Below are 72089 nucleotides of genomic sequence, written 5' to 3'. Positions count from 1 at the left end.
GGAAGAATATGGGTGTGAACAAGACAACCCCTACAACCTAATATTTGGTCGTTTCTTCTTCTTTTGATTATGAAAGGATTTGATTCTCCTTGAATTTTTATTCCTTACGTACGTAGAAATACATTGAGAAAATATTCTGCAATCCGAAATTCTTAATTTGTTTATTTTAAGCTAATTAGGTTCATTATGTTTTTCTTTTTCCTTCATATGTTATCATGATGTGGAATATATGCAAAGAAAATCACCAAGTCTTTTGAATCTCTATCAATCTCATAAAAGACAAACCCCCCCCCCCCCTCTGTATGTTTTTTTGGTAATTAGCAATGACATTGTTTTTTTCTAGAAATCATGTGTCAGTATTTTTATTTACATTATAAATTTATTTTAAAACAAGGTGATAAATTATGTTGGATTGTAGTTATTTTGTAGTATTTTGTTTTTTAATTTCTAGCTGAGTTTTTATTTTAGTTTCAAAATTCATAGAAAAACATTAGGGAAAATTAAGTAAAAAAATTAATATATATATATATATATGGGAGACAAATAAATATTATCTAAAATGTTTTTAAAAAATCCAGCATAAATTAATAAGAAAATAACAAAAAAAAGTTGTAATAATTTTTTTAATAAAAAAACAGTTCTTTCTAAAAATGAGTTTAAGAAATTTCTAATGCAAATAAGAAAAATATAAAAATAATTCCTATAAATAAAAAGTTAGAAATTTGTTTTAGCAATTATTTAAATTTTATTGGATTCTTTAATATATTTTTTTGAAGTTCAAATCAATTTTTTTTTTATTTGGAACCAATATGAATCTTCCCTGTGTCGCCTCTTAAAAGTACAAATTAATGAAAAATTGAGTTAACTTAAGTTCTCGTTTTTTTGCTGGAAAATAGTTTTTTTTTGAAAAGTGAATTTCGGGAAAGTGAATTATTTTCTGATGTTTGGTAGTGTAATGAAAAATAAGTTGGAAAACATTTTCCAGTATTTGGTTATGTCATGAAAAATGAGCTGAAAAATAACTTATTAATATTTTATTTTTCTCAAGTTTATTAAAATAATGAAGAATAAATCATACAAATTAAAAAGTTGAATGAGAATGAAATTGAAAAAAAATATAATTTCATAAATTATCTCAAATAAAATAAATAATAATCAAAATAATAGAGATCAAATCTAAAAAATAAAAAAATGAAAGATGAAGAAATTAAAATAATAATAATTAACATTTCATAAATTATTTCAAATAAAATAAGTAACAATCAAAAGAATGAGGACCAAATTTGATATATAAAAAATTTCAATAAAAAAATGATAAGGGAAAAGCAAATAACAATTATAAAAATAAGGACCAAAGTTAATATTAAATTTTAAGAGATGAAATTGAAAAATAAATATTCAAAACAAAATATATATAGCAATCAAAAGTTTGAGGACCAAATTTGATATAATTAGTAAATAATATGATATTTTTAAATTTTTCACAACTTCCGGAAAGTGTTTTCCGCCCAAATTTTTCAGAAAAACACTTTCTTGAAAATCAGGTCAAATTTTTTTTGATTGAAAAATATTTTTCATTGATCAATTTTTCTAATAACAAACAAATAAAGAAAAGTTTGAAAAGTGATTTCTCAACAAGTAAATTTTGAGAAACAAATATAGTCTAAAAAACTAGTAAAAGCTCAAATCGCTATTACATACTTTGAAAATAGATTGAAATCTTCTTATATTTTTTTTTTCATCCTTAAATATGTTTACTGAATTTAAATTATTAAATTTAAAATAAGTAGTCAAGTTTTATAGTGGGTTAAAAAAGGCAACAACTCAAATATATATTAGTATTTTGTTTTTACGTACCTCTATAATCTTTAATATTATGGAATTTATAATTAAGCTCAAATTTATAACATAATCGATCATATTAACTTTCAAAAGATAAGAGTCTAAATCCATGGAGAAGGGTAGCATGACACTCCTACTTTGATGAAGAAAAACTTAGGGAAACACTTAAGCTATTTTTTGTGAAATTACAAAAAACACTAAAATATACTTAATTTTTTTAGGTTTTGCTTTAATATAACTCAGAACCTGACTTTCAAATATTATCTAATTTTGCTATAGTTTTCAAATAAGATTATATTTTTTAGAATAACATTAAGAATTATTTTGTGAATTAATGTACATGAAACTAATATGCAATATATATATATATATATATGCTCATGAATATTAATTGAATAAAATATATATTAGAAAATAATATAAATTATATTTTGAAATCTCATCTAACAACTTAAGTTATTGGGTTGAGATGGTTATTTGACATTGTATCAGAGCCTTGATAACGAAGCGGTCACGAATTCAAATCCCATTATTCCCATTTATTTGATATAAATTAATCACAAGGTAATGTGGACATGTGCAAGTTTCAAGCCCAAAAAGCTTTCCCTTGATGATATGTGTTAGAGAATAATATAAATCATATCTTGGAACCTCATCTGACAGTTTAAATTATTGGGTTGAGATAGTTTTTTAATAATACATAATGTTTTATTTGTTATAATAAAACTTTTACATGATTTATTAAGAATAATTATTTTTTCATTCTATTTATTTTATCATGTAAAGAGATATATTTTTCCTCCCTAATCAAATTATTGAGATATTTATCAATACTTATTTTAACAACTTTTAGTTTCTTATTCAAAAAAAAACCTGCCCCCATTACATCACGCGAGAAAAAATTGGCAATCTCGAAGAAAAGATTATTCAATGATTAAGAGGGAACAAGGACAGCTAATTATTCATAGAAGAACACCATAAATTAATAGGAAAAGAAACATGGTCATGTGGGATTTTCCGCCTTGGTTAATGGGTGTCATAAGCATCGGAGCCGGTCTTAATAGTGAAATGCTATTTCCATGTTTTGGGCATCTCTACACGTGCCCTTCAGAAGCACAACTTATTTCAGACTTGATGGTATATTCCAAAGGTAAAACAAGCAAAATTGTTGCCAAATACAAACAAAAACAAAAAAAAAAAGAGGTACGGAAACAAGAATTATAATGAGTTTTACTACACGATAATAATAAATATTTACAAGGACTTTCCTTGTCAACCCTTGTGCTTCCACAATTTCATTGCCTAAATAATTGAAAAGGTCGAGATCCTGAAAGGGGCCAAAAGCAATTAACCAACATATTCTATTCTATCCATCATCTTGTATCTATCTAGACATGAATTCCAGGCGATTTCACGCTTCCATCCTGGTGGTCATGCACCCCATTGGCCCCACCGCCACCACCATTGCTCCTGTTTATAACGCCAAGCTTTACCAAGAACTCATCGCCCCAGTCCCACAAGTGCAAGACCATGTAAGTCCCGATCCCTCCGATCAAGCCGTATGCAATGGAGTAGGTCAAAGGCATTAAAATCAACGTCATAAAGGCTGGGATGGCTTGCCTCATATCATTCCACTCTACCTCGACCACTGATTTCATCATCAGAACTCCCACTAATATCAACGGTGGGCCCACTGCCCATGCTGGTATGGATGCCAGTAACGGCGTGAAGAAAAAGGCCAAGAAGAAATACCCTGCCACGGTTAGAGCGGTCAGACCCGTCCGCCCGCCCTCCCTAATTCCTGTTGACGATTCGATGAATGCCGTCACCGGTGACGTGCCCAGCAATGACCCGACGACAATTGACGAGGCGTCCGACATGAAGGCGAAGTACTGGCCCTCGAAATCACCATTTTGATCTGAAAACCCAGCGAACCGAGCCATCGAGTACAAGGTGCCAGTAGTATCCAATATATCCACGTATAAGAAAGTGATCAGAGCCTCCCAAAAATAACCTTTGCCAATGCTCTTAAAACTCAACGCCCCAGCTGTGCTTTCAATAACATGTACATCAACAACTTTCTTGAAATATTCATGTGCGGCATCACCTGCTTCCGTGTTAGGAAACACCGTTACCTTGGTGTCACGGAACCATGAAATGGCCGTTACAAAAACAATCCCGTAAATCATAGCCCCTTTAACATTTTTCACTAGGCAATAAGCGATTATAACGAATCCCACCACGCCAAGCCATAGAGTAGGGCTCTCCATCCTGTCCCGGAGGCAAAAGATACCGCCGGAAACGGTACCGCCCGGGATCAAACTCACAGTCCCGTTAGCTAACGTCATAACAGGAGCTAACGACGCCCGTGATGAACTTGGACACCCTGCAAGCGTTACTAGAGTAGATGAACTGTACCCAACTAGACCGATTCCTTGACCATTCTGTAACCCGATGAAGGCCAGAAAAAGTCCGATACCAGCAGAGGAGCTGATCCGAACCGGTTTAGGGACTAATTTAGCCAATTTCGCACGTAACCCAATTGCTGAAATGCCTAAAAAAATCACGCCTTCAATAAACACGGCAGCTAATGCACTCTTATATGAGACATTACCCGACCCGTGAAACCCGACAACCGTGTAAGCAAAATAAGCATTAGTGCCCATACCCGGAGCCAGAGCCAATGGGAGATTGGCAAATGCACCCATGATTAAACAGCCAATAAGAGAAGATGCGACAGTGGCTACTATCAGGTCCTTACGTATCTTCTCTAAACAAGAAGAGTATCCCGGGTTAACTGGGTCGAATTTGCATGACGCATCGGGTTGGATTACTCGAAGACCAGTTGACCCGGTGCAGTTGGAAACTGATACTGTAGGGTCCGAACATAGTGGGATACAATCAGAAACGCTGCATGTACCGCCGCTGTCGGTGAGGATGGAAGCGTTGACTGCCAAGATGTATGCCATGGTAAGGAAGGTGGCGGTGCCAGCACGTAACTCGGTTGTGAAGGTTGAGTTACGCTCAGCAAGTTTGAATCTCTTACCAACTCGGGTTCTGGCAACATAGTTGTTCAGCCTTGTTAAAGGCTTTTGATTTTGTGGAGGTGAAGAAGATCCAATCTCCATGTATGGCACCACCAATGAATTATGTTGGTTCTGCTAATCAACCTCTCTCTGATATACACAGAGAAGTTAAGGCAGAGAGATGGATATTTTTGGAGAGAGATAATAAATGATGGCAAGATGTGATTTGTGGATACAAGGAGGATAGATTCTAAGGGCTTTGGGATCTTTTTAAGCTTTATATAGCCCAAAAGTAGGTGGGGAGTTTGTGGTGGCAGCTTTTTGTTCCTTAATTTGTGTGTGAACTGTGATTTTTTTTATGACCAGTTTTTTAAAACTCTTGTCATGCTGATGCTGCTACATATACACGTTTTAGTTTTATTGATTTTGCAGCAATAAGTATCGTCTAATCAATTTACTGGCGAATCAATATGCTGATTTTAATTTATTTTTTTTTAGAGAAAATCTTCAATAAAAAAATAATAATATTCAAGATGTATATTTTGTGGAAGGGTGTGAAAGGGGGTGCTGTTGAATTGGATGGCAACTTGTTGGTAGTAGTGTCCGAATTTGCAAGCAATTGACGTACTAGAGATTTTGACATTTCATACTAATGCCTAAAGTTGACTCTCTTTTATTAAATTATTTAGTTTGAATTCAACCTTTCATGTGTGTTTAAAGCATACTATTCAGAAAAGAAATCAAAATCAAGTATATTTTGAATTGTGATTTTAATTAGTTACAAAAAATCAAATACCAAATCAAGAATTTGAATAATTATGAATATATTTTTAATTAAGATTGTGAAGGAAAAAACCATGAACTTGAACTCTGTTATTTCAATACAAAAAATATTTTAAAAAATAATTATAATTATAATTCTAAATAAAAATAGCTGTTTAGGTCAAATTAGAAAGCCCTGGCAAAAAGAAGCCTCCCACGTTTGAAGGATCTGATATAGTAGATTCCCTTTTTTTAAAAAAAAAAGAAAAAGAAAAAAGAATTGAATCCAGCTGTGATATATGGTATGGGTTAGCCTCGCTAACATGTTTCAAGGGTCAACATTAAAGGGCTTTACCACGTGTGACTAAAAAGATCAACCAATTGTTTTTTCTTCAAAAAATGGTGACATCTCACAGAAATTAAACATTGGATCTTCCCAGCCGAATATAAATATAATTGTCGCTTCAACTATTTTTTTTTATTTCACATAAAAGATATTATTAGAGTAGTTTTTGAGATAATTTATAGCATTTAAAAAAGAAAATCCAGAACCATAATGAACTAAATGTACAAGGGCTGGCCTCTGGCTCCTATTTATAAGCAATTCGATCGTAACTGGTCATCATGATCCAACCAGGGGTAGCAAAGTCACGAGACGGGCATGCTCATTGGCTCGTTCGGTGGACAATGTACTCTCTTTTTTATTGAATGCCCTCGCCTACTTTCACAGACAGGATGGGCTGTCCACACTAACTACTCTCACTTTTGCTCCTCTTTTTTTTTTTTTTTTAGTTTTTAATTTTTAATTTGCAAGACAGGTCCAGCAATATGGCTCCAGTTATGCACGAGTAGTTGTTTTAATTTAATCTTTGTCAGATCGTTGACACGCGCAGTGAAGATATATATCAGCCAACTGAGAATAAAAATGACTAAAAATTCCTCAATTACTTTTATTAACTATAACCTCAAAGAGAACTGGTTTTTACTGTATAAATTAGTGCTTTGCTTTGCTTTGATTTCTTTTTCTTTTTCTTTTTTTGTTTTTATTTTTAATTAATGTTTTTTATTTAATTTCAATCTTTAATATTAGATTTTTTTTATTTAGTTATCTCACTTTCATTACACTGATCTCAGGTTTGACGGGTTATCCTGGTTGACTCAGATTTTTTTTTCCTTAATTTTTTTTTCAATTTCATCTTTTAATATTGATTTAATTGAGAATTAAACTTCTTGATTTGTTTTGTTTACTTTTCATTAGGTTATCCTGATCTCATAACCTAAGAATAGTACTTAACGGGTTAATCCGAGTTGACCCAGGTTGTTTTTTGTGTCTTTTATTTAATTGATTTTTTTTTTAATTTTATCATTCAACTTTGATCGGTTAAGAATTGAGCTTCCTAATCTATTTTGATTTGCTTTTTATGATAATATCTTGGTCTCACGATTAAGGTGACGGGTTTTGGTATTTTAACTCTGGTTAAATCATGTCATTTTTTTTCTTTTTAAGAAGTTATATCAATCTCATGACCCGGGTCACAGGTCCTTCATTATTAGACTTGATTTTTATTGGATTGTCTCTGTCTCATGACCCGAGTCGTGGATTTAGCGGGTTAACCCAATTGACTCATTTTCTCTCTCTTTGTTTTAATTGACTTTTTTTCTCAATTTCATCAATTAATATTGTGTTTTATTGGAAATTAGGCTTCATGATTTGTTTCAGTTTGTTTTTCATTAGGTTATCAAAATCTCATGACCCGAGAATATTGCTTAACAATTAACTCAGGTTTACTTGGCTTGTTTTTTATGTTATTTTTTTATTAAGATTTTTACAAATTTTATCGTTCCACATTAGATCCGACGGTGGTGATTGAAAATCAAGTTTTATAATTTGTTTTGAATTTCTCTCTATGGGGCTATCTTAATCTCAAGACCAAAGTTACAAATTTGATAGGTTAACCTGGGTTAAATCATATTATTTTTTTTATTTTTTTTCTTTAAGGTTATGGGTCATGGGTTTGGTGGATTGACTCAGATTGTTTTTTATGTTCTTTTTTTTAATTGATTTCTTTTTTAATCTAATCCTTCAATATTGGGCTGGTTGAGGATTAAAATTTATAATTTGTTTATATTTGTTTTTCATGGGGTTATCTTGATCTTATAACCCGGGTTGCAAGTTTGACATGTTAACTCGGTCGTTTTTTAGGTCATTTTTTCATGGATTGTTTTTCAATTTCATCCTTCAATATTGGGTTGACTGAGAATTAGGCTTCATAATTTATTTTGATTTACTTTCTATAAAATTATTATAGTCTCATAACCCGGGCCATGAATTTAACACGTTAACCCGGGTTGTTCCAGGTCAATTCAATAAGTTGTTATTTTAATATCATCTTAAAATTTTATTTAGTCAAATATTGTTTTCATGGGTTGTATGAGTTGTTTTTGGACCAGTAAAATCATCTGAGTTACTTTGGGTAAACCATTATATGATTTATTTTTTTTCCCGCTAAGAAAAAACCATTAGCGATATTTGAATATTTTTGTTACGTTCAAGAAAAATTTGACTTGACCCGCAGCGTAGCGCGAGATAATCATCTAGTAATAACTAAAATTCCTAACTAATTTTTAGATATTTTTGGATAATAAATTAATTTGTAATAAGAAAAATAATTATTACTCTAAATATTTTATCTAAGATAAGTTGTATTGGGCTTGTTTTTAATAATAAAAATATATATTGTGCTCTTGTTAAGACTTAGCCTAAACTAATATTAATCCTAAAATAATGATTTTGAATCTATGTCTAACAAGACAGCCTAATCCTTACTTTTACAATATGGATGTTGGACCCGAGAAGAAGGTGAAAATAAATTGGTCTTCAAGCTCATTTCCCTTTATTATGTTCAAAATGGGTCTAAAGACCTCCACTCACACCTATATACAGTGTTTTAAAACCCGGCCCGACGGGTTGCCCGGGACCCGGCCGACCCGGGTCTGTAGCCGGGCTGGGTCTAAGCAAAAAACAGGCTAGGAATTGGCCCGGCCGCCTCGGGCAAACCCGGCTGAGACCCTGGTTTATTTTTTTTATATCTTCATGACCGAAACGACGTCATTTTGGCCTTTTACACTTAAAAGGCTAGAACGAGATGAGCAGAGGAACGAACGCAGTGCAGAAGTGAGATTGTGAGAAGACCTAATTAATTTTCAAACCCATTTCAAAACTAATTCAAGAAATCTTCAAACCCATTTCAGACGCGAAGAAGAACAGAGGAGCAGAAGACTCTTGAATAAGGATCGTTGTTTCAAGTTTGAGAATAAGGTTAGATGAGCTGTTGACCGAATTCATTTTTCTTTCTTCTTTCGCTATCCTCTGTTTCAAATTGAAACATCTTTTAAAGATTTTTCCCTCTGTTGAACTTGCAGGAGAGCTTTACTATAACAGTGGCATCGATTCTTCCCATTTGTTTTGAACTGGCAGGCTTGCAGCTCCACAGGTATGTATCTTATTTTCTCTGTTCTTTTATTTCTCTGCGAATTTGAAGTGTTAAAGACCTGAACTTTGTTGTGAATATTGTTGTGAATGTTGCTGTGAATATTGCTCAAACATGGAAAAAAATGTGATGAGAAAGCTCTTGACTTGCTATTCTATTTTACTGTGAATTTTGTTTTACTGTTCGTTCATTCCGCTTCTGCTTCTGTTTCTGCTTATGCAATTAGTTGTTTTTGCTTCTGCTGTAGTGATTGAATTTGTCAATTTGATGTCCCTGTTCGTTTGTTCTGCTTTTGCTTTTGCTGTTAATTTTGTTATTGTTCTGCTGTTAGTTTTGCAATTGAGCTGAGAGGTGGTGCAAAAAATGAAAGGAAAAACTTTGCAATTGAGACGAGAGGTGGTGCAAAAAAGGAAAGGAAAAACCTTGCAATTGAGCTAAGAAATTCTAGAAGACTGTATTACATTAATCTTAGAAAATAAATTTATTCACAAATAATTCTTCTGCACCCGAGAGGTGGTGCTGGTCTCTGCAAATATCACTTAAAATGTGAAAGAAACATTAGAAAATAACTAGTGAGGTGTTTTATATAGGTGTTTTTTTTTGTTGACCCGGGTCAACCTATCTGACCCGTGACCCGATCACTGGATCGGGTCGATGACCGGGTCGGGTTTTAAAACTATGCCTATATATGTCCAAATAATAAGACTCATTTAAGGGTTTGGTTTAACATAAATCACACAAGCAAATAAAAAAAATTATTTTTATTTTTAAAATAAATAAATAATTGTTTTAACATTTAATTGACAAGACTTGTTTAATCACCACTGTCAATGACTCGTTTCATTGAAAACAAAATTCTAAACAAACCTACACACACAAACATTCCTATTTAAAAAAAAAACAATCATTAAAAACCTTTTTATTGTAAACTTCTTCCCAAATAAAAAGAAATGCATCTATGTAAAAGATCAAACTTCCACATATAAAATAAATAAATAAAACCTTAAATATGAAAATCACTCAAATAAATATTTAAATAATAAAATGAGAGAATAAATAGCATTTTTACCCTTGTAAAACACAAAAACAAAACTTGAAACAGTGGTGGCGAAAGGCGAGCATGCGGTAGGAGCAAGGCAAACAAAGATAGTAGTGGTGCATGTCTTGCACAAGCTAGAAGCTGGGCAAACTGTAGGTTATAGATTTACACACTCTGATAACTTAGAGGGCGTGTGAATAGCAAGATAGAATGTATCGACACTTTATTTACCTCTAAGTCGGGGGTGGGGATCAATATCGCCTAAAACATGAGGTAAAGCCTCATGAAGCTTCAATGAATTTCCTCTCTCTCTATTGGTTCACCATCGCTAGAGGTTGGTTTTTATTGCGTTTCTCCAACAAGAGAGGGGAAAGTGACTAATGCTAGTTATAATTGTTGTGGGGTTGTCCCTGCTATCTTTTTTTCTGATTATGATGGGTGATGAAGGGGGCAACGTTGGTGGCTTCTTAGGATAGAGTATTTTTTCTTCTTTTTTTTTTAGCAAAATTTTTTTTTTATCTAGTTTCTTTGTTTTCTCTATGTTTTCTTTGTGTGTTCTTTCATGATTTTTTTTTTGTGTTTTAATTTTCATAGGCTACTCCCATCTAAATATTTTTATATCTCTTTAGTTTTCTCTCTCTTTTTTTCTATGGTTTCTTTCCTTATGTTTTTTTTTTATGTTGTCATCCTTTTCTATGTACCTAGTGTGGCTTATTTATAAGTCATTCATCTAAATATTTTTATATCTCTCTAGTTTTCTCTCTCTTTTTTTTCTATGGTTTCTTTCCTCGTGTTTTTTTATGCCGTCATCCTTTTATATGTACTTAGTGTGGCTTATTTATAAGTCGTTCCTTGTTTATCCTCCCAACTCTTCTTATCACTCATCTTCCTTTTATTTTTATCTCTGAATATCTTCCTTTCTTCTTTATCCTATACTTGTGGAAAAAGACATAAACTCTTATTTTGATTTTGGTCATTTTTTTTATCATCACTTCAATCCCTATTTTTCTTCTTTTTTTATTTTTCTCAATTTTTTTTTGAAAAATATATATTATAAAAGGGGTAAAAATAGGTTATTACAAGTGCCTTCTTCTTACAATATTTACAATATAAAGACATTGAAAAATTTATTTTCTTTTGACTTTATATAATAAGTTTGTACAAAAACTACAAGAAAGTGCTCGAAAAATGAAAGAATGTTTTGAAAATATTAGGGAAACAATGTTATATACATGAAATTTAAATAGATTAACTCAAAAGGTGACCAACCTCAATAATAAACTTAAAATTATAAGAAAATTAAATGTGTTAACTCGAGAGGAGACCAAGTTGAACAATAAATCTAAAATGACAAGAAAATTAAATAAGTAAACTTAAGAGGCAACCAACCTTCATTAGAAATCTAAATGGGTAAGAATCTTAAGCGTGTTAACTTGAGATATGATCAACCTCAACAAGAAATCTAAATAGAAAGAATCTTAAATGGATCAAATTGAGAGGCGACCAACCTTAATTGAAAATCTAAAATGGTTAGAATTTAAAATGGAATAACTCGAGAGGCGACCAACCATAACATGAAATCTAAAATAATAAAAAAATTAAATAGGTCAACTTGAGAGGCAACCAACCTCAATTGAAAATCTAAAATGGTCAATTTCAGCAGCTATCAGCCTCGATTTGAAAGTCTAAATGGATCAACTTGAGAGATTAACAACCTCAATTAGAAATATAAAATGAGCAACTTGAGAGGCGACCAACCTTGACTAGAAAATCTAAATAGATCGACTCGAGATGAAACCAACCTCAACTCAAATATAAATGGATCTACTTGAGAGGTGACCAACCTCAACTAGAAAATCTAATTGGGTCAACTTGAGAGATGACCAACCTCAATTATAAATCTAAAATAGCATCTCGATTATATAGTATAGTTTAACCTACTTGATTATGATATTCTACTATAAATCTCCTAATTTGTAAGGTTTAAACCTCTTTATAGCAGGGTCGAAACTTTTAATTCTAGGGCTAGAACTTCTTAATTGTAGGGTTTAAAACTTCCTGATTGTATGGCATGAACTTCTAATTGTAAGGCTTGAACTTCCTGATTGAAGGACTTAAACATCCTAATCACAAGGCTTGAACTTGTTTTCTGTTTTTTCTTTGATATCATCTTGTGCACAATAAATGATTTTGATTTTATATCTAAGTGATACTTCCAAGAATTGAGGGACAAACACCAATTACATATTTTTTTTTAAATTTTAATCTTTTTTTTTATGACATCAACATCTTCAAAGATCTTGGCTTTAGGAGTGTCTCTAAATTCGATCACTAGTTTGTTTGATTGTTTAAGAGATATAGGCTTACTACAAATTTGTCTTCCTATTTTTTCCAGATGAGTATGATTCATCCATCTTCTTACCTTTGCATTTAAGTGCAATCTCAATCTTAAGGTATTCAGTCATCATTACTGATTTCCCATCATCAAAATTATGATGTCTAGTTTTTAGCCTAACTTGAATGACATCAAAAATGTATTTGTAGCTTGAGATATGATCCAAAGAGTACATAGTGGTCCAATTTGATAGATTTGCTTTGATCAATCCTAATCCCATTAGGATTCCCTATTCAAGTTGGATTCCTAATGTAATTAGGATTTGCACTTCTTAGCTCCAATGACTTATTCCAATGTGCTCTTCTAGTTCTTGGCTTGAAATTATGCTAAAAATACTTCATTTGGCTTCTTTTTACACTTTATGTCTCCATAGTACTTTTAAGCACAAAATATGCATAAAAGACTAAGAATAAGATACTAAAAAGATAGAATAATATGAGTATATTAAATTCTCTTACACTTAGATCTTGCATGCTCTTGAGCAAGGAATAAAAAAGTCAAAGTTAATAGACTAAAAAAATAAGACTCGAAACTCGAAAAGAAAGAAAAACTAATGACTCAAAATAAAAGCAAGTAAATTAAAAATAAAACTAAGTTGAAACCACCTAAGCATTAAATTTTACTTCCAATCTCCCAACAACATCAAAGAGTACAAGCATTATAGGTAAGAAACAAGTTCAAAGAGATTCAAACATAAAATTTCATGAATTTATTTATAATGCAACTTTCAAACATCCCTTACATTTTGGAACTTAAATGAAATGCATGTCATACCAAAATAGTATGTTCTCTTTTTAGTATACAATCTAACACTCAGGTGTTTATAACTTATGTGTTTCCACTCAAATTCATTCAATGTTATGATCTGTTATATGCTTGCTCTTCAATCTTATCTTCATTACTAAGTATTACATGGCACACATGAATCAAATGGTCTTTATTCATTCAAAAGTTATGTATTTCCAGAACTTGTTTAATGTCTTATAGAGACTACATTGACATTACATGTATGCATGAACATGATAAAGGCATGTAGGAATTTAACTATTTTGAATCTAAAAAGCAACCTAAAGTATGTTATCTATTAATGAGCTCTTATTTATCTTTTCTTTGCTTTACCTATGTTTATAAGACTTAACTTTTTATATGTTTTCTTTTTTCTAGCCAAAAGACTAGTAGAACATATGTGTTATGTTTATATGGGTTTATGGTTAGATATTCTGAGAAAAAGTAGTTATTTGATGGATTTTTGCGTTGAGTTTGAGTATGATCAATTTTGGCCAAATCAATTAAAAAATTAAAATAAAAAATCCAAAACATGTTAGTGATAAAAGAAATAAAAGAAAACAAATTCTCTTTGTGAGTTTAATGAGAATATATTGTGGGGATTTGAAATCAAAAGAACTGAAGTATTTATGCTTTTATAATGATGAATATGTGTACTCTAATGATTAAATGTTGTTGAGTTCATCATTTTCATGTTGTAAATAGATTATTTGGTTATTTAACATTTTCTTTACCTTTATTTACCTCACCTTAACCACAATCTCATTACAACCTTGAATAAAGATATTTTAATTCATGTGTTACATGTAACATGTAGCAGTGGAGATAGGATTAAAAAGCAAGCATATGATAGATCATAATATTGAAAGAATAACACTCATCAAATAATCATATTAGAGGCTCAAAAGCTTATAAAAAGTAAAACCATATACTAAGTGAGCATGATATACTTTTAAAATCAATCCCTAAACCAATTAAGCTTTAAATATTACAAGTAAACTCATTCATTCAATTTATACCTTCATCAAATTCAACTAGGTTGAACCCATCATACATATATTCCCATATCAAATGATAAAATTAAACACTAAGGGTTTGAAATAAAAATCCAATAGAACCTTTTATTTTATTTTTTTCATTAAAAACAAACACTCATACCCAAAGTAAAGTAAATTGCATATGCAAAGGAAAACACCCAAACACGAACAAGTACGGCTAAAATAGGTAAAACATGTATAATCACACAAAAATAAAAAGAAGATGAAAATAAAAGAGAAAGGTAAAGAGAAAAGCAATTTTTTTTTTTTTTTGTATGTTGGGTTGCCTCTTAATAAGCTCCTTTCTGTATTGTTTTTTGTTCAACTACATACCCATGTTAAGATTTGGCCAAATTAACCCCTACCATAATACCTTCCTTAAAACCTTCATAAAATTATTTAAAGCATGAATGAAAAAGAATTTTATGCCTAAACAAGAAATTTGCATCTTTTGCCAACAATTTGTATAGGGAAAATGCTATTTTTTGAAAGTTCTTGATAAATATCCGATATAAACCTGTATTTCCAGGAACAAAACAAACTTCCCACATGCTCGGGGGATAAGACAAGGATAAGATAATATCTATCTTAGCTTTATAAACTTTCTAACCTCTATCAAAAACTATATGCCCGAAAATTATCTATTCTTCAACCATAAAATGACACTTTTTATAATTCAAAATAAGGTTAGTGAAACATATTTTAAAAATAAGAGTTAATTTTTCAAGACATACATTAAAAGAATTATAAAAAATAGTAAAATCATCTGTAAAAACTTATTTGATTCTTTTTTTATAGTCTGAAAATATACTCATCATGTATTTTTGTAAAGTAGCAAGTGTATTGCATAAACCAAAAGACATGCAAATTCAAACACTTAAAATTAATTATTTGTAATATAGAAAGTAAAGGTATTATCATATAGAGATACAAGTATTAGAATTGAATTACTCAATCAAGACAAGCCATTTAAGTTTAAATTAAAATAAACCAAGTAAAGTTACAAGTTTTAAATCTAAACACACATCAATTCTGAAAGTAACAAAAATAAGGGTTATTGTTTATGATCTAAGCTAACTAAAACAAAATAAATAAATTCTAGAAATAACAAGCAAATCAACAAAATGTGAAAAAAAAAAAGAAAAATACTTTTTTTATAAAAAGTATTCCTTAAGGATAATTAACCATCAATCATTAAGTTTAGATATGTTTTCTAATCTGATTTATGATAATAAATAAATCAACCATGAAAAACAACAAGTTTGTTTTACCTATCCTTACTTTTTAGTTAACCTAACATTCGTGCATCAACTAACCCTAATCACACAACAACCTTCATTAAGCTTGTAAGATTTAATTACATGATAACATTGAGATCAAGTTAAGTGCAATTGATTAATGATAATTAAACATGTATAAAGAGTTAATTTAATCAAGACTTATGTTTTCCAAGTAACAAATAATCAACCATGAGTTTGAAATTAGATACTCCTCCTACTTAAGTTAACTAGTCATGAATCTATCATAAACTAATAACTAGCAATAGATTTAAAACCAAAAACATATGATGTGTATTATATAGAATTTTAGTCATCAATCATTAAATTTAATCATAGAAAAACATAAGATATCCATGCATCACAATCAGATAAAATAATTTTAAGTAGAAATCCTCATGGTAATTTAAAATGCAAGGTAATAACCTTTTAAAACTGAAAACTAAGTTTGCAGTAAATTCAAAAAAGAAAAGAGATTCAAAAATAATAATTTTAAAAATGATAAAACACCTCATTATCCTCTCCTATGTTCTGAATGTGATCTCCCATTTCTTAGAGGTTAAAATTGGTTATATATGGAGTTGATTAGGTGAAGAAGTTAATAACTAACTCCTAATCAGATTACTTTAAGGTTTCCTTGTAATAATCCGACTTTAATGACTTATGAATTGACTTTGGTCTTCTAAAGAGGTTTCCTGATCACGTGGGACCCTTTCCACATCATTAATGGTTTACCATGTCATCATCCCACCATGAAAAGATTGTGTTAGATTGGTTCTAATTTGCTGCTAGATTTTAAACTTGATTTCAAATATGTTGTTCTCTCTCATTTGAATAAGTTATTTGGCCTACTATATATGGATGAGAAGCTTGAGATGTCTGGTTTTTAGCCTAAGTTGAATTGCAACAAAAGTCTATCTGTAGCTTCAGATATGGTCCAAAAAGTACATATTGCTCTAGTTTGATATTGTTGCTCTGACCAATCTCAATCCCACTAGGATTCCTTATTCAAGTTGGATTCGTAATGCAATTAGGATTTGCACTTCTTAGCTCCAATGACTCATTCCAATGTGCTTTTTTTTGTCCTTTACTTGTAATTGTGCTAAAAAAATGCTCAATTTAGCTTTCTTTTACACTTTATGTCTCCATAGCACTATTAAGCACAAAACAAGTTAAGTAAGTTATTGTGAAGCATAAAACATTCATACAAACACTAAGAATAAGGTGCTAAAAAGATAGAATAATATGAGTGTATCAACGACCCGGGTCATGAGACCATGATAACCTTATAGAAAGCAATTTAAAATAAATTTTGAAGTTTAATTCTTAATCAACCTAATATTGATGAATGAAAGTGGAAAAATAAATTCATTTTAAAAAGAGGACAAAAAAAAGACTCGAGAGAATCTAGATTAATTTGTCAAACTCGTGATCTTAGTCATCCAACCTATTGGCTTCAATAACATTTTCTATGAAATTATTTTCTATTTAATTATATAACAAAAAATAAATGCTAGCAAAATTGCGCACCAATAAAATGCTAGGATGTTCATCCAAGACCGTGATTATCCTACAAAAAGTAAACCAAAATAGATCACAGGATTAATTCAAGATCAACCAAACGTTGAATAATAAAACTGAGAAAAAATTCATAATTAAAATCTGATATCAAAGGATAAAATGAAAATAAAATAAAAAAAATAAAATAAAAAACAGGTCAGACATACGAGTTCAAGTGGCCTAGCACACTTAGACCTTAAAAGAAAAGGTCAGCCTACACTCTTGGGGAATTTTTTTTCTTTATTAAACTGGGCAAACCACATGTCATTTACAATCTAGAATCCGGCTATCATAGAGGTGGTCAGAAAATCAGGAATGGTGATTTTGGAGTTAAAAATTCATTTTCAACCATTTTGACTCGAAAACACACGTTTCAAGTCAGGTGAAGACCAAAAAGTACCTCAATGGAATTTTTCTCATCGTATAGAACTCATTGACACCAAGATCAATATTTTTAATGGTTGAAATTGGGCTAACCAACACTTTCTCTCTTCTTTCACCTTTTTGGCAACCTCCTCCCTTCTCTCTCTAATTTACAAACTGAAATGCAAAGGAATTGAAGTACTAGATACATGGGAAGCAAATAATGCAAAGATCATTACTTGGATCAACAATTCTGTTGAGCATTCGATATGTACGTAGTTGGCGAAGTATGAGACAACAAAAGAGGTTTGAGATCATCTGCAAAGGTTATTCACACAATCAAATTTTGCAAAACAATATCAATTAGAGAATGACATACGATCTCTTCATCAGAAGAATATGAGTATTCAAGAGTTTTATTCTGCTATGAAAAATCTTTGGGATCAATTGGCTCTTACAGAATCGGCAGAATTAAAGGCATGTGGTGCCTATATTAAGCGTAGAGAGCAGCAACGATTGGTACAGTTTTTAACAGCACTTCGCAGTGATTTCGAAGGACTTAGAGGTTCAATTCTGTATAGTTCTCCACTGCCTTCTGTTAACTATGTTGTCAGTGAGTTATTGGCTGAAGAAATATGTCTTCAGTCTTATTCTGAAAAAGGAATTCTTTCTGCTTCAAATCCTTCTGTACTAGCAGTACCTTCTAAGCCATTCTCTAATTATCAGAACAAGCCTTACACAAGGGTTGGCTTCGATGAGTGCAGTTTCTGTAAGTAGAAAGGTCATTGGAAGGCTCAGTGTCCTAAGCTGAGATAGCATAATTAAGCTTAGAAGTCTGGCAGTCAGTCACAATCTAATGCTCATAGTTCTTCAGGTATGTCACACTTTGAATGGGTCTTGGATTCTGGTGCTTCCTATCATATGTCTCTAGATTCCTCATCGTTTACCTCTGTGTCCCCTTTGTCCTCCATTCCTGTTATGACTGCTGATGACACTCCTATACCCTTAGCAGGTGTTGGTTCTGTTGTCACACCTCTTTTGTCTCTCCCTAATGTTTATCTTATTCCAAAACTCAAATTGAATCTTGCGTCTGTTGGTCAAATATGTGATTCTGGTGATTATTTAGTCATGTTTTCTGGTTTTTTTTGTTGTGTACAGGATTTGCAGTCTCAGAAGCTGATTGGGACAGGCCGCAGGGAGAATGGACTATATATTTTGGATGAGTTAAAAGTGCCAGTTGCTGCCGCTGCTACTACTACTATTGATTTGTCTTCCTTTCATTTGAGTCTTTCATCTTCTAGTTTTTATTTATGGCATTCCCGTCTAGGTCATGTTTCGTCTTCTCATTTGAGATTTTTGGCATCCACAGGAGCTTTAGGAAATTTGAAAACTTGTGACATTTCTGATTGTAGTGGATGTAAACTTGTGACATTTCACCATTTGATTTGATTCATTCTGATGTATGGGGACCTTCTCCTGTTGCCATAAAAGGAGGGTCTCGATATTATATCTCTTTTATTGATGATCATACTTGTTATTGTTGGGTTTATTTAATGAAACATCGTTCTGAATTCTTTGAGATATATGCAGCTTTTCGAGTTCTTATTAAAACTCAACATTCTGCTGTGATCAAATACTTTAGGTGTGATTTGGGTGGGGAATACACCTCTAATAAATTTTTCCAATTGCTTGCCTTAGATGGAACCATCCACCAAACTTCATGTACAGATACTCCTGAGCAAAATGGTGTTGCTGAAAGAAAACATAGGCACATTGTCGAAACTGCTCGTTCTCTTTTGTTGTCTGCTTTTGTTCCTAGTGAGTTTTGGGGAGAAGCTGTTCTTACTGCTATAAGTTTGATTAATACAATTCCATCTTCTCATAGTTCGGGTCTATCTCCTTTTGAAAAGTTATATGGGTATGTCCCTGATTATTACTCATTTAGAGTCTTTGGTTGTACTTGTTTCGTTCTTCGTCCTCATGTAGAACGCAGTAAGCTATCCTCTCGATCCCCTATTTGTGTCTTTCTAGGTTACGGTAAAGGTAAAAAGGGGTATCGTTGTTTTGATCCAATAACTCAGAAACTTTATGTGTCTCGTCATGTTGTCTTCCTTGAGCATATACCTTTCTTTTCTATTCCATCCACTACTTATAGCCTGACTAAATCTGATATTATTCGTATAGATCCCTTTTTTGAGGATTCTGGTAATGATACCTCTCCCCATGTTCGATCAATTTGTACTCATAACTCTACAGGTACTGGTACTTTACTCTCTAGCACACCTGAAGCTCCATTCTCATCTACAGCCCCTCAAGCTTCATCTGAGATTGTGGATCCACCTCCATGTCAGTCCATCCGTATTCGTAAGTCCACAAAACTACCAGATTTTGCTTATTCTTGTTATTCTTCATCATTTACTTCCTTTTTAGCTTTTATTCATTGTCTCTTTGAGCCCTCTTCCTATAAAGAGGCAATTCTTGATCCGCTTTGGCAGTAAGCTACGGATGAGGAACTTTTTGCTTTGCATAAGATAGATACTTGGGATCTGGTTCTTCTACCTCCTAGTAAGAGTGTTGTTGGTTGTCGTTGGGTGTATAAGATCAAGACTAATTTTGATGGGTCTATTGAATGATACAAAGCTAGGCTGGTTGCAAAAAGATACTCTCAACAGTATGGTATGGACTATGAGGAGACATTTTCTCCGGTTGCAAAAATGACTACTATTTGTACTCTTATTGTCGTAGCTTCGATTCGTTAGTGACATATTTCTCAGCTTGATGTTAAAAATGCCTTCTTGAATGGAGATCTTCAAGAAGAAGTTTATATGGCACCCCCTCCTGGTATTTCACATGACTCTAGATATGTTTGTAAGCTTAAGAAAGCATTATATGGTCTCAAACAAGCACCCCGTGCTTGGTTTGAGAAATTCTCTATTGTGATCTCATCTCTTGGTTTTGTTTTTAGCAGTCATGATTCTGCTTTTTTTATTAAGTGTACTGATGCAGGTCGTATCATTCTATCTTTATATGTTGATGACATGATTATTACTGGTGATGACATTAATGGTATTTCAGTTTTGAAGACAGAGTTGGCTAGACGATTTGAAATGAAGGATTTGGGTTATCTTCGATATTTCCTGGGTATTGAGGTAGCATACTCACCTAGAAGTTACCTTCTTTCTCAGTCGAAATATGTTGCAGGTATTCTTGAGCGGGCTAGACTTACTGATAACAAGACTGTAGATACTCCCATTGAGGTTAACGCAAGGTACTCTTCTTCTGATGGTTTACCTTTGATAGATCCTACTTTATACCGTACTATTGTTGGGAGTTTGGTATATCTCACCATTACTCGTTCAGATATTGCATATTCTGTTCATGTTGTTAGTCAGTTTGTTGCTTCTTCTACTACTGTTCACTGGGCAGCTGTTCTTCGTATTTTGCGATATCTTTGGGGTACAGTTTTTCAAAGTCTTTTACTTTCATCCACCTCTTCCTTGGAGTTACGTGCCTACTCTGATGCTGATCATGGTAGTGATCCCACAGATCGCAAGTTTGTTACCGGGTTCTGTATCTTTTTAGGTGATTCTCTTATTTTTTGGAAAAGCAAGAAACAATCTATTGTTTCTCAATCATCCATCGAAACAGAATATCGTGCCATGACATCTACTACCAAAGAGATTGTTCGGTTATGTTGGTTACTTGCTGATATGGGAGTTTTCTTTTCTCATCCTACTCCTATGTATTGTGACAACCAAAGTTCTATTCAGATTGCTCACAACTCGGTTTTTCATGAGTGAATTAAGCACATTGAGATCGAGTGTCATCTTAGTCGTCATCATCTCAAGCATGGCACTATTGCTTTGCCTTTTGTTCCTTCTTCCTTGCAGATTGCAGATTTCTTTATCAAGGCGCATTCCATCTCTCGTTTTCGTTTTCTGGTTGGCAAACTCTCGATGCTTGTAGCTGCCGCATTGTGAGTTTGAGGGGAGATGTTAAATAATATTTATGTAGTCTTATTTATTAAGGGTAGAATAATATTTTTAGTTTAACCTATATATACCTTATTTGTATTTAAGTTAAGACCAAGCATTCATAATATACAGATTATTCAGAATTCTAGCCTTCTTTTTATGTTTGATCTTAATTATTTTAACAATTTGAATAATTTTACTATGACTGAGGATCAGTTGCGAGATACAATTTATGTAAAATGTATGTCAGTCATGTTTAGTAAGAATAAAGATAAGGGAAAAAACAAAAAATTCCTATCCTTCATTGTTAACCAAACAGTAATAGAGATAATTTTAGCATTCATTGTTTTTTCCTTTATATTTTATACTATTTCTCTTCATCTCATGAATGCGTCAAATTCTTAGTTAATTATAAACTTCTTTATATATATATATATATATATATATATATATATATATATATATATATAGTATTACAAGTGCATGTTTAGCTAAGCCGTTGAAACCATCTGGCCTAAGTTAGGTGCTGTACAAAATCTTCTCGAGAGTGATAATGACAAACACGAAGGAAGGAATGTATCCCATTGGACAAAGCATAAAGCAGAAGCTAATTTTCCAATATAGAAATAAAAATATTTATAATGCTAAATATCTCTTTCAATCAGAGAGGAAAGCGATGGCAATGATATTGGAGATTACAGAGTTGAATGCCACAGAAACCAACAAGTTTGCTTAGCTGGACCCGCGTCTTCTCCGCTTTTATAAAACTTCATCGTCAACCCCGTATGTTCTTTAAATGGTCACTTTCTGTGCATATCGAGGGGGCAGACTCGTGTTTTTCAGGGTTTTTTTTTTTTTTTTCCTTCCCATTCAACGATCAGAAGCAAACCAGACCAGCTCGAATGATGACACAATAAGAGAGAACAGATTGTAATTTAGGTTATTTGGCCCACATTTTCATGTCGTGTTACTTTAAATGGCCCAGAAGTATGGAGAGACCTTTTTGCCACTCTTGCATGTTCAAAAGCAAAATGAAAGAAAGGGCCTCTCTTCCCTTTTTGTTAGTGAAAGGTGATGTGAGGTGAAGTGTGTGCAGATTAAATTCTGTTTAAATATTTCTCCCATTTCTTCTTTCATTTCTAGACATGTTGGGATTGTTCACGGCCACTTGGCTGCTACAAATGCTTGACACGCAACTCGTGAAATTTTTACCTCTCCTTTTAAGCTTCCCTTTCGTGGGCAATATGCTCTTATTCTACTCCCAGAGTACTTGCTATGGAGCCAAAGAGAATCCTCCAAGTTCACAAGGATGGTAGCCTCCCTCTCCTTAATTTGACTCGAGATTCCCACTAATCCATCCATCCATCCATCCATCCATCCATTTCATGAAGAGACATGAATTAAATCATGTCTTAAACGTCTAGATGGAATGCTGCAGCCACCATCAACTTTATTTCTAATTAGGAATGGCTTGGCATACGTGCTATAAATAAGAAACAACACAGAAGCAAACGAAACAATGGGCATGAAAATTGGACTGGGAGCCTTTTGATTGCAGTGAAGGCATCGATTGGACTTGACAGTATCAGGGTATCAATGAGGGAGCAAAGCTGAGACTAGCACTTGCATTGTTTTGCTCTCAGATGTGATTGTACTCGAAGCTTTTAGGTCCCACCAGTTTGTTCTTGGGCAAGTGGCAAAGTTGAATGGTTGCACGTTAATTCTGGGTACGTATGAGTGTGTGCAAAGGGCCGAAAGAGTGTAGACAAGCAGTAGCAAAACTTGAGATACGTTGCATATGGCGTAGTCATGTCATATCAAAAATTCTGGAGCCTGTTTTTGGGCCTCCATTATGCTTTTAGCAAGTGGAGAACACTTCTTTGTTGGACACAAGTTTTTGGATGTGAACTTCATATCACTTGGTATGTTTTTGTGTTTTAAATATTTTTTTAATTTATTTCTTCTTGAAAAGTATCGAAATGTTTTTGGTGCTAACTATTCCGGAGGCAACGTTGTGTAGGCTCATCATTGCTTTCGTAATGTTTCTAAATCGAAATTACGGCTAGTTTGAAACATGGATTTTAAAGATAAAATTAAAAAAAAAAGAAATACCATAGAATGGATCCACTAAACTAAGCTAAATTTTATGGTCTCTCAAGCTTAGTAAAGTCCAACAATAGATAATCAATCCTATGCTCTTTCTTTTTCTCCTTACATGATTTGTTTAATGCTTTCATGCGATCTTTTATTTTTTATTTTGTTTTTAAAAGTTTTCTTTATTATTTTCTATTTTAATATCATCCACGTACAATGCATTTCTTTCGTTAGTTAGTATTATTAATGCTATTAAAAATTGATACTTGTCGTGTTCTTACAATATAATATTTTGTTGATGTAAATCTTGATTCCTATTTTTTTTTAAATTTAATTTTGTCCCTATATTTTAAAAAAGTCTTTAATAAATGTTTTTTAGTCTCTATCATATTTCACAATAATTAATATAATCTAGTCTCTATCAATGTTTTTCAATTAATTTCTAATCGTAGACTTTGTTAAGATTCTCAAAATAAACATATAAAACTAATGGAAATAAAAATTCAATAAATAATAATAATAATAATATCAATCACAATTATAAAAATAAATATATATGATCAATTAATCCAATAAAAAAGTTTCGATACTAGACTATTACTTCGAGATATTATAAATTCTATAACATCATATATCTATCATGAAATTTATTTTTCCTTCATTTCTTTTTTTTTCTTGATTTTTAGGTTAAAATCAAGGAAATATTTTTTGAAAGAGAGAAAATGAAAAGAAAATTATCACATTAGATATCAATATTATTATATGAAATAAAATCTTTATTTTTAAAATAAGTAAACCTATTTAAATTCACTTAACTCTTGTTTTACCTATCAAGTACCCATTTAAAGTATTTAACTGATTTTGACTAAGTTAACTTTTTGAGATGTAATGATTTAATTAAGAAAAATAATGATTCAAGATTATTGTATTTACAGTAAAATATAATGACCCAAAAAATTTCAATTAAGGATTTTCTGTAGAAAATCAAAACATAGAGGCCAAATTAAATAATTTAAAAATCTCAGGGACTAAAATGTACATCATGAAAAATGGTGTTAGCAAGACCTTCTATGTATTGAAACATGATCATAAAAATGTAACATACGTGTACGGGTATGATAAAAATAGTAGAATATGAATCTTTTAAACAAAGAAAATAAAGCAGAGGGATGAAGGAAAGAATTCACAAACCCTAATAAAGAATCCAATTCTAATAACTGGATCGTCTTAAAAGGACTTGTTTAATTATCATGACTGAGAATCAAAATCTATGTATGTGAAACAACATAACCAACCCTCGATGAGCCTGGGTAATAATAATACAAATAGCCTAACAACGAGCCCGCATGAAATCAGTGAATTGGGGTAAAAAAATGAATGGAACATTGCAAATCGAGAGCCCAAAGGCAAGAAATCAGCAGGTTTACTTGCTCACTAACATATAATATGGCTTAGGGCTTTCAATATTGATGCAAACATACCTGCAGCCACCACGCCCTTGGAAACGATCCCGGTGCCGGAAACTACCTACCTTAGCTCACCTATCTGCCTTGGAAAATAACTGGTGCCAAAGCCTCAAAAACAATTAGATGAGATATATGCAGCATTCTAATTTTTCCAAGCTCCACACGACTATATATGGTCTCGCTCTAGAGCTCATGCAACCCGCTGATGCTATCATGCTAAGAACTCACCACACCACATTACATAAAAAGTATGGCAAATACAAAGAATATTCAACTTTACTAATATAATAAAAAACAAAAAGGGTAGGGACACTTGAGATATTTTTTACGTACTCTTATTATTAATTGAGGATTATTAATTATTGTTGGGTGTTTTATTTAATAGATTATAAGTATAATTATTTGTTTTAGTTAAAGTTTAATATTTATTTCTTATGTTTCTAAATGTTAGATAATTATTGATAAATTAAATAAAAATTGTAAAGTTGTGGAATTTTTCAACCCTATTTTTTTTCTTCTTCAACTTTCTCTTGTCTTTCTCTACATTCTTCTTCTTAGCTTAATACTTCATTTTAAATTTTATTGCCTCACATCAACTTGGACATCAAAACATGATATTCAATCCACTTATTAATTCTGGATTTTGTGGGAAGCTTTCGTCAGTAGTGATAAAAGACAATCACCAAGCCACCAGCCAACCACGCCAACCACCAAATAAAGGCGCAACAGACCGAACCAAGAACAGACTATCCAACGTCCACCAGTAGCCACTACAGCAAGAGTCCAGCCACGAACCAATAATTCAGCAGCAACTCTGCCACAACAGTCTTTAGAGAAGAGAAGATAGCTGCGTGTTGGAGAGGCAAGGACAAAAATGCAGCAGCACTGACAAATGTTTCTCTCTCGCTGATTTGTCAAAAGTTAAAAGGCAGCAATACTATCTATAAAAGAAGATAGATCTTTCTTTGACACATCAAAATTGGGAGAGGGAGACGTTGAGGAGGATGAGATTTTGTGACAGATTACTGCCAAATTCCGCAATTTACTTTACTGCCTATTTCTATAACATTTGTTTTCCCTTTATTTCGTTATAATTTTTATTTATATTAGTTTAAAGTAAAAGAAAGTCAAAAGTTAAAAAGAAGAGAATAATGACAAAAAAAAAAAGTGGACAAAAGAAAGAAAAAATAAAAAGGGAAAAAGTGGAAGCAGCGAAAGGATATTATTCAGGACATCTAGACAACAGTTTTATAATATCAATGACAACTCACAAGATCCAAGTAGTCTTATCGTAAACATTAAACAACTTGGTTTATAAATTATTCTACTTTTTTATTCCTTAAATTTTATTTTTCTGGTTTTGCACTTGTCATTTAGAGTTGTCATTAATATTACTTTTGTGACAAAAAAATCTGATCTTGCATTCATATATGTTACTTTTGCTTATCAGCCTTTTTTTTCATTTATATTGAGTATCTTTGGTAATTGCAAAGCTTGTCGGAAATAATGGGAATTGTGACTATTATTTGATCAATTTTTTACACTTACAAAGTCTAGCATTGTATACTTATAATTTTTTGGGTATTTTCTATTCTTGATTAATCTCCTAAAAAAATTGAAATTAACTTTATTTTTGTATTGTGATTTTACTTGTAGAAATCGTATGTGATCTCAATTCTATTTTTAAAAGTTAGTATTGCATGCATTTATATTATAATCATCTAGAATCCAAGCTTAAATCTATACTTATTATGGACCCGACCCTTGATAAACTCTTAAAGCCATTTGAGGGGAACTACAAACTCAGATGACCAACATGTTTAAAAGAATTAAACCCCAAGAGAGTTCTCGAATAAAGCACCAAAAGACCAATAAATTTCACAAGAATAACCATTGTAAGCAAGTCCATCCTGAGCGCCACCAATATACTATTATTTAGGTTACTCTAAACACGATGATCTTGATGAGCGAGTCATGAGCCCTAACAAAATAGAAGACCCCACTTTTGACGGTCATCATGACTCTTGGATATTTGATATGTGGATTCGTGACATGTATTAATTCTTTGAGTGGCACAACTTGTTTAATAATAGAAAAGTTAGATTTACTAAGAAGATGTTCACGTGGCTTTATTGGGGAGATGTATGAGGATTGTTTAGAGAAGAGAGGTAAACTTTTCATAACTGATTGGACCAAAGTGAAACAAAAACTACAAAAAATGTATCTACCCTAATCTTATAGGAATATACTCTTAGACCAATAGAATAATCTAAGATAAGGGAACAAGTATGTCAATGAGTATATAACACAATTTAATAATTACATGATGAAATGTGTCATAAGAGAAAATGAAATCATGACTTTACATAGATTTTGTAAAGGTTTGAATGATGATTTTATAAAAAAAAGGTCAGGCTTATAGGTGCTTTCAGTCTTGACCAAGTCTATATTGTAGTGCAAGATTATGAGTTGCTTATAAAGAGTCGATGCATAAAACCTCAAGACCCTTTTAAGATTCCTTTTAGGTCTCAATTTATAAATAATAATTCTTTATTAGGTGTTCCACCTCGTCGGTCTAATCCAAGTAGTGCTTAAATTTATATATAAAAAAAAAAAGATAAGGAAAAACGAGTTATAAATGAAATGCTTAGGTTAAGTTCAAGGGTTTGATGTGCTAAATGTCAAGGTTTTTGACATATCTTTGTTAATTGCACCTCTAAGCCCTTAGTCATCCAAGAACATAAAAATATAGATGAAAGGGAAGATTATTGTATTCAAGTGTAAGAACCCAATTTTGAGAATTTTAGTGACCTAAATAAAAAGATGTGCAAAAGGAGAAACTTAACACTATAGGTCCAAATGAGTTTGAAAATGAGGTTAATAAAAAATACAATAATTATGTTTTAGTGGTAGAGGAAGAAGTTTTAGGAAACTCTTTAATGGAATTGCCCAAAGAGGTAAATATGGGCTTAAAAGAGTTATGATATTAGTCTTTTTAAATTACCTGATTCCCCACCCACCATGCTTGACGTCCAACACGTCAAAGGTTTAGAGCAACATGCTCCTCACCCCCTCATGCTTAACTTCTAGCATGTCATAGGTTTATAACAACATGTTGAGCTCCCTGATCCCTTACCCTTGACACATGATTCCTAATTTACTTTGTTATATCCAAACTATATTTACTAAGGTTTCAAATAGTGTTTACACACTGTTAGTCATATAGTGTTCATAGTTACGAACCTAAGAAGCTTGTAGATCTTCTTCACATGTCCCCTCACTCTAAAATGTATGATTCAACTTAGTCGTTTGCATATAGAGTTCATAATTTTTATGTTGAGATCATAAAACAAATTCATGCATGTAATGAACAATATAAATTTCGAGCTTATTTACATAAGTGTCATAATGCACTTAATGTTTAGAGATTATTTCATGAAACAGATTAGACTTGAACGATGTTCTTTAAAAACTAGTCATAAATTGCAAGTGAGTAGCGCTAGACCATTCAAAGTGTTGCAAATGATTAAATCAAATAATTATATCATTAAATTGTCACTAAACTTTAATATTAGTTCTATTTTTTACTTGAAAGACTTCATTATGTATAAAATACAACCTATCTTTAATGCTCCTTCTGAAACACCTGCCTCATATTATCTTTAGCACAAAAAGAACATATTAATGCTACTTTGGATGCACAAGTTGTTTTTATCAAAGATGATGAACTTCGACGAATCCCAATATATGAGCTAGACGACTAGATTCAGACTATTCTCGGATTATCAAAGAGACATCACAACAACTTAATCATGATCTTTGGGAGCATTATTGGAGTCGCCTTAAATTACACTCGACGGAGTCGAGTTTCTCCAACCCCGAGAGAATTGGTGGCGACACCTGACTCGAGACATTGTTTACGCACTTGTATGATCATAGACGATGAAGGGTAACCCAAACCATATAGAGATTGGACTTTAACATATGTTTTGTTTTAATTTATTTGAACTTTTAGTTGAGGATTATTAATTAAACTTTATTTGTTAAGTTTAATTTAATTATTGTTGGGTATTTTATTTAGTGGACTATAAGCTCAATAATTTGTTTTAGTTAGAATTTTAGTATTTATATCTTGTTTTTCTAAATATTAGATTGTTGTTGATGAATTGAATAAAAATCACAAAGTTACATGCTTTAACAACCCTGATCCTCTCTTCTTCAACTTTCTCTTCTTCTTAGCTTTTTTTTTTTTTTTTTATCCGAATCTCTTTTACCCCGTGTAGAAAAACTAATAAAAATAAATAAATCTCAAATTTGCAAAAAATCTTCTAGTCACATGCCGTGTTATTATCTGATTCTTTTAGCAACCTCAAGAAAATGAGCAACATTCTCCTCAGGTGTGCCTACTACAATTCCATGACCAAGATTCAGTATATGTTTTCCTTTACCGGCTTTTCTGACGACATCATTGATTCGATTAGTTATGAATTCCTTTGACCGAAATAAAACACCAGGATCTACATTTCCCTGAACTGCTACATCAGGCCCCAGTCGCCTCCTACCTTCAGCCATATCAACTGACCAATCCATGCTAACAACATCTACATCTGTCAAAGCTAGCCGCTCAAGCAAGCCTCCAGATCCGCTGGCATGAAGGATTAGTGGGAGATTTGGATGGGATTGATTCACAGTGTCCACAATCTGCTTCAAGTATGGAAGACTAAACTCCTCAAAATCCACAGGGCTAAGTTCTGTGGCCCACGAGGCAAAGATTTGAACAGTTTGAGCTCCACTGTCAGCTTGATATTGAATGTATTTTGCCATAGAGGTCTGAAGTAATTCGTGGGGAATCTGGGAATAGAAAAAATGGCCACTTGAAATTTAGTTTCATTACATTCGCTGCAAGTAGGATTAGCAGGTGCAGCATGTCCTATATCCAGAAAACTACAAACAAGAGAGATTAGCACAAATTTACCTTGGGCTGGGAGAAAGCTAATCTCTTTACTTTGGTAAAGTGCTTTGACGAACCACCTTCCACTACATATGAAGCAAGGGTCAAAGGAGCCCCTACAAAGCCCAGCCCTGCAGCTTTGTTTTCTACCTAGAAAAAGGGAGATAGTGTGAGCTTTGACTGAGGTAAAACAATGTAAACTTATAATTTCAGAAGGAGATTGTATTCATGTGCAGGCATATGTATGTTCAAGCAGGAACAAAGGTACCAGATAATTCATGAAACTAGCTCAAAGCAGGAGAGACTTGATTCAGAGTGTTCTGTTTGCACATGCGCATGTGCTTTCTAAGGCTCATAGTTTAAACACAACCGTTGGTTTACTGGTAAATGCCGTCCTCTTCAATTCAGGATTCTGAGTTTCTCAAGGTAATGTGTTAGCCTTACAAATTCAACCTCTTTTCTCAAGATTGATTACAAGGAAGTGCACTAAATTCAACCTCTTCGTTAAGTGAAACTAGACATGATCTGCTAGTGGGCTCACAGAATACGACCCTGAGAATCAACTAAAAATTAGGCATGATCCATCACAGAATACTCCACTTATTAAATTGTAAATGAATCTTTCTTTCTTCTTTTTCAAAAACTAATTTCTTAAGCAGTGTTGACTTGCGTTTACTTTGTTTGAAAACGTGTTTGTTTTTTCCTCATCAATCTTCCTTGTAATAAATCGCCAAACAACTACTGTCATATCAGCATTATACGGAAACTTGTTCATTGGACAAGTCTCACATGGCTTGCTTCACCGGAACTCGCTGAACAAGGCATCATCAATGCACATTATGTTAGAGCTTGATCTCTCCGACAAGCTTTAATGAATAATACCGCCTGGATTCCATTGTGCCAAAATTAAATGAGCCTGAATTGTTAGCATCAATGATCACCTTGTAGATGACAATCTCGAAGGTGGTCCTGAATAAGATTTGGCAGCGGTGAGGAGTTTAATTCCGTCTTCGTGTGGACCAAAAAGAGGCTCTAAAAACAAGCAGCACAGCACAGGTATGAGCCTTAGCCAGCACCACCTATCATCCGCCTTCCCTTACAACTCCCATCATTAAAGTAGCTTTTCATGGAGTTATGGACCACTACCAGTTCTCATTTATTTTTCCCTCTAACCATATATCCTTGCTGCTCCACCATCTTGTTGTGATGGACGGTTCGAATACACCCACGTACGGATCTTACTCAGTGTCATAGACTCATAGTCCTAGACTCTTTTCCATAAAAACAAAAGACTATTAATGATGCATCTACCATCTTATCAGTATGTACATAGCTAGCCCACTATGTCAACAAATTTCGTTGGTCACACTTCAAATATACATAGCTTGGCTCGCGCATCACTGTTGTTCACACCATAATTTTTCTAATATAAGAAAATATATATGTGTGTTAATTCACATATTTTCTAACAGAGTATATATATATATATATATAGCATGCTGTCGCAGAGAATGTTTCGGCAGTGTCATTAAAATCGGCCTAATGATTCAACATTGAAACCTCCTAACCCAACACTTTTACTAGCCCAAGTTTCAATTCCAAAGGAAACCAAGATGGTCAGTAAAAACTCGATTTGATCTAAGAAATTTTCAAGAGAAATTATTTTTTTTAATATTAAGATGACGATATCTTAAATTAACCAAAGTTAATTTAGGTTAACCTGTAATTCAGGTCATGAACTCAACTGAGTTTAATAAATCTGATTTTTAAATTTATTTTTTAATTATAAAATAGCAAAAATAAATACTCGAAGAAAAGCAAATAAAGAAAATTTTAAAAAAAATTATAATGAAACAAAACACCTCAAAAGCCAGACTAGTCATTTAGCGTTGGACTATACAAGCTTAGATATTGTTTTTTTTTTTCTAACAATTTTCTTTCCATTCCAGCCAACTATGACGACTTGTAAAGGTTAATTTGACCTTTAATATGTGATCTATTTATTGTTAGAATAATTTTTTGATTTGTTTATGTTAAATTTTGTTAGATTGAATTATGGTTATTATGCTAGTTTGATTGGAGAATGTGGAGGTGTAAGGAGGTCATTGGTAGGGAGAGTGAGGTCTGGTGGTTGGCGTAGTGGTGTGGCTGGTGGCTTGGTTGGAGATGGAGGAGGAGAATTTTTTGGGTTGCATTGATGAAGATTAGGCAATAAAAGCGTCTATGGTCTGTGGTTTTTATTTTATTATTTTCTTTAAAGTAGAAGAAGGGGACTGTGGTATATGAGAGAAAAGGCCAAGACAATTCCTTTTTCTTCAATGTGTAGGATCTGGTTTAATGGATAGAGGAACAACTAGAATTATGAGGGAAAAATAAGTGTGAGGCTAGGATTTAGGGATTTAATTCTGGATTGGGATTGAATAGATGGGGCTTGAATTGCTAATGATTGTAACTAAAAATCTAGGTTTAATTCCTGAATATTTTTCTTGAATTGGTTGAAATTATGTTTGTTTGAGTCCTGTAATTTTTCTAGCTTTTTCATTATAGTCCCTAGCTTTCAGATTTTCAACTTTCATTCAATTAAGCCAAACCAACAAGAGGAGACCCACTACGTCAAGTTTTGACATGAAAATAAAAACAAACCATCTTTAAAAGCTTGAAATGTTTGGAAGATTTGATGAGAAAACGAAAATGTTTTGCTATTTGAATTTTGTGAACTAGTATGCATTTGGTGATTGACAAGAGGAGACCCACTATGTCCAAAGCTGGATCAAATGATTTGGTGATTGCAACTAGTATGCATTTGGATTGTGGTCCGACTTATGCCCACCACATATTCTCTAAAGTTTACCATATGGTTTTTTTAATTGTTGCAAATGAGGCTAATATATTTATAAGCAAAACCAAGTTTGGATTTGAGATGAAGAAATGTCATCTTAATAATCCCTTCACAATTATGAAAATTACCTATTGTTGTCCCCATTTGAATTATAAATGATTTTTTTTTGGATGATAACCCTTGACTAGGATTACCTCACATACTAGAGGTAAATTTTTAAAATTCTCGAAGTAGAAAAATGTCAAAAAAGATAGAAGTGTCATAAAAAGAGCAAGAAAAAATAAAAATAAAAAAACTCTCTAAAGCATCCTTAATTAAAGGCAAATATAAAAAGGGATAAGTTTCACAAAAGAGAGACAAAAAGAAAAAAAAAAAAAAAACACTCTTCAAAATGTCCCTAATTGAAAAATAAATCTCGAATGATAAAACATAAAAAAAAACTTGGAGAATTAAGACCATAATGAGATTGGTCATCAAAAAGAAAAAAATATAGGCGACAAGCCTAAAAGATCTATGTATGAAATAAATGATTCTACATCTTTTAACCCTTAAACACCACTTGAGTCCCATGCATATCCATTCTTTCATAATTATGAATCATAACTTATATTACATGCCTTTAAAAGTTTTTTCTAATAAAAAAAAAAAAAAACTTATTTGGGTTCAAAGATGGTAGTCTCTAAAAAAAAAAGAAGAGAAAAATCATAACCTGAATATACACTGTATGTCATGCAATATTTACCAATAAATGTACAAGTTTAACGCAATACAAAGCAGGATGTTCTCCGTTTTGAAAGCTAAAAAATACCTTTGAAACCTTTTCTTGCCAAATTTTCTATGCAAAAATTTATCTGAGCAGTTATAACCAATTTTTTTTCTCTCTCAAGCTCAAAGAACCCTCGCTCTATATGTCAATCAAATATCCAAAAGTTTATCTTAGCATTGAATGGTGTTTTAGGTTCTCGACCAAAAAAATTTAATCAACATGAAAATACTTTCAAATTTAAATCCTAATGATTTATTTCAATAATTGGACTTAAATGAATCAATCATTAAAATTTACGATCTGATCCCAAGTCATGAAAAATAATTTTGCAAAGTTCATGGCAAAGATAATTGATTAGTACTTAAAAGTGCATTTTTATCAAGGTTTTATATCATCATTTTGCACTTGAAGTATCAATAACTCCTTAACTAAAGCATGTTTTATAATAACATATCTAATAATATAAGATACCTTTAATTTATGGTAAATGTTCATCTTAAATGCAGGCCTATCACATAAATGAAAGAATTGATTGATGAGTTGAAGTACTGAAATTGAAAGGACAAAGAGATAGCCAAACTTAGAAAAGAGATGTTGGTGCAGTCCAAACTGGAACATTGTTCGGTAATCGGGTCATATATGAAGCTGTAGATCTCGGATTTAGGTTTATTTTATATGGATGGAAAGGTAAAACATAGGTCTACAACTTTCATGAGGAGTCCAAGATTTAACAAGGCCGTTTTCAAGTTCAAATTGTAGCAACAACAAAAACATCTGAATCTGTCCTGCAGCCCAGACACTGTTTAGTGTTCAACCCATATCTCGAGTTCTAGAAGTCCAAATGATCTCAATTTTTTACCCTGGAAAGCTGAGACAATTTCCTAGAACTTTCATGATTTAAGTCTGTTCAAATTATGACGTTATCAATGATGATTTTGGCAGACAAGAAGATAAGAATTGTCACCAAGTCAAGATGTGGCCACTCACTCATCAATTAGTCAACAAATCAATAGTTCTGAATTTTGGCCTATAAAAGGAGGCATTTGCCATGTATTTAGGCATCTTGGTTTTCAGATCAAGATCATACTCTTGCTCTCTCTTTATATTTTGTAATGCTTAAGTTTTGCTTATATTAATCTCTTGCTTATGCTTTTCATTTCCTTTCCTTGTTTATTTATGTTTCTCTCTTTCATTATGTTTAGTTAAGTTTTTCATGTCAATGTGAAAAGGTTACACTAATGGTGTAAGAATAAGTATAATATAAACTCAACATGGACCTTAATGTTTGATACTAACATGTTTTATATTTGTTATCTTGTTCACTTTTAATACTTTACTTGTTAAATGGTTAATCTAGATTTATGTTGTATAACCCTTGGTACAACAAATACTTGGCACTTTCATAGCCCAATCGTATAGTATAACCGACACCTGTGCTATGAAAGGAACTTGATTTGTTGTTAACATAAGTTATAATCATGAATGCCTGACAACATTTACAAGTATTAGCATTATTCGAATAAGATAACTAATGTAATCATGTTAACAATTTATAATCCGATTGGAACCTCCTTTGTGTGTGGTTTCCAGTTGAGTAATAAGTGTTTATACTATACTTGTTTGAAATACCATTAGTGGATCCTCTAACCTTGACAATTGTTTTTATCATTGTTTAATCCTTATATCAATATTACATCTCAAAGCTTTCTTTATTATTATTGTTGTTGTTGTTGTTATTTATAATTTATACAATTAACCTCCCTGTGGTTCGAATCCGGTCTTGTCGGGTTATTTATTACTTCGATACTCCTGCACTTGGGAGAAGACATCAATCTTGTGGTCTTGTCAATAATGTTGATGTATGTGTACCTCATGTGGGTGAATAATTATCTTAAGAGTAATTTTATGATAATGAAGGTGGAATGCCTATCTAAAAGAATCTAAATGATGATGATGGGTGTTCACCTCCTCAACTAGGGGAGATGTTGTTTAAAGAACATGGCTAAATCAATTGATAATATTTTAGTTTGAAATATTTTGAATGATGATAATGGATGTGAGCCTTCTAAAAATTTAATGTTGTAGATAGAATGCTAGCAAGAAGAACTTCACGAACTGAAATTGGTGGAGCTAACAACCCTATTTTTTTTAATTATTATTAAAGATGAGCAGCAGTAAATGGAGTTAAGTCTTCTAAAATCAAAATAAACTAGGAAGAGAGCAAATTATCACTCTCCAAGTGGTAGTTGAACGTGTCAAATCTATCAGAAGAGTGAATAGGGAGTAAAATCACAAATAAAAGGCAAGTTGTATATGAAGTCAATATTCTCATAATAAAAAATAAAATAAAAAACTGTGCAGCCAATTCCCAAGATGAAGGGCAAAATCGACACTCTCCAAACATTACAAGAGGGTGTAAAGTCTCTTAAAACAACAAGGGGGAAGAATTATAATTGGGGGCAATACTACCATTCTTTAAGCATTATAAAAATGATTAGATAATTTATGTATTTGGACATGAGCGTAATAGTGATTTAAACAACTAAAGGACTTCAAGACGGAAGCAACAAACTCAAACGCATCAACGGGAAAAAAAAAGACCTATATCTCTAACAAATAAGTATTTATTTATTACTATGCAATGATCTTATGAGGCCCACATGTTAACCTAGCAAATTTAAACCCAACAAGATTCATTGCAATTTTAAGCTCAGAAAGACTCTAATAAATTTAAGTATAACAAGACTCTAACAAATTTGAACGTAGCAATGTTCATTATAATTTTGAGCCCAGTAAGGCTCCAACCAATTTGAGTCCAACGAGACTCTAAAAAAATTTGAACCCACCAAGGTTCTTAGCAATTTCAAGTCTAGAAAACTCTAGCAAATTTAAACCCAAAAGGTTTCCTTTAACTTGTTTGAATCCAACGTGTTTTGATTTTAGTTCCTTGTAAAGAGAGTGGTCGTTTCCAAGTTGACCCGATTTTTATTTTTTATTTTTGCAAAAAAGGGTGGTTGTCTTCAAATTGACCCAATTTTCATTTTTTTTTCCATAAAAATGAATGGTCGTCTCTAAAATAAACCAATTTTAAATTTTTGCAGAGAAGATGGTCACCTCTAAGTTGACATAATTTAGATTTTTTAAAAATACCATTTTCTTTACAATCTTACTACTACACAGAGCCTATGAAAAAAATGTTTTTCATGACTTCATATTGTAAGTATTGTACAGAGTGTGCAACTTTTTTTTTATTCCTAACTTAACTTGACACATAAAAATAAATAAAAGTGATGAAAAATAACAAAATGATTAAAATTAACTGAATTTATTAAAAATAATTTTTTTTGAATTTTTTATTTAAAAAATAATGGGGAGTTAAAAACTGGGTTATGATAAAAAAAAAAAAAAACAAACAATGTGTCATATGCTTGTCTAGTTTTTAGTAACAAGAGAGGTTGATGAAAAATTAGGTTGGGGATTTTTAGGCCAAAAAACTAAATTTTAACATATTTTCTTCTAAAAATACCTAAAAAAAACTCTAACAACCTCAATAAATTCATTCCTCATCTAAAAAAATCCAAATCAATTTAAAAACACAAAATTCAATCAAAAAAATTATCTCTAACCTCAATCTAATTTTTCTAGGAATATGAAAGGTAAAAAAACACTTAAGTGAGACTACTATCTTTAAGAGGAATATTTTGACACCAAAGTTGATTTTTTTGTTAAGGTAATCTCGCTTTTATTTTTCAATGACTTAATTTCTCTCTTTTCTTTTAAACTCAGGGACTGATATGTGAACAAAATAAATTTTTGAATTAAAAAGTACAACTTTCAAACTAAAAGGGTCCGAAAAGAAATTGAAAAAAATATGAAGGTATTTTTTTTTTCCAAAAAGGCCTTGACAACATAATACAAAAAAAAAAGGAATGTATTTTTTTTCTCACTTTCAATTTTTGCCCATTTATTTTTAATATTTTATAAACAATAAAATTTAATTAGTACCAACCTAATATTAAGACGTTGTTTTGAGACCGTGATAACTTATAAAAAAAATTATAAAATTTAATTTTCAGTCAATATAATATAAATAATTAAAATAAAAATAAATAAATAAATAAATAAAAAATAAAGGTTAATAAAAATTAACAAAATATTATTCCAAGAACAATCTCTTTTAAGTTTTTTATACTAATATAATGTAATGTAATAAATAAGGATGTCTCACTTCATTTATATATTTTCAAAATATTATTTTGATGTAAGCATTTGTTGTTACTTGACACCATGTTGAGACAAGGTTTCACAAATCAATGCTAACACGTGTTCTTTTTTTCGGCGTATTTAATGAGCCCCAACCGTCTCTTCTGCAACCTTAATTAATCCGTAATCTGCTAACACTGCCAAAGACTCATTCAGACACACACACACACACAGAGCGAGAGAGAGAACCAGAGAGGTATTCCATTCTTTATGATCATCAGCTTCATTCCCGGATCTTGAATCCTTCAGATTTGCAGACCTAAGAACTTCAGCAGCCTGCCTGCCTGCCTAGCTAGCTAGCAAATCCCAAAATGCCGAGTGATGGGCAGGAAGTATCTCAACAATCACTTGAAATCAAACAAAATGACAAGTTCTTCACAAGGATTATGTCCAAAGAATCCTCCATGGCCAATTCTTCGAACAGGGTATATTATGGAGGTGCTTCAGGTGCAATTCCATTCATGTGGGAATCAAGGCCAGGTACTCCAAAGCACACACTTGCTGATACCTGTCTCCCTCCCTTGACACCTCCTCCTTCATATCATTCATCTTCAAAATCAAACTCCATGCACAAGAATAATGCAAACCCAAATATCTTGACCACTTTATTCCATAGGTTCGTCCCTAAAAGGACTCGTATGTCGCCATCATCTTCAATGTCTTCAACCTCCTCGTCGTCGTCATCTTGTTCGCCATTTTATTCATCACAATCAAACTTCATGAATTCAAAATCTAAAAAGAGCTACTGTTTTTCTAGTGCAAGATCGCTTATCTGTTACAGGTTTGATGAAAGAGACGATGACTATGACAATGATGGACATGGCCTTGGATCACCCATTTCAACTTTGTGTTATGATGTTAAACGTAAAGCCGTGAATGGGTGCCATGGTTACCATTTCATGAGGAACATGAAGAGTGCAGTTTTGTAACTCGTACGGCATGGATCATTAGGCTAAGCTAAGGCGCTGCCTTGGTTTTCCCCGCTTCTTCTCCCCCACTTGCTGGCATGTAGTACTGCTAATGTATTGGTTTTATATCAATTATCATGAAGAACAATGTGAGTATTGTTTTTGGATGTTATTCTTTCGGGAAATTATTATTTTAGCATGTTAAAGATTATCAAAATGAGCTCGAAAGTCTTGCTCACCGCAACACTTTCAAATCTATCCTGCTAGTAGTAACAAATCAATTTCGTTTCGTATTTCTTAGGAAGTAAATAGAAAAATATTTTCTCATTGAAGGTCACAAAATAATTAACTTTATTGAAAATTATACTTGATTATACATGATTGTCAAAATTATGGAAGCAGACAAACGGTAAAAAGATAAGAAAAATGTGCAACGAGGCAATCTACATAATAATTCTTAAATCACTTACATAAATTATAATTATAAAAGAAACTGAAACATTTAAGATAACAATTGTAAATCAAGACACAGATTGAATCGTATAATTAATAGTGCCATAATTGTTTTTTATCACTCAAGTCTTTTTTTTTTTTTAATTTTATCTTTTCAAATTAGGTTTATATGAGATTCGAATTAGTGTCTTGCTTTGATTGACTTCAAGTTGGGTTCTCACAATGTCAAAAAAATAAAATAAAATTGATGCTCGATCGATGTTTAATTTAATAAAATACAATTTGATTTTATTAATTTAGAACAATTGAAGCTTTAGAGATCAAATTTGAAATTAAGATTAGCATTGCGGGACTGAATTGAATGAAATGGAGGGAAGTGATTGTTGCATGTAACTCACAAGCTAGAGTGTGAGAAGGTTTGTTGCACTTGGATGACGCATGCGATGTACATTGTTTATTGGCTAACTTGGGTCGTGAATTTAACAAGCTAACTCAGGTTGACTTTAATATATTTTTTTTCTTTTTTAAATTTTAATTTTTGTTCTCTAATTCAATCCTTCAATATTGGATTTGTGGGGAATTGAGCTTTATAATTATTTTTTAAAATGTTTTTCCATGGGGTTATCTCATTTTCATGACCTCGATCGCAAGTTTGGAAGGTTATTCCAAGTTGACTTGAATTGTTTTTTTTTTGTTTTTTTAATTGAGTTTTTTTTTTCAATTTCATCTTTAAACATTTTGTTGATTGATAATTGAGTTTCATGAGTTTTTTTATTTACTTTTTATAGGATTATCACAGTTTTATTACTCGGGTTTTTGAATTTGGCAGGTTATCCTAGGTTAGCACAAGTTAATTTAATAGGTCTTCATCTAAGTATTTAATTTTTTTTGTTAAATATATTATTATTTTAATATTTAAAAAAAATGTTGTCTAATATTCATTGAGTTTTGAATTTATTATGAAAAAAAATCTATTAAAAAACACGTTAACAACATTTTGTTTTTATGCTAAAACAATTAATATGACCGACAATATTGTTGCATAGGTTACTGATGCAATAGCATCTATTTTCTTTACTGTACTTTTCAAGTAATTTATAATTGTACTATAATATTAACTAAATAAAAATATCAAATAATTTTACTTACACTGTAATAGGGGAGGGAGTGTTTGATATAATGGATAAAAATAGATTCGATATATAATATTTTTGTGAAATTATATAATGTATATTTAGGTAATACAAAAAATAATTTTTATCCGAGAAATTTGTGTCTACTAAAAGAGATAAGACTATAATACCCTTAGTATAAAATATAACACTAACGTTTAACACCCAGTAAATTCCCCTTGTCTGAATTTTAACAACTTCCAAATTTAAAAGCATAATAATAATAATAATAATAATAATAATGACTGGACCAGCCTCATTCTTCATCGGAATATGAACTGGCATTTTAATCGGAAGATTACACAAAACAGACAGCCTCTCTCCTAAACAACACTATCAACAGCCGTTACATTGCCGTTTTCTCTAGAGGTTAGGATAAAGAGATTTGCTTTCTCTGTAGTCTCAGGTTCGAGCCCTGTGGTTGCTCATATAATGATCACTGGAGCCTTACATGGTCGTTAACTTCAGGGCCCGTGAAATTAGTCGAGGTACGCGCAAGCTGACCCGAACACCTACATTAAACTAAAAAAAAAAAAAATCTCTCGTCCTCCACCGCCAATTACAAACTCTCTAAATCACCTCGCGCGCATTCTTCTCACCATCTTCAAAACTCAAACCTCCAGCAATTAACCCTCCGATTATGTCAAATCCTTTTATCAACAGTGTCCATGAGTCTTCTGCGAAAAGAAATTACTTAAAAATAAAATCAGATTGTGTTGAGAAAATTGTGAAATTTAAATCTTTGGGCTAAAATAAATGTTATCATCTACACCTCAAACATTAAATAAAATAAAATAATTATTTATTTAGTTTAATTTGGCCTTCTTTAGTTTCGTCCCATCCATATAATATTATTCAGTATACCAAACATTATCTAAAAAAACTAGTTTATTATCTCACCTACTTTATTATTTATATCAACAATGAAGCATGCTTTTTTTAATGTTATTTTATTTTTTTTATCTTTACATTTTTCCTATTTATTTTATTTTCCTATTTATTTTTTTTTATTTCATCATTCAACAAAAATAATTGACTTGCCACCTCACCTGCTACACTATTCATATAAATGGTGAAGCGGATATTTTTTTACCCTTTTTTTTATTTCTTTTTCATTTTTTTTCATCTTCATCCTTTTTTTTCTCAGCTTTATATTTTAATATTTTTTTATTTTGAATTTGTCTTTATAAATTTTCCGAATTTATCGTGTAACATTGGTTCATCAAATCTGTCAACATCAAAAAAAAAAAACAAAAAAAAAATGTCATTTTGAGAATGAATATTTTCATATTTAGTTAGAGTCATAAATTTAATTTAATTTTTTATTATAAATACAATATGAATATTTTTTGAGTTAACAATATAACTTTTTCATGATAATTTTTATTTTGAATAAAATAAAATAAATATTTGTAATCTTGATATATTTTTATTTTTTATAAAATTATTTATTTTCATTTTCAACAAATGAACATATTTTCTAATTTTCCATTGAAAAAGAAAATTGAAAAAGAAAAAAAACTGAAAAGAAAAAAGAAAAAATATTTTCTATTACTGAAAATACCCCCCTTTTCATGGAATCTATTATTTTTTAAAATAAAAATATGAATTTTTAAAATATTGACAAAATGAAAACACATCATTCTTTGTTTACTATTTTCTATTTTGATTTTTTAAACACACCATTTTTTACTTCTCTCAAATATCTTATAAAAATGGAGGAAAAAGAGATAGCAAAGAAAAATATTTCAATCAAAGAATAAATAAAAAAAATAATAATAATTAGAGATGAAATTGAAAAGAAATATAGTGAAAAGGGTTGAAATTGGCTAAACAATTAAAAATTTGAAAGCTAAGGACTGAATTAGAAAAGGCGACAACATGCAATGATCATTTTAATTCAATTAGAAATGAAATTGAGAAAAAAAATTAAAATTAAATAAAAATAATATAAAAATTAAAAATCCAAGAAATGGATTCAATAAAAAATAAAAATTAAAAGACCTCTTTAAAAATATAAAAATTTTATTAAAGTTAAAACAACATCATTTTATTTAAAGTGAAAAGGCGTGTTTCACTTATAACAATAATAACAAAAAAAAAAAGCATAAAAAAGATGTAATTTATGTACATGGGTTCAAATAGTACCCTCTTCCTTGTGCATGATTTCTGCCACTATTTTTCTTTCTTCTTTTTTTTTCATGGTTTTGGCTGGAATTTTCTCTCTCGCATGCCACCTTCTACAAATGCCAAATAACCCACCATCCCTCCCATGCATGTGCAATACATGCTTATAAAGAAATATTGATCTAACCCTCTAAAGTCGCTGCAAAAATGGTACAAAAAGGCCAATGTTTTAGCCAAAAGGGTATAACCATGGTGGGAAATTAAGATTATTGAAGGAACCAATGGTCACTTCATCAAGAACGGTTCTAGGAACTTCCATCTAGCCTATAAATAAAAGGGAAAAAAGCAAGGAAAAAGGGAGACCAAAGTTAGAGGGAAAAAATGCCGGGAGAAAAGGAGCGAAGAAGAAGAAAGAGAGTTTTGAGCTAAAAAAAATATATATCTTTTAATTTTCAAGCAATTTCTTATACCATAAGTATTTCAAAGAGGGGCAATAGTCATAATTCATTTTATACCCTTACTTTTTATATATATATATATATATATATATATATATATATATATATATATATATATTATGCGATTCAATTAATTTTTTATTATTTCATAATATTTGACATTTATGCTTATTTTATTATAATGTGAGAAAGATTTTATAAAATAAAATACAATACAAAAATACAAATGAAAAAGAGAGATTACGGAGTGGAATGATAGGAAAGAAAGAAAAAGAGGATAAGGATGATGGGAAGATAAAATAATATAATGGGAGATAGATGAATAAGAGAAAAACAAAAAGGGATTATATTTTATAAAATAAAGATTCAAGCAAAATTGAAAAAATTAATTATAGGCGATCGTACATAGTCAAGAAAAAGGATATAAATTAATTTTTCATCATAAATTTTTCAAATTACAGACCTCATTAAAAAGTGAAGGAATTTAAAAGCTTCCTATATTATATTTTTTAATTTGATAGGAGTCCTAACACTATAAAGTAGGACCTAGCTAGGATACACAATATATATAACAGAAACACTATAATGGCTGTTGAAGGTTATTTTTATCTCTTGGTGTATTTTAAATCATTTTTTTAGATATCATTATTTTATATATATATTATAAAATATTATAAGTGTTAGGGTCTATCTCGTTGTGTGGTAGGCGTGTGATATGAAGCCATCAAAGACTTATATTTTTAGATATGATAAGGTTGAAATTAATACTCCATGATGGGGTTGGATGGATGGGTAGCAATGAGATAAATAGAATTATAATTGTTTGACCTCGATATGAAAATTTTATATGTAGATGTATTTGCTTTCTTATTATGATATTAGTGCTTTTATTTTATTAAGTAAACAATATGATTATATGTGTAACGACTCAATATTTTCACAACCTTTCGAGTCTTGACCCATTGAAATTAGGGTAATATTTTTTTTAACATATTAGCATCATGTTTCCAACCTTTATATCATTTAAGACTTTACTGAAATTTAGATAGAATTTCCTTTAATGTGGACCATTCTCAAATCATCTACTCCTATATACATAATTATATCACATTCTCAACACTATTCAAACTTCCTGGATCTTTACCAATGACATCGCCAAAACAAGAATAGAATTCATCTATCCTTCCTAATTTTTCATTACACAACTCATATAGAATTATAATACTCATTACAAATAGATTTTTTTAAAAAAAATCTTTGTATTTTTTCACCTGAGTAGGTCATCCATTACAATGAAACCACTTCTAAAAAAATAAATCTTTGTATTTTTTTACCTGGGTTGGTCACCCATTATAATGAGACCCCTTTATGAAAAATCTCTGTATTTTTCAAAAAAAAAAGAAAAAAATATAAGAGTTAGGGTTTTAACGTTTATTTTTCTTTACAAACTTACTATACAAAGTCAAAAGAAAATAAATTTTTCAAAGCCTTTGCAACCTAAGTATTGTAAAGAGAAGGCAACTGTTGTAACCCAATTTTGACCCGTTAGCTTTCAATTTAATTTTAAAAGGGGTTTAGAATGTAAAATTAAAAGATCAAAAATTTATTTCGATAAAAAGTGTGATTTATCAACTTGTGCGAAAACTAAATACTACAATGTGCTTTTGTCATTTTATCCTTATCTTTAAGATAATGATAATTATCCGCTTTCAAATTTAATTTTTAATCAAATTTAAACTTCAAAGAAAAAAATAATTTTGATTAAAACTTTGTTTCTTATACATGATGTGACTCTTGTAGTATAAATACAGATCTTGATCGGTGTATGCACAAAAAAAAGAAGAGGAAGCCATTACAAGAAACCCCAGACAATCCATTACGGAAAAAAAAAACCTAAGAGCACATCACTCGGAAAAAAAAAAAAAAAAAAAACAAGAACATCATTGTGCATAACCAGCTCATCCTCACAAAAACGAAGCTTGGTGTTTCACCTTCTCCTTCCTGCCATCTTCACCCACAGACCAAGCTCAAGTCAACAACTCCTCTCAGCAGCAACAGCAGAGTTCGTTACTCCCAGTCACGGTAACAGTAAAGTTTAATCATCATGGTCATAGCAGCAGCGTTGCTTCCTTTTCTGCAACCTAGCAGCGGCGTGCATATCCTTTAAGCAGCACTACCAGCCGCCAACTCCACCTCACAACACAAGCCTCCTATATATCTCCCTGGGATTAAAGACCGTTTTGTTTTCTGCATTTTCTGTTAAACCAAGAGCAACCATAAAGCCATCCCTTAACCATAACAGAGTTTGTTTCTTCACCAGCAGTGGAGTTCCTCCTTCTTAATTAGCCGTCACCACCAGCACACAACCATCACCAACCTCAGCCACCGTAGGCGTGCAAGCTGGCAGCAATAGAGAGGTACTTTCATCTCGGCCATAGGTCACTCCTCCTTTCCTCCTCACTAAAAACACTAGACACCTCCATCAGCTACACTCTTGCTCCCCCAGCAGCAACCTTCTTTTAATGAACCGTGACAGTCACCACCGAGAAGATCTTCATCTAGCGAGCAGCTCTGCACCAGACATGAACCGCAACAAGCTGCAACAGGCAACCCTCTCTCCCCGCCGTGCTCATCCAGCCAGCGTCCATTAGCTCTGTCGTGAGAAGCTCTTCTCCACCGGAGTCAGCTTCCTCTCTTCTTCCCGGGACCGCAGCTCCAGTTCGGCAACTCCAGGTGAGTCTCTTCCCCACTTTGCAAATTCAACTCTTTGATATAGTGCGAAGGTAATTATAATTACGTTCGCACTATATATAGCATGCATGAATAATTCATGCATGCATGCATAGTGGCCAAACTGGGTTATTGGTTTGGGCTAAACCCGGTTGGGCCTGTATAGCTGGGTTAGATCCAACCCCCGAAAAAAACTGTTTCTTCTTCATTTAAATTCAAATTTTGCGGATTTATTCACTGGCAGCAGGGTCAGGAACACCGTACTTTGTGGATTGCACAATATTTACCAACGCCAGAGTTAAAAATATTCATAGGTGAATATTTACTAACGTCAGAATCGGAAATATTATAGGATGACCTTAAAAATAGAACAAAGACAAACTCTTAGTAATTTAAGACAAAACCAGTAATGCAATTTGCTTCAGGTTGGACGTTTAAGGGGTGATATTATCTTCCATTTCACGTAATCAGTCTCATACCATATAATTTTTGGTGACCATTTAGGGTTACTAGTGAACATAGTACTAGGTGACAACTTTTTAAACAAGATATTTTTCCTCCAAAGAACAAGATGTCAGATATTTGTTCTTTTTCCAAGAGATTTATTTTTAATCGGTCGTCACGATGTCCGGGTGTACAATAGTATAACTATTTTACACCAAGTGACATAAACAAAATATATGAACTAATTACATACAATATTAATTGAATAAAACTAAAATAGATTTAATGTCATATTACAACCCCAATAAAAGAGATTAATAATTAAGTTACGAAACATCCTTAATGTTGATTTCATTTATATTACAGAAGGTATTCAATTTATTAAAAAATTACATCATCATCACCTAACCAAAAGAAATGCTAGGTAAGGTCTATTGTTCTATCTGAGTCAGTAATAACCCTAAAAATAATTTATTTTTATAATATTAGAGTATATTGCAATAAATACATATTAAACACACATATATCATTGATATAAGCAAAACTAATTTCACCAACTTTTTAGTAAATACATCAATCTATGTCATATTCCAATTTAGTACATTTCACTCAATTCTTAATGAACTTTTATTTCATCATAGTGCTTATTTAATTATAGCAATCACATTATGAAAAATTCTTATTCCCAATATGTTAATTCATGCCACAATTTGGTTCATCAAACACATCTAATTTGTATGATTGTGTGTGTATGTGTATCACGACCATATTTGGTTCACACCAGTGTTTTAATTCATAATATGTTTAAATTATGTCACTTTTCATCTCCCAAACATATTTATGTCCTTTCAGCTTCCAAAATACTCAATTTATTCTAACCAAACACTCATGTTCTCTTACCACGTGATTTGCTATTTTAACCTTTTGAACGATTATTTGTCTAGTTTAATCTCTCGTAGTTCATACTTATCATCACTAGGTTTCATCGTTTCAATTTCTTTTTTAACCCAAGTTATGATCCTTCATACTATTTTTGACTCTTTTCCGAAAAGACTTAAGGCTTGCACTTTACCTTGACTTATTATTTCTAATGGAAACTTTCCTAACTTAGTGAGATTTCGATTGAGTTTCTTTTATCCAAAAATCTATCTAAATGTTGTCTTGCCATTTCCTATACCAAACATTTTATAAAATTCCAACGTCATTATCACACGAGTAATTTCATATAATAACCTTATTTTTTATCGCATTTCAGATAATTTGCCAAACATGAATCATTGAAAATCCTAGAAATATTATTATTTTTATTTATCCACAAACGTTCTAAACAATTTCATGGTTCAACCATCCCAAATAATTTCATGGTTCAACCATCCTGGACCTTTATTATATCACAATTCAAGAATAGAATTCAACAAAACATTTATGGCATGAACTCAATCACAAATTCTTATTAATCCAACACTCAATGCCATAAGCATAATTTACCACTTCTATTTAACAGTTGGGTTTCACCCAAGATTTTGTTAACAATTCAACCAGTCGGTCATCAGGCAATAACAACTCCATACAAATCCATTTAAACTGAATTACATATTCCATTCATCAAATAAATTGATGCCACTAGTCCATTTTCAGGCACTAGTCTCATTACTAGGTAACTAGTTCAACAACATAGCCCATTATTGGGCACTAGCCCTATTACCAAATAACTAGTTTCGCAACATAGCCCATCATCGGGCAATAGCTCTATTATCGGGTAACTAGTTCCACAACATAGTCCATCACCAGGCACTAGACCCATTTTCGAGTAACCAGTTCTATAACATAGCCTATCACCAGGCAATAGCCTCATTTTCAGGTAACTAATTCCATAACATAGCCCATCACCGGGCACTAGCCCTATTGCTGGGTAACTAGTTCCACAACATAGCTCATCACCGGGTATGAATCTCACAATAATATCCATTTATCGGTCGACTGGCTTTCTAACATGTTAGTTATTTTATTGTTCTCGTCAACCATATATTTCTGACATTGACTTTTTCTTTCTCGATGTCATGGTCAAACACGAATTACACGTGATTATTGCTGTTATGATCGATAATAGTTCTTATATAGAATTTTTTATCATTATGGTCAAATACAAATTAAACATGATTATCACCGTTACGATTGATAATAGTTCATACATAAAAATTTATGTTGTTGTGGTTGAAAGTCAATTATAAGTAATTTACCGTTGTTACGGTCAATCACAATTTATAACATACCATTAGTTTTTCACCTATGCATTTAATTACAACACATACCAATTTCTGTGTTGAAGGCATACGCCTTTAATTAATAATACAAATACACAACATAATCAACTAACTATCATAAATTTAACAAATTCCAAACTACGTTTAATTAGATAAATAGAGTAAATCTCTTATCTTAACTTTTACTGTCCAAGTTCTCAAGAAGTTGAGTCTTGTCGTGCCTGCTTCTCCTACAATTCCACATAACAATTATTATCACTCACATATTCCAATTTGAATTTCATCAGTATTATTTTCCATACAACACATCCAAACAAGTTCGCAACCAATTTATATTATACATTTACACATAATTCCTTAATCCTCTACATATAACCATTCCAATAATTATCTTTTCACTCATACATACAATTTTCTTGACATGCCTTACAATATGTTTTATAATTTATGCTTTGAAATATTTAACATTTATAGAAATTTAATAAATTCTTTGAAATGTTAGCTTAAAAGACTTGAATTTAAAAAGTTGAAAACAAAGTGACCGTTTTTAATCACTAAGTGATATTTAATTTTAGATAATAAAAATCAAACAAATTTTGCAAAATTCTCTATTTATAATAACGTTTGGTGAGATATTTTCAATATCATCACATGCATGGTCAGATGTTTTTTTTTTTTTTTGTAAAATTAAGTTACTAATCACAAATAATAAGTAAAAGGTGTTTTTTTATATATAAATGATATTAAATTCTTGAATTCTATGTCACTTAAAGTTGGCTTGAATAAAATGGATTAATGACATGTTTTGTATCTCTATTTATATTTATCTATAAAATTTGTTTTTATATAATTTTTTAGTATAAATAGCTTAATCTATCAATTATGTCAATTTAAATAGAAAATTTTAAAGAATTAGATATTAAATATGAATATAATAAATATTATAGATATAATTAAGAAATTAATGATATATTAAAGACTTGAGTAATTATAAAACAATAAAATAATAAATTGAGTCATAAATCATTTTTTTAATGGATTATAGCCTTTTATTTTTGTTATTGGTGTGACACGAGTTTGTATTGTAAGTGACCACTTTATATTTGGAAATGTAATAAAAAAACACAATTTATACATAAACTAGCATATTAGCACACACTTTACAACGAATCAATAAAATTTTTTATTTTACATGTAAAAAAAAATATAAAGCTTGATTTTAAGTGTCTTGAGTCTGGCTGCGGAGCTAGACCCAATATCTTTGGGTCTGGCAGCAGAACCAAACCCAATAGCATTGGGTCTGTGGCCAAACTAGAGTCAATATTTTTGGGTCTAGCTCCTTGGGTCTGTCATCACATCAAAATAATACAAAAACATAAAAAATATTAATTTGAAGTAAAAATAAAAAAAAAATTCTTTTTAAAAGCATTTTTGAAACGCAAAAACAAACATGTTTTAAAAGAAAATTCAACCCAACCTCAAATGACAAAAAATTATCATCACCTAACTTTTATACAATTTAAAAAAAGTCATATCAATTTATTTTCTCTTTACAATATAAAAAAAGTTCAATAAGAGAAAAGAAAAAAAATTGGAAATATCTTAAAAGAAAAAAATTAAAGGAAAAGAAATTAGTTGCCGGTGTATTGAGCACTTCTATGCTATGCGCTATTCATGGTGCTACTGTAGAAAATGTTTTATTTGAAGATGGTGATGGTATAAATACATTCCGTGCTTTTAACCCATCTCAAACATTTTGACATTTAAAAAAAAAATTTTGACCCGCTGCGGAGCGTGGGCTAATATGCTAGCTATTATATTATTACTTAATGGTTATTTTTTAAAATAGTTTTTTTAAAAATATATATTGAGATAATATTTTTTTTATTTTTTAACATTGATTTTTTATATCATCACATCAAAATAATACACAAATATAAAAAAATATTAATTTGAATTAAAAAAAAAAAAAAATTCAATTTTTTTAAAGCATTTTTAACGCAAAAACAGACATGCTTTAATAAGAAAATTCGACCCAACCTGAAATGAAAAAAAAAAATTATCATTACCCAACTTTTGTATAATATAAAAAAAAGTTCTATCAATTTATTTTCTTTTTATTGTATGAAAAAAATGAAATGAGTGAAAAGAAAAGAAAATCTAAAAAGACAAAAAAAAATGGAAATATCTAGCGGCCTAACCAGACCCAACAATATTTTTTGACTAATAAACAGAAAAGACAATGCATTCTAGATGCTAAAGTGTCGTCCATAGTGTAAATACTATATTTATAGTGTGGTCAAAAATGCATTGAGTTAATGTTTATAGAAAATATATAGTGTTTTTTTTACATTTTTTAAAGTATAGTATAATATGATAATCAAAATAATATTTCAAAAAATAAAAGTAAATGAAAAATGTTATTAAAGGAAATCAAACAAAAAATGAAATAAATTAACATTTATAAAATCCAAAAACTAATAAATTTTCTTTTAATCACAACCATTGATTAGCACCGGCTAAAACATAACATCATGCTGTTGTGACCAGCTTCCATAACCCACCACCTCACATCACGTTGACACCACCCTAGACACCATAGTTCCCACACGAATCGCAAATCATTCCATTGTGAACCACCCAAGACCACGCCACCATTACCAACCATGATATAAGACTTGGCCTTATATAGCCTAAATCACAATTTCTAACCAGCTCTGTAAGCACTTTCCCTGTTGCATGAAAGGTTTTCGACAATTTGTCCCAATAAAACACACAATTAAAAAGAAGACATCTCTCTCTCTCTCTCTCTCACAAAAAAAAACAGCAGAAAACTTGAGTTGAATTTGCTACTAATAAATCAAGCTCTGAATGTGGTCATCAGCTATGATGGTTCGGTGAATTAATGATAATAATAATAATGTTGGGTATAGCAGCTTCAATAAGAGGAGGCGTGGGCATTGGTCGCCGGCTTAGCTTCGCTATCAGAAAGTGTGTTTTCTTCTCTTCTCTTCTCTTCTCTTCTCCTCTCCTTTGCATTATGTTTTTTCTTTAATAATTATGTTTTTTTTTGTTCTCTGTGACTGCCATTTATTTATGCAGGGAATCTTTAACTTGGTACCGTAATCTACTAATTCAAAACCAGTCGGACAGTTTTAATCACACACCATCTGTTGTATGCTGTTTTTTATGGGCACAAAGACCTGGTGTTGTTCTTGAAAATTTTGCAAGGCATATGAGCACTGCATCATTGGAGCTGAGGACAGACAATGATTTTGTTAGATTTTCGATTACTAAAGATGGGTATTCAGCAAAAGAGAAGAAAAGTATGAAAAAGGTGCCCAGATATGTTAAAATGTCTAAAAAGGCGAAACTTAATGAACTCCGGTTCTATCGCCTCAAGGCCAAAAAGAAAATGAATTCTCCTAATCCTGAAGTTAGGATTAGATATAAACTTGAAAAGGTTGGACCATTTTTTTATTTTACTTTTTTTCAAGCTGGGCTTGCATGTTCTTAAATTTTGTTTTTTGGCTCAGGCCAAAAGGAAGGAAGCATGGTTGATTGAAAAGCTCAGGAAACTTGAAGTCCCCAAAACCCCAGGTGAAGCATATGATCCTGAAATATTAACAGAAGAGGAGAAGCATTACCTCAAGCGTACTGGCGAGAAGAAGAAAAACTACGTTCCAGTTGGCCGACGAGGGGTTTTTGGAGGCGTTGTTCTCAATATGCATCTTCATTGGAAGAAGCACGAAACCGTCAAGGTTACTTGCAAACCTTGCAAGCCAGGCCAAATTGATGAATATGCTGAAGAGCTTGCTCGACTTAGCAAAGGGATCGCTATTGACATAAGACCTGACAACACCATTATTTTCTACAGGGGAAAGAACTATGTGCAGCCAAAAATCATGTCCCCTCCAGATACCCTATCTAAAGATAAAGTGAGTTTGCCTAGTTTTTTTTTTTTTACCTTTGAAATATCAGTTGAATTAGCATATTGTTTCAATTGAAAATATAGCTCAGAGTGAAGTTCCCGAAATCCACCCCAATTTCCCAGGTTCACTACCGTGGCTGTTTTTATGAACTTGGAACAGGTTTTTTTTTTCCTCTTCTTTTCTGCTGGTTTCGCTAAATGCCTTCTTGATAAATACATATTTTCAGGACTGTTCATTGCTTAAATAGTTTCAATATTCTGGTAGGATATGAACTTCAAAAATTTTGTGGAGGAGCTAATAGTTCGAAGCTTCAGTTTTCTAAATTTTTTGTTTGATAGGAAAGCAATAATAGATCACTAACTTTCTTGTGAATTTTTTTCTGTTAATGGGCACATTTTATGCCTAAAAGATATTGGTAGAAGATTGTCCACTCTGGTTTTTATTCCTGAGGGACTTTTGTTGTACAGCTATGTTGCTATAATTTCTTATCTTTTTTTCTGTTTTAGAGCTCAATGTTTTCTCTGCATCTTGCTCTCTTTTTCTTTCTTTCTGGTTCAGTATTTTCAACGACTCACTGAAATTGAAAACTATTTGGTAGACGAGGACACAGTTTGCAATCTTCAAGGTGTGAGGGGATTATGGGTTGGCAAGCTAGTACTCTTACCAGGCTTTTTCTCTTGATGTTGTTATGGAAATACTAGTCTTTGTAGTCATGTGAAGGTAAGCGTGGGAGGATTCGATTTTCAGAAGTTTGCCAACAACTCAAATTTCAGAAGGTTGTAGTTTGCATTAGGTGAGACTTTTAAAAGGTTTTGGCTTATTATGGTGGGATAGACTGATGCAACTGTCATTCTCTTACGAGGAAAGTATTTTCAGCTCTGACACAACATTTCCTGAGGAAATACTAGTCTTTGTAGGCATGCGGCGGTGAAGGTGAGCATGGGAGGATTCGGTTTTCAGAAGGTTGCAAACAACTGAAATTTCAGAAGGTTGTAGGTTGCATTAGGTGAGACTTTTAAAAGGTTTTGGCTTATTATGGTGGGATAGACTGATGCAATTGTCATTCTCTTATGGGGAAAGTATTTTCAGCTTTGACACAACATTTCCTGAGGAAATACTAGTCTTTGTAGGCATGTGGTGAAGGTTAGTGTGGGAGGATTTGATTTTCAGAAGGTTGCAAACAATTCAAATTTCAGAAGGTTGTAGTTTGCATTAGGTGAGACTTTTAAAAGGTTTTGGCTTATTATGGTGGGATAGACTGATGCAACTGTCATTCTCTTATGGGGAAAGTATTTTCAGCGTTCACACAACATTTCCCGAGGAACGTCTCATCAGGGCTTTGCCTTTTCATTCTTTTTGGTTTTTTTTGCCCCAAAATCTCAATGAACCGGGAGGAATCAAGTTTTTGTTATTTTGAATGGTTTGGATAACTGAACAGCACTTGAATGGCTTAATCTGTTATAGTGATCCAAGCATAGGAAGTGAATTGATGAAAATTCTTGATCCCTTGCCAAGGGGAAAAGGCCTGTGCTGTAGGTGGCAGCATATTATTTGGTCAGGTTATTTTGTTAGTAGCGACAACACATTTGACATAGCATCATTGTGTATTTAGGAGGTCGTTCCTTGAAAGGGAATTTAGTGTATAGTTCATGTATGGTTTTTGAATCATCTGGAATTTTGTATTTGACTAAATCTCTTTGTTTAAAAATTCTCGAAGATAGTCTATAAGCCAACCATTTAGTTTTATATTTTTTTAATTTTTTTTTCTGGAAAATATGTACTGTTGGCCATCGGAAATCACGGTTAATTTTAACTCATCTTCTTAATAAAGTTAGCAATGTCTTTTTTCATGGTTACATGAATCAATTCTTGGTAATAAAGATTATTTGTTGGCTTGTTGACCACCCATTAATCCTGTGCAGTGAAGGTCTAGGTATTACTTTATCTTGTTAATACTCAATTACTGGCGTTATAGTGGTTTTCCTTTTGAAAATTGCAGGCCCTGGAAAAATATAGGTACGAGCAGTCACTTGAGCATACAAGTCAGTTCATTGAGAAATTGGAGAAAGAGCTTGAAAATTATCAGGAGCATGTTGTTCGTTACAAGAATAGGAAAGAAGCTGCAGTAGACAGTACGATTGCTGATGTATGAAAACAAAGATCTGATAATCTTTTGAAAGTTTTCTGGAGTCAAAGAACTTATGTCAAAGAAAAAAGAAAGACTAATATGTGCAAACCAAATAAATGAAAAACTGCAATAGGAGCCCTTTTGGTTGACAAAGGCTTTTGTTCATGATATTTGTCGTTTTAGAGATGCCTATTTCTTTGTTTTGCAGGATGGACTCTCTCAAATAACAAATCAAAGTTGACTGTTTTACATTAAGGGGATGGCTCCTTCTGCTGATTACGAGACGGAATTTTGCTTCATGGAACAGATCAGACATGGTAAAGATTTCATCAACTTACTTGAGCAGGTAGAGCTTTTCATTATAAAAACCATTTGTATATCTTTTCTATGCAAGATTGGGTGCTTCTCTACCATCATTGAAGTCCTCTTATCAGCTCTGTTATCTCCTTTTCATTTCCGATCAAAAGGGGATTGATTCAATGATACTGCCATCTATATTCATGTTCTTGTTTTCTGGAATTTAACTTGGTAGGCATCTATGAACCATGAAGTTTGGCCCTCATTTCTGTTTTTATATTTTGTTTGATGTCTATGGTAGCTGGTTTTTCTTCAGTTTTCTTCCTTGTATAATTTCTGATAGTTGGTTTTTTAAGGATTTTGACATGCCCATTAATCTTTTTTGTAAATCAGAAACAAAAAATAGAAGATGACCAACTGTAATGCAAATTTGAGAGGAGCAGATGAGAAAGAGAGTAGCTGTACAAAACGAGCATCCTTTTTAAGAGAGTAGCTTACCGTAATTTCTCCCATGTTCAGTAAGCCAGTAACGTTAGAGGACCCCTAATTTATCTACTGGGTACTTTCATTTCCCCCATTTTTATTTTAAAGGGAAAAATCTCAATTTAGTGCCTAATTTTGAGTGACAAAACAGGTTCCTAATGTTCCAGACATTTGTCTACTGGGTACTTTCATTAGATCAGTGTTTGTTTTTTTGTTGCTATAAAACGCCGATGTCTGAAACATTTTAGATATAGCTGCTAAAATGTTTAGTTTTAGGACTGAATTGAGAATTGGATAATATGTTAGAGACTAATTTGAAATTTCACCTATTTTTCATCAAACGGTGGAGGAGCTGACTTGCATATGTGAACTAGCTAGACCCAACAAAATATTATAATAAGAAAAACACACTAAAAATTTCGTTTCATTTTTTTTTAATTAACGTGAATGTCCGGGTCAGCTTGTATGTACCTCGACTAATTTCATGGACCCTAAAGTTAACGACCATGTAAATCTTTAATGACTTTGGCCTTGAGGTTTGTGGAACTCGAATTAGTAACCTTTAAAGAGTAAATCTAGAGTCTGACCAGTTGAGTTATATTTCTTAGAGTTAATTTAATTCCATCTTAAAATCAGCAGTATTTGTGATCTTTTTGTAGTCATGCTTGGCATTTCTATGTAAAATCATCTTTAGCATTCTATATATTAATTCATTTTATTAAAAAATTCACGCTTGGCATTTCTATGTAAAATCATCTTTAGCGTTATATAGATTAATTCATTTTATTGAAAAATTATATATCAGCAGGAACTTTGTAACTCTGTAAAAGTCAACAAAAAAATATTTTATTAATTCCAAGACTATTATTATTTTTTATTTAATGATTAAAAAGTTTTTATATTAAATATTACAATTTTATCATTAAATTAAGAAAAAAATTACTCCATTTTACACTTTCCTTGAGCTTTATGAGTTCATAAGACACCTATATGATGCAAAATAATAATAATAATAATAATTTATTATTATATTTCATTTAATAACTAAAAAATTAATGATGCATCAAATTAATAATAAAAACACTAGTTAAAGTTATCATTGCACTTTTTTTTCTTCTGCACTAGGATTAAAAGTTTGTCTCACCATCAAAGCAATCATCCCAGCCACAATACCAATACAACATCTTTTGGAAAATGGTCACCATTGAAATAATTTTGATTCACATAGGACATATTTATTCCTCTCTCTTTCCTCTTTGCTTTGCTGAACTTCGTTTTCTAACGAAGCAGATTTTATTTCAAACAAAACTTTTAGCTGGACAAAACTGTTCAAAATAGACTTTGCTTTCTATTCTTGATTAAACAAATCTGTAGCATTTGAAATCACAGATTTATCAAAAGCAGAACTACATTCCCCATTTATATAAAAAAAATACTTCAACGTAAGCGTAAATCTACAGGAAATAAATGGGTTTTTAAGATTAAACATAAGATAAATGGATCAATAAACAAGTACAAGACTCATTTAAGGGTGAAAAGCTATATTTAAAAAGAGGGAATAAATTAAGAGGACATATTCTCTCCTGTGGTGAGATTTGTTTTCATTCATTTTATTCTTGCTATTATCGCCCATTTGAATTGGGAGTTACTCCATGAATATAAAGACTGTATTTTCTAATAGATACTGTATTTTCTAATAGATAACTAGATGAAGAGATTTATATGCATCAACCAAAAGGTTTTATTGTAGAAGAAAAAGAACACAAAGTTTTTAGCCTCAAATGTTTTATCTATGGCCTCAAACAATCGTCTAGGCAGTGGTATCACTAGGTTCAGTAAGCTATTATTTTAAATGGTTTTGTGATGACCAAGAAAGATCATTGTGTGCATGTAAAAAAGGTTAAGAAAAAAGTTCTTATCCTTTCTTTATATATAGACAATATTTTATTAGCTGGAACTGATTTAAAGTTGATTATATTCACTTAAAAGTTGTTGTTCTCTATATTTGAGATGAAGGACATGGGTCATGCATATTATGTATTGGGAGTTAAGATCCAAAAGGATCAATCTAAGATAGTTTTAAGTTTATCTCAAGAGAATTTCATTAAAAGAATCTTAGAATGATTTTGTATGTGTAATTCTAAACTCCTTGATACTCCAATTGTAAAGAGTCATGCTCTTAGTGTTAAACAATATCCTAAGACAAAGGAATAGAAAAACCAACTAGTAAATGTTCTTTATTCAAGTGCAATTGGTAGTCTGATGTATGCAATGATGTGTACTCGATCTAATATATATTTTGTTGTTGGCATGGTTAGTAGATATTAAAGTAATCTTGGGTATTGCGTAATGGAAAATAGTTAAAGGATTTTTAATATCTAAAAGGAACAATAAATCTTTCCTTATGCTATCACGGTGACAACCTCAAATTGATCAGATATAGAGATGTTGATGTATCTACTAATAGAGATTATAGGAAATCCACCTCAGGATATGTTTTTATTTTAGGAGGTGGGGCCATTTCATAGTGTAGTATAAAGCAACCTATGTCTCCCTATCTATGATGGAGTTAAAATATATTGTTTGCGTAGCCATTAACTAAGAGGCCATCTATCTTAGATGATTCTTGCCTAGCTTGAATGTTACAATACTTATAGAAGATGATGTTATTATTTATTATGACAACACTTATGCAATAGCTTATGCAAGGGATCCCAAATATCATGGCAAATCAAAGCATATTGGTACCAAAAACCATTTTATTCAAGACATCATTGTATAGGGTTAAATTTTCCTTAAGCATATCTCTACTCATGAGATGGTTGCTGATCCATTTATCAAACCTCTCATAAGAGACATCTTTCTTGGGCATGTCAGAGGTTTAGGATTATATAGGATTTGATAAGCTTGTATTTTACATGATTGGACATTGTGAACCTTTTATGCATTAATGGTTCATGAGTATTCTTCTTGCATAATTATTGTTAATTTAAATTAGTGTACAATATCATATTAAATGTAAATATCACCAGGTAATGATTGTCATTCTCACACAAGAAATTGCCTTATCGTTGAGAAAGCAAATAGGACGAGATATATTCCTATCATAAGAAGTATTTTTATAATACTTATGATATGCTTAGCTCTTAGTGAGCTAACAAGGAAATATTTCTTGTTATTTTATGTCGCCTAACTTAGAGTTAAGATGAGACTTATAAGTAAAAAATAGAGAGGTTCACATCTCTATAAAGCCTTTTAAATAGCCGAATGTGAGAATTTCAAGAAGGTACTAGAAGAGTGATTATCTTAAGATAATGAGGTTAGGAGCAATTTTTTAGCTTTTAAGCCAAGGTTTGTATGGTGTATAAGCATGACATTCCTTGTAGTGGGAGCTCTACCATAGCATATAGTATCATATTGTATGTACGTCGACCGTAAAAGGAAGTGATAGAATTTATCCCTTCTCTATCATTGTGTAAGTCCTATAATTCTTTTATGAATCTATAATTATACCATTTAGAACTTAGAACTATGTCATGATGTGGAGATTTGATGTTGCTACTTTATTATGCTATCCAAGAGCTATAAATCAAATAGTCCAATGATGCATGTATAGGAAAACAATTAAGTCAAAATTACTTGACATAAGGGGCTAAGGAAAAATTATTTGAATCGCCCTAATGATTTATGACTTATTGCCCGAATGATTATGTTAGATAAATATATTTGAGATAGTCATAAGTACAAATACATATAGTGAGAGTTCATGTGTAGCTCTTAATATTATCTAAGAGGGATCAAAGATGCTTAATCTAGAGTGATTATTTAGTTCAGGGTATAAATGAGATATAGAGTTATAATGTTATATTGATTTTGATAACGACTTAATATAACATCATTACCTATGATTTTATTGTGGTCACGCGTACCATTTCCCATATGAAAAAGAGAACAAAAGAGATACCTCATCATAAGAATGAGGTTATGGTTTAGAATGCCTAATATGTACAAGTGAGAGATGTAGATGAATGTCCATATGGGTATTCTATTTAGAAGATAAAGTCTAGCTTTATCAGGATTAAGTTTGGAGAGCCAACTTAATCTAAGACTCTTGTTTGAAAAAGTCCTAATAAGCTTATAACTCTCCATCTATCTAAGGATACTAATGGTTAATAGATAGTGGTCTCTCTAAATTATTTTTTTGTTAGTAAAAAACAGAAAACACTCTCTCTCATAATATCTTTGTTTGTTCTCTATAGAACACCATCAAAGTTCTAAGAATTTGTAACATGTTATTTATTTAGGTGACTCTAGTAGTCATTTAAAGAACGAGATTGGTCTTTTTTTATATATATACAACATCAAAGAAGTTTGTAATTCAAGTGGAGATTCTAGTTTGTAAATCTGGTATGTTACATTAACCTTTTTATTTAAATATACCAACAATATCCATCTTTGTCTTGCATAAACTTCACTGATCTTATATTTATTTAAGATAGAGATAATTTTGAATTTTGAATTCACTTTCCTAACCAAATGTAATGTTTTCTTTTATTCAATACTTATCCCTTTCATTAAATATTCCTCCGAATAAAAAAACTATCTAAAAAGATAATTAATATGGGATATAAGATAACTGTATAGTTTTTAGATTGAGTGATTATTTAAAAAAAAAAGAATTTCTTTAAAGGAAATGAGGGGCTATGAAATATTTTTAGTTTTAAAACTGACAATGTGCTTGTTTAGATTCTAAGTAGAACACAAATAATATTGGTAAGACTTGAATCTTATAAAAAAATTTAAATAAATCGAGATCAAGGCGTTTTGTTCTTATTATTATTATTATAAACCAATATTTGCCCCCAATTCCAAAATATTTTCAAAAATCCAAAAAAAGTAAAAACTTAAAAAAAAAATTGTTTTCAATGCATTTCAATTGTTCGCATGTCCATTTTATAATTTTCAACAATTTTATTTTGTTGATATCTTCTCGAAAAAATAAAAAACCCAAAAATATATTTTCGACGCATTTTGACTATTAATGTGTTCATTTCATAATACTTGATTAATTTTCTTATTGAACTGGCGTTAACATTGTCTTTTAAAAAAGAACTAAAACATAAAAAATACGAGAAAATAAAAATAGAAAGCCAAGTAGACAAAGGATTAAAGTGCGAAAATAAAAATAAAGGATCAAGATAAAATGGAGTGGCTTGAGGACCAAGTAATCAACAAAGAAAATGACAAAAGTCAAGTGGGATAAAGTGTAAAACAAGAGAAATGAGGGACCAAAACAAAATTAAACTACTTGGAGACCAAGGTAACTATAAAGAAGATGACAAAATTTATCGGATATAAATACATGATTGAATTGTAGAGAAAAGGGGAGCCACCACACATGAAACCTAACCTTATTTCTCTCACATAAAATCCATAACCTCTTATCTTCCACCAAAAACCCTAGCCACCAAGAGATAAAGAGAGAAAAATAAGAGAAAGTATGCTGAAAATTAAGAAGAAAATTATAGCCACAAGACAAAAGCAGAGAAAACAACTAACTCTTCACTTCTCACCAAGGTGACAACCCATCTCCCTTTTCACCATTTCTAGCACCACATTATATATTTTTCCAGCCTCTCTCCTTTATTTTTCTACCTTGGAACCACCCTTCAAACATCACTATACAACCCAGAAAACTTCATCTACAACCCCTACAAAATAGCCTTGAAAACTCTATCAAAATCATATCACTGCTCGGTTTTTTGGTCATTACTAGAGATAAAGATAAAATATATGCCTAAAACTTTCATGAAGAGTACAAAACTCAGTCCTACCATTTTAAAGCTCAAATCATAGCCAAAATAGAGAAGTCAAAATCTATCCAAAAATTCACTATAGCTCAAACCCTATTTCAAACACTGCTAGTTTTTATATCATAATTAGAGCTACACACCTTGGTTTTAGGTTTTATTTATCTTGATGGAAAGATAAGACATAGGTATAAAACTTTCATGGAGTGTAAATCCTAGTTCTTCCATTTTAAATCTCAAAGCATAGCCTAAATAGAGAAATCAAAATCTATCCAGAAGCTCATTGCAGCTCAAATCCTGTTTTAGTTTTTGGCCTCTGTCTAGAAGTAAAAAAAAAAAAAAAACAAACTTAGATGCATTGGAAATCTTAAAGGTAGATATAAAACATTTTTTTAAGGGTTCAACTCCAAATTATATGGTTTCAATGCTCTAAATCCAGCCATAAATTGTATAAGAAACAACAATATTACTTCATAACAACAACAACAACATTGTCTAGCACTTACCCCACTATTCTAGCCCTTTTTCTTTCTAGTCAGCCACCCCTAATAGGTCCATTTCAAACCTTAAACCTTTACTGAATAATACATCTTGCTTTATTGATGATTTTAACATGTTTTATGGTGAAATTTATAGGATTGAATAATTTTTATTTTATTGATATTATTGCTTGAATGATGTTAGCTAAGTCCATAAATCATGCATCCTGTTTTACAATTGATTCGATGAGATTTTGGGATTGAGCAATGTTTATTAGATTGATATTTGTGTTTGAATGCATTTGGTCAAATCTTTTAAATTTTGCATATTGTTTCATTTCATGTTCTTGGTGATTTCATTATTATCATTAAAATTGCAACATGTTTTTCTTTGTGTATGAATATGAATCGATTCAACAACATGTATTGACATGTACTTTTACTTCAAATAGTAGAAAATCAATACTCATTCATGCATGCATTTATATAAGGTTTTGTAACTTATTTATAAAAACTCATTAAGGGTTCAACCCACATTAAAAGGCCTTAAAAAGGCCGACAAACCAAAACCCTTAAAAAAATATTCTTCTTTCTTGAAATCATAACAAAAAAATATTTTGTTATTCACACATCATAATCAAGATAAATATACTCATAACAAACTATTATTTTTAATATTAACAAGAAGTAGCCCTTCCTTTGAATTTTGGAATATGCTTTTATTTTGAGTTAATGTAGTTTAATATTCATCGATGATACCTAAGTGTTTAACAAAAGTATTGGTTTCCTTTTTAATCTAATATTCATCGATGACACTTGTTATAATTCAATTTTGGCCCGTTAGCTTTTAATTTAATTTTACAGGGGTTAAAATGTAAAATTAAAAGATTAAAGATTTATTTCGCAGAAAAGTGTGATTTGTCAGCTTGCACAAAAATTAGGAACTACAATGTACTTTTGTCATTCTATCTTTATCATCAAGATAATAATAGATATCCGCTTTTAAATTTGATTCTTAATTAATTTTAAATTTCAAAAAATAAAATGAATTTATTTGAAATTTCATTTTTGACATACGATGAAATTATTATACTATAAATACAAATCTCAGCACATCCAGAAAAGCACCAAATTCATGTATGAGTAAGATGGTAATGTGGCGACTAGCTGCCATGGATTTTAGGCATTGGAGATTTGAAACGAATGTTTGTTGGGCAGGAACATGGCCATTAGCGTGAGGGTTTAGGATAACTAGAAGCAGTAATTTTTAGAGTTGAAGAAATCCTTGACTGCGTCTCTATCCTATAGGCTACAGCAGGAGCATGTCCATGTGGTGGTCCGTGTGAGTTGTGGGCCTTTGTGCAGTGAGGAACACGATAAAATTCGAAGTTAGGTTGGGTATGAGAGAACACCGGGGCTACTTGTTAGCCTCAGAGTACGGGTCAAACAAGAATGGATGGTGCCATTTTCTTACAATCTAAGCAAATCTATCATATCATATATATATATATATTATCAATTTCTGCTTTAATCCCCTCCAAAACTATATACCTTTCTCTCCTTTTCATCACCCACTTTGATATAACCTTCCTCAAAATCTCATCCTTCTTCATGTTGAATCAAAACATTTCATTATTTAAGGATTTGAACAGTTTTTGTATTTGGTACAGCAGTAGTTTCTCAATCTAATGTCAAAACTATTAAGAAATATCAATTACTTGCCAGCATCAGAGAGATGTACTAATTCCATAACTTGATTGATTCCATAGATTCTTAAGAAAAATTAAGAGAGATATGAATATTTCTCAATAGTTCTACATGTACTCGGATTTGGTGTATATATAGATCCTGTCCTTCAAATCTAACGAAAACCATCTTTGAAATTCCTTCCATCGAACTAAACACCCCTTTGAACACTTTTTGATTTGCCTTTATTTATTTATTTTCGCCAATAAAAAATGGTGATCATGATCCAGCAGTTTGAAGAAGTAGCATGTGCTTATTTAATTTAATTTTTTTAATGTATTAAACAGACAAAGAAATTCAATTGAGCTGTAATTTGCAGCAATTAATTAGATATCAGTCATTATGTACATGTTTGGAAGAGGATTCAGGATGTTATATCATTTCAGGATGTTGAAATAAAACAAGTTTTGCAAAAATTCTCTGGGATTTCAAATGGTAATGCTTTATATTTATGATAATGTTGGTGAGATGTCTTCAATATTAGCACCTGCATGATCGATTAATCCTTGACAAAACCAAATTTACTATTCACAAACTTGTATCTTGAAGGTGTTCAATCTTTTTCTATGATTGTAAATGACACTGCCGTAATTAAATCCCAGAAATCTATTGCAACTCAAGTGTAAAAAAGTTGGTTAGAACAAAACACTCATGTCTGTCGCTCTCGCTCACACGTTACCTTATTTATTTTATTCTAGCTATATGACTCGTGTGTGTTATAGCAATTACTAAAAGAGACACTAGAAAAAAAATGACAAATGAATATATGTTATTTATTATAATCAATAAAAAATAATAGAAAAAGAAATATATATGAAACTGAGTCAATAACATAAAAGAAAAATAAATATTATGCAAGGTCAAACATATTAGAAATATTATTTCAAAAGAACTACTATTTTATAAAATAAAACTTATCTATTAAAAATAAAATAAAAATTATTCAAAAATTAAATACAAAAAAAATTATATATTTTTTAAAAAGCCTCTATCCAAAAAAGAACTACAAAACTCGTGGTCTAGGTCACGAGACCGGAATAAACCGATAGAAAAGAAATTGAAGATAACCCAAAAAAAGTTTATTTTTTAAAAATAATGTAGAATGATGAAATCATAAAAGAAAAAAAAGATCATTAACCATATTAACTTTTAAAACTCATGATCCATGTCATTAGATCAAAAGCATGACAAATGAAAAAATTGCAAAGCTCAATACTGAACAAATCAAACATCAAATGATGAAATGGGCAAAAAATTAATCACATAATTATAATAAAAGAATGAGGGTGAAAATTTAAACAAAACAAAATTAGAGAGTATAACAAAAATTTAGATTGGATGGTTAAATTGAAAAGAAAAAAACTTTAACAAAAGCAAAAGGATCGAAATCAAAAGAATAAGGGCTAAATTGAAAAAATAAGCAACATAAACTTTGATTGAAGGATGAAATTAAAAATCAATAAAAACTTAACAAAAATGCCAAGAAAAAATCAGAAATCAAAAGAATAAAGAGCGAATTGAAAAAAAAAATATATGATAAATAATTATTTAAGAACTAAATAGAAAACATAAAAAAAAATTTCTAAAAGGGCCAAGAATGAAAATAAGCAATAAAAAAATATAAGGACTGAATTGAAAAATAAAAAGACAAGAGGACATACATACACTTTGTTTGGAAGAGATAGAAAAGAAGAAAGGAGAAAAAACAACTATTGACGACAAATCGCTCATCATCCACCATCACGCGACCCACCAAGAGGTAGAGGACGTGGTGATGCTTCTAAGAACACGATTAAAGGCCAAGTTTGACCATCAAGTGGTGTCGCACGTGCTGCCCAAAAACCATGAACACCACTCATGCACTAGCGCATATTAAGCACGCACCAACAACTTTTTGAAATAAAACATTAAAAATTAAACAAAAAATATTAAAAAGCCTCTCATAACACTAGAATTACAAATAAATCCGTGTGAAAGGACAAAAACACCCCTAAATGCATACCTTCTTTTTTTTAACTTTTCCAAGGCAAAGACGTATTTTTATTATAACTTAAGAAGAGAGAGCGAGAGAGAAAAAACATTGATCAATAGCTCTATTTTTATTTTCCTTTGGAAGCAAATAAGTATTTTTACTATTTTAAATTTTATGAAAAGATGAAAAAAAAAACATTAGTCAACAATTCTAAATTTTATTTACTTTAAGGGTAAAAACGTAATTTTATGATGCAAAACAAAATTTCAAAAATAAATTAGATATCCTTGAACAATCTTTTATTGATCAATGAGCCATTGGAAATGATCAAATTGCCCCCAAAACCAAGGCCATTATTTTTTCTACTCAAGAACAAAATAGTAATTTCATTGTAGTACTTCATAGTAAACTTTGTCGATTACTACGATGAAAAGCCCAAACCTTTTATTTTGTTAAATTTTTCTGCATATTACTTTATGGATCATACAAAATTTAACAAAAATAATTTTCTACTCGAGCAATAATTGGAGTGTCTTTTATATAACAAAAATTAATAAGAAAATTATTCATACAAAATAATCCAAATAAATAGATCGAGTATGCGTCTAATACATGTATGTCATCAAACTTATATCGATGGTGTTTAATAATACTATTTGAGAATCTATGTTTTTAAGGTATTTTCGAGTTGGAAATGATTGAGAAAATGGGTTATTTTTATTTCAAAAATATTAGTGTAAACGACACATCATCTAGTTGTTGACAATGCCGACTTAGCAAAAAAATATATATAAATGAGCCAAACACGTTAATCTGCCCTTATTGTTTTGGGTCACAAGCAGGTCTATCAGGCTTATACTCATTCTTGTATTAGTATATTGAATTTTTTAATATTTATTAATGCATATAATTCTTAATTTATTTAATTAGACATAAAAATTAGATGTTTTTTTAATAGACAATTTTGTTTTTCAACTTTTAACATATATCTTAAATAACAATTTCAGTGACATTTTTTATGCATTTAATACTTTTTTTCTAAGAAAATGATAACAATTTCATTAACGATGTGAAACAAAGGAATAAATCACTATCTCAATGGTATATAGTGATAACAAATACTAAGGTAGGAATCACAACTTGTTACATAGAAAAAAAATGACAAAACCCTTTACAATAATAATGGTGAATAACAATCTTTCTGGTAACAAATAGTTTTTCCATGAACAAGGTCAAAAGTTCACTGAAATTTCTCGATGATTCTATTGAACTTTATTTTAGTATCTTTTTTGTCCAATTTACAATACAATATTTTTATCTCTTTTAATCAAATTTAATTCATAGATATTAATTTGGACTTGCGACTCATTACAAAAAATAATTTTAATACCTCTATGAAACATGTTCAATACTTATTCCGTTACTCGCTCATAAATTGCTTGCAAATTAACAGTCACCTTTTTCTCTAAAATAGAGTATAAAGAAACAAGAATGCACACCCAAGAGAGCTTATATAGGACATCACTTGACAAAACCCTGGCAGGTCTTACAAATAAAGAAAGTAAGAGTTCACAACAAGATCTAATATCATGTTCTAATGTTAAAGACTATATAATCTCACAATTTACGTTATTTCATGAGTGAGCATTTTAAAACAAAAATAATATGCTGAACAATATGGTTTAAAGTATATTTCTTGATAGTTAAAGTGAAGTGATATATATATATATATATATATATATATATATATATATATATATATATGGTTTGCACGACTAGAAAATATAATTGAAAATACCGATAGAAAAATTATCATCAATAAATTATGATGATATTTACTGATAGAAAATAATGTCACTATTTTCATAGGTATTCACCGACTGAAATGCTTCCATCAGTCAATACCAAAAGAATTAGAAGTATAAGTCAACGAATAAAAAAAAAAAAGTAGGCATTCCTTTGTTATTTTTATTGGAAAATATGACATGTCAATATTATAGATGAAATTACTAATAAAAAGTTGAAAACTAATTGTTGCTAATATCAGTCAGGAAAACAAACGGTAATATTTAAGTTATAAAATCTCAGAAGACCCCCCATCTCCCCCTCCCTCATTTCTTCTTTTTCTTCTTCTTCTTGCAGAAAACAACACTCTTTCCCTTTTATTTTGTCACAAATCAAACTTTCATCATCATAAGTCCAGTCACCCCAATACTTAGCCTGTCAATATCCCTGTTCTGGTTCAATTTGAATTAAGATTCGCCACATCAAATAAGCAAACCTACCTATTTTTTGTTGTAACCTTTTTTATGTTAATATTTTGACATTTTTATATAGTATATGATAACCATGGAAAGCCAGAATTCAAATCAAATTCAAACATCATCACTTATGACTCCCAATCAGATATGATCTCTACCTAAAATAGAACTCCAGCTGTATATCTCACCATGATTCTCTCTTAATTGTAACCGTTGTGAATTCCTTTAGTTTAGCCAAATATATTTCTGTAATAATTATCAATCCCTACAATTGAGGGAATGCTATGTAATCTTTATCAATATATATACTTAACGAGAATCACCACAGGGTGTGATCTGAAACCCAATACACTTGCTATCTATATTCTCCTTCATGGTATCAGAGCCATACGTCTAACGACTATACACATATATTTATTTTTTATTTTTCTTCTTTATCTCTCCATGGAAGCCATCAATTCCTCTACTGGTGTTGTAGTTCCCAGCCATTCCGGGTTCATGTCTATCAAACTTGACAGAACCAACTATCCATTATGGCTTGCTCAAATTGTTCCGATTCTAAAAAGCAAAAATTTGATGGGATTTGTCACAGGTACAAATCCTTGCCCGCCAGAATTCAAATCAAACACTGACGGCACCATAACAACTGAAGTGGATCCTAGGTACGCTACCTGGCATCAACAGGACCAGATGATTCTTAGTTGGATTAACAACTCTCTTTCTCCAACTGTACTGTCTACAGTGGCTCGATTCACATCATCACAAGCTACATGGTCCTCACTTGAGAAGAGATATGCTTCTCAGTCGAAAAACCGAATTTTGCAGCTCCGGCATGACTTACTCACTGTGAAAGGGGAAGGTCTTTCCATCTCAGATTTTGTGGACAAGATAAATCAGATTGCTGATAATCTTGCCTTAGCAGGAAAACCAGTTGACGATGATGAACTTGTCAACATAATACTGAACAATGTCGGCCCGGCATATGAAGTTACAGTCAGCTCTGCACAAGCCCGTGACACTTCTATATCCTATGATGATCTTGTTGCCTTATTGCTTAATGCAGAGATGAGGCTCAAGGCGCAACAAACACCATTTCTTGAGACAAGTCCCACTGCCATGTACGCACCCAAAGCTACACACAACAACAACCGTGGTCGTAATTCTGTGCACCACCGTGGATCCAATATGCGAGGCAGGGGACCATCTGGTTTCCGTCGGTATCAAAATTGGTCCCAACCACAATCAGGTTCAGTGTCTTTTGGTAACTCTGGTCCTATGTCTTCACGTCCTCCATGTCAAATCTGTAATCGCAGTGGGCACAGTGCCCTTGATTGCTATCAACGCATGAACCATGCGTATGAAGGCAGGATCCCAACTCAGAAACTTACGGCTATGGCTGCTATTGCCTCTTCCAACATTCCTTCATCCACATGGATTTCAGATTCTGGTGCCTCAAACCATATTACTTCTGATCTTACAAATTTGGCCATTCACAATGAATATCAGGGAAAAGATCATGTTGCTGTGGGTAATGGTGCAGGTTTGACTATTGCTCATACTGGCTCTAGTAAATTCACTTGTGGTTCCTCAACCTTTGCTTTGAAAAATATTTTGCATTGTCCTTCCATTGCTGCTAATCTTTTGTCAATATATCAATTCACACGGGATAATAACTGTTACTTTGTTTTTTATTCTGATTGTTTCTATGTGAAGGATGTAAAAACGGGGAAGACGCTTTTCCACGGGAAGAGTGAACATGGTCTCTATCCCTTTCGCATTCATACTCAAATCTCTACAAAATCGGGTCGTCCCTTTGCATTGGTTGGTGTTCGTGTTAGCGTCCCAATTTGGCATTCTCGGTTGGGTCATCCTGCTAACAACACTTTGTCACATCTTATTTCAAATAAATGTCTTCTCATGCATGGTAATAATTCTCTTCCATTTTGTAATTCATGTCCTCTGGGTAAAAGTACTAAGTTACCTTTTCAATTGTCGGATTCCACATCAAAATTCCCTTTGGAATTAATTCACTCAGATGTTTGGACTTCTCCTATTATTTCAATCAAAGGATCAAAATATTATATTTTATTTGTGGATGATTTTTCACGATACTCATTGATCTTTCCAATGCAATATAAACATGAAGTGTTTGATATTTTCCTCAAATTCAAATTACATGTTGAAAATCTCTTTTCATCCAAAATTAAAATGTTTCAATCTGATGGTGGGAGTGAATATACAAACAGAAAGTTTCAAAACTATCTGGCTCATAATGGTATTGGATTCCGCTCCTCTTGTCCCGGTCATCCCGAACAAAATGGGGTCGCAGAAAGAAAACATCGTCACGTTGTTGACACTGGGCTCACACTTCTTGCCCATGCTCATATGTCATCAAATTATTGGGTAGATGCATTTCAAACTGCATTATACTTAATAAATCGTCTGCCAACTCGTGTTTTACAGTATCTCAGTCCATATGAAAAATTATTTCACAAATCTCCCTCATATGATACTCTTCGTGTTTTTGGATGTGCATGTTTTCCTTATTTACGACCTTACAATACAAATAAATTACAATTTCGTTCCAAGCGGTGTGTTTTTTTGGGGTACTCTCTTAACCATCAAGGATACCGCTGTCTTGATCAAAGTACAGGTCGTATTTATTTGTCCCGTCACGTTATTTTTGATGAGTTATCATTTCTATTCCAAGAGACCATTAACACTCTTTCTGCAGAGACGGCTTCACTAGATTTTCATTCACCACTAGAGACAGTTACTGAACCTTTACCCCATATACCATTAGCTTTTACTAACTCTCCAGACCCACCTACACAAAACCCACCCAATGTTCCTATTACATCCATCACACCAAGTACAAATATCCTTATCACTCCTCCTATCATTACAGAACCTACCCAACCAAACACTACAATTCCTAATCCTATCATTACTGAAACTTCTTCCCCAACCACTAATCCCCATCCTATGGTTACTAGGAGTCGAGCTGGAGTCTCTAAACCTAATCCAAAGTATGCATTGACTGTCACTTATGATCCCACTCTTCTAGAACCCACATGTTATACTCAAGCTGCAAAATCTGAGGAATGGCGTAAAGCAATGGGTGCTAAGTTTAATGCTTTGCAACAAAGTGGTACTTGGTCATTGGTACAACCTACTTCGGATATGAATATTCTACCTAACAAATGGGTGTTCAAAATCAAAAAGCATTCGGATGGCACTATTGAACGCTATAAGGCCCGCCTAGTGGCCAATGGATTTCACCAACAAGAGGGCATTGATTATACAGAAACTTTTAGTCCGGTTGTGAAGCATTCCACTATTCGCATTATACTTGCTTTAGCAGTCAATCACAAATGGCCAATTCGACAATTGGATGTTCAAAATGCGTTTCTACATGGGATCTTATCAGAGGAAGTTTATATGAGACAACCTTCGGGCTTCATTGATCCAAACTATCCTAATCATGTCTGCAAACTTCATAAGTCACTTTATGGTTTAAAGCAAGCACCACGTCAATGGTTTACAAGATTTTCTGATTATTTAGAGGAGCTTGGGTTCTGTGAGTCCAAAGCAGATTATTCTCTATTCACATTTCAGAAGGGTGATTTGCTCATTATTCTGCTTATATATGTTGATGACATTTTAATTACAGGTACCAGCTCTTCTTATATTTTTAGTCTTATTCAGAACCTGGGCAGATTGTTCTCTATGAAAGATTTGGGACCACTCCACTATTTCCTTGGTCTAGAGGCAGTATACAGCACAACTGGCTTGCATCTCACTCAAACCAAATACACTATGGATTTATTATTTCGCACAAAGTTTCAGGATGTCAAGCCAATCTCTTCTCCTGCTAATGCTGGTAAGAAACTCAGTCTCTATGATGGAGACCCGCTTTCGGATCCCACAGAATTTCGAAGTGTTGTTGGCGCCCTACAATACTTGACACTGACTCGTCCAGATATATGTTTTGCTGTTAATCAAGTGTGTCAATTTCTACATCAACCAACAACACATCATTGGACTGCTGTGAAACGTATACTGTGTTATTTAAAGGACACTCCTGACCATGGGCTCTTCTACCAACCCGGATCTTTAATGTTGGAAGCTTACTCTGATGCAGATTATGCAGGCTGCCCAGATGATCGTCACTCTACCGGTGGCTATTGTGTTTATCTTGGTCATAATCCCATCTCTTGGAGTGCCAAAAAGCAGCGTACTGTATCAAGATCAAGCACTGAAGCTGAATACCGTCAACTAGCTTACACTGCAGCTGAACTCTCATGGATTAGATCCTTATTTAAAGACTTGGGAATACGTCTTTCAACTCCTCGCATTTGGTGTGACAATATCAGCTCCATATCATTGGCATCAAACCCGGTCTTTCATGCTAGAACCAAACATTTGGAAGTGGACTATCACTATGTCCGTGACAAAGTGGTACGTAAGGAACTCGAGGTCTGCTATCTCTCC

General features: G+C 31.8%; 4 protein-coding genes and 1 long non-coding RNA gene across 7 annotated transcripts; 3 read left to right on the top strand and 2 right to left on the bottom strand.

Annotated features, from left to right (window-relative positions):
- Positions 1–3052: 3052 nt before the first annotated feature.
- On the bottom strand, positions 3053–5152 carry LOC18104212 (adenine/guanine permease AZG1). Its single transcript, XM_006375963.3, has one exon. The coding sequence runs from the start codon at positions 4968–4970 to the stop codon at positions 3231–3233; it is 1740 nt and encodes a 579-aa protein (XP_006376025.1). The 5' UTR covers positions 4971–5152; the 3' UTR covers positions 3053–3230.
- Positions 5153–29425: 24273 nt separating this feature from the next.
- LOC18104210 (uroporphyrinogen decarboxylase, chloroplastic) lies at positions 29426–30811 on the bottom strand. Its single transcript, XM_024582972.2, has 2 exons — positions 30088–30811; positions 29426–29963 (listed from the first exon to the last, which is right to left on the bottom strand). Exon 2 carries the CDS (start codon positions 29934–29936, stop codon positions 29460–29462), a length of 477 nt encoding a protein of 158 aa, XP_024438740.1. The 5' UTR covers positions 29937–29963; positions 30088–30811; the 3' UTR covers positions 29426–29459.
- A 7252-nt stretch (positions 30812–38063) lies between these two features.
- Positions 38064–39011, top strand: LOC18109329 (uncharacterized). The gene has a single exon (XM_024583531.2). The coding sequence runs from the start codon at positions 38243–38245 to the stop codon at positions 38858–38860; it is 618 nt and encodes a 205-aa protein (XP_024439299.2). The 5' UTR covers positions 38064–38242; the 3' UTR covers positions 38861–39011.
- An 11992-nt stretch (positions 39012–51003) lies between these two features.
- LOC112323801 (uncharacterized CRM domain-containing protein At3g25440, chloroplastic) lies at positions 51004–55159 on the top strand. Of its 3 annotated transcripts, XR_008057035.1 has the most exons (6): positions 51004–51478; positions 51590–51950; positions 52024–52425; positions 52503–52578; positions 54419–54565; positions 54756–55159. XR_008057035.1 is itself a non-coding variant. In XM_024583260.2 (5 exons), exons 1-5 carry the CDS (start codon positions 51393–51395, stop codon positions 54786–54788), a joined length of 1029 nt encoding a protein of 342 aa, XP_024439028.1. In that variant the 5' UTR covers positions 51004–51392; the 3' UTR covers positions 54789–55159. The 3 variants fall into 3 exon arrangements, 2 of the variants coding, with proteins under 2 accessions (XP_024439028.1, XP_024439006.1); XM_024583260.2 differs by lacking the exon at positions 52503–52578; XM_024583238.2 differs by having other exon boundaries at positions 54419–55159.
- LOC127904162 (uncharacterized) lies at positions 52586–54127 on the top strand. The gene is made up of 2 exons (XR_008057036.1): positions 52586–53441; positions 53652–54127. It is a non-coding gene; the product is annotated as an uncharacterized LOC127904162 (long non-coding RNA).
- Positions 55160–72089: the final 16930 nt, after the last annotated feature.

The sequence above is a fragment of the Populus trichocarpa genome, chromosome 13 (genome assembly GCF_000002775.5).
Source record: "Populus trichocarpa isolate Nisqually-1 chromosome 13, P.trichocarpa_v4.1, whole genome shotgun sequence".
Taxonomy (NCBI): domain Eukaryota; kingdom Viridiplantae; phylum Streptophyta; class Magnoliopsida; order Malpighiales; family Salicaceae; genus Populus; species Populus trichocarpa.
Note: the sequence above shows the minus strand (reverse complement) of the source record. Positions and strands in the feature narration are given on the sequence as shown.

What these genes read in the sequence shown, in the direction of transcription:
- LOC18104212 (XM_006375963.3), bottom strand. Translation starts at nt 4,970, where the DNA reads ATGGAGATTGGATCTTCTTCACCTCCACAAAATCAAAAGCCTTTAACA.
- LOC18109329 (XM_024583531.2), top strand. Translation starts at nt 38,243, where the DNA reads ATGCCGAGTGATGGGCAGGAAGTATCTCAACAATCACTTGAAATCAAA.
- LOC18104210 (XM_024582972.2), bottom strand. Translation starts at nt 29,936, where the DNA reads ATGGCAAAATACATTCAATATCAAGCTGACAGTGGAGCTCAAACTGTT.
- LOC112323801 (XM_024583260.2), top strand. Translation starts at nt 51,393, where the DNA reads ATGATAATAATAATAATGTTGGGTATAGCAGCTTCAATAAGAGGAGGC. An exon ending in TTAGATATAAACTTGAAAAG is followed by an intron (nt 51,951 to 52,023) that starts GTTGGACCATTT and finishes TTTTTGGCTCAG; the next exon opens with GCCAAAAGGAAGGAAGCATG. An exon ending in ATACCCTATCTAAAGATAAA is followed by an intron (nt 52,426 to 54,418) that starts GTGAGTTTGCCT and finishes TGAAAATTGCAG; the next exon opens with GCCCTGGAAAAATATAGGTA.